This window comes from Homo sapiens, chromosome 17 (genome assembly GCF_000001405.40).
Source record: "Homo sapiens chromosome 17, GRCh38.p14 Primary Assembly".
Taxonomy (NCBI): Eukaryota; Metazoa; Chordata; class Mammalia; order Primates; family Hominidae; genus Homo; species Homo sapiens.
Genome location: NC_000017.11, coordinates 21,610,003 through 21,682,091, shown reverse-complemented (window position 1 = coordinate 21,682,091; position 72,089 = coordinate 21,610,003). Strand labels below are relative to the sequence as shown.

At 45.1% G+C, this 72,089-nt stretch overlaps 1 long non-coding RNA gene across 6 annotated transcripts, besides 1 other annotated feature; it reads right to left on the bottom strand.

Moving 5' to 3' along the window:
• Nucleotides 1-37,845: 37,845 nt before the first annotated feature.
• On the bottom strand, nt 37,846-69,200 carry LOC101930665 (uncharacterized). Of its 6 annotated transcripts, none has more exons than XR_934333.3 (5): nt 68,891-69,200; nt 68,160-68,240; nt 67,562-67,689; nt 49,264-49,439; nt 37,846-40,918 (listed from the first exon to the last, which is right to left on the bottom strand). It is a non-coding gene; the product is annotated as an uncharacterized LOC101930665 (long non-coding RNA). The 6 variants fall into 6 exon arrangements; XR_934335.3 differs by having other exon boundaries at nt 68,160-68,207; XR_934334.3 differs by having other exon boundaries at nt 68,895-69,200.
• Nucleotides 68,169-68,407: a silencer, noted in NCBI's record as "fragment chr17:21516952-21517190 (GRCh37/hg19 assembly coordinates)". NCBI's record gives its function as "represses an EF-1alpha promoter that drives an FKBP-Casp9 reporter gene in an ReSE screen in K562 erythroleukemia cells {active_cell/tissue: K562}" and the evidence as "EXISTENCE:reporter gene assay evidence [ECO:0000049][PMID:32094911]".
• Nucleotides 69,201-72,089: the final 2,889 nt, after the last annotated feature.

Here is a 72,089-nt window from a genome sequence, read left to right as displayed (position 1 = left end):
CCCAGACGGTGTTGGCGAGAGTCTTCCCAAAAGTCGTGTCGCCGTGATCTCGAGGAGAGGTCAGCCTGCGTGTCCCTGGGCTGCTCTCTCACACGAGGGTGGTTCTCGTGGAGAGCAGAACCTCTTTGCTCCTCTGGTAGGCATTTGAAAACGTGTCTTGGGTCAGGCACAGACCACCCACCCCACGGGTCCCAGGTGTTCTTTGACTTTCCTTGGCATTGGTGGAAATGTCACTCGTTCCCCCCTTCCACCGGAACATGCCTGCACACCACTGCTTTTTTCGCCGTCGCCCCGTATGCCTCGGGTGACACACATTCACACCATCTGCTCTGAGATACGCCGGTGCCACGCATGGTCACATGGTCTCCACCTCGGATTCGCCCCTGTTCCTGTTTGCACGTGTCCTGTAAAGCCCAGTCGGCCTTCCGGAGCCCCAGGGCTTTTAGAAGCGGGACAGGCCACTGCTCTTTCAAAGGAAGAGGGAAGAAGAGGACTGATGGATCGGTGAATTTTCCGCTGACACTACTGCTTGAGACCTGTGGGATCATTCCATGCTGCAGCGAGGTCCTGCCTGCCTCAACAGATATGGTGGGCCCATCCTATCTCACTTGGAGGTGGCCAAAATCGGATCTGAAAGGGAGTCCGGAGAACACAGCAGGCGTCCTGAAGCTCCCTCTCCCTGGGTGGAAGTTGGCTCAAGGAGCTCCTGAGGACAGGACTTCTGGGGGTTTGGCCCTGGGACAGGACACTCGCGGCCCCGTCTCCCATGCCGCCCCATGCTGGACCCTGGATCCAGCCGCTACCGCGGCTGCAGCAGGAGCCTCGCTGCCGCCGCGCAGCGGTGGCGTTAATTAAAGGGGACGCAGCCTGACTGCCTCGAGCGCAGCACCAGTCGGCCCAGCCAATGCGCATGCTCGAGGCGCGAGCCGCTTCTCCTGTCACAGTGCTTCCCACGGTTGTCTTAGAAACCAGTCCCTGAGGCTTGGCACAGCAGGAGCCCTCCGTGGCACTGCTTGGGTGTCGGGGCTCTGAGGCTCCGGCCTGACCTCTCCACCGGGTCGACGGCAAAGTCTCCAGATGCCGCGAGTCGCAAAGGGCCGACCAGGAGGAGGAAAGCCCAGGCGGAGTCCAGGGGAAGCAGCGCGGCATCCCAGCCTCAGGCCTGCCCAGATGGTGCTGGCGAGAGTCTTCCCAAAAGTCGTGTCGACGTGATCACGAGGAGAGGTTGGCCTGCGTGTCCCTGGGCTGCTCTCTCACCCGAGGTTGGATCTCGTGGACAGAAGAACCTCTTTGCTCCTCTGGTAGGCATTTGAAAACGTGTCTTGGGTCAGGCACAGGCCCCCAACCCCACGGGTCCCAGGTGTTCTTTGATTTTCCTTGACATTGGTTGAAAGGTCACTCGTACCACCCTTCTACCGGACCACGCCTGGACACCACCGTTTTCTTCGCCGTCGCCCCATATGCCTCGGGTGACACACAATCACACCATCTGCTGTGAGATAAGCCAGTGCCATGCGTGGTCACATGGTCTCCACCTCGGATTCGCCCCTGTTCCTGTTTGCACGTGTCCTGTAAAGCGCAGTCGGCCTTCCGGAGCCCCAGGGCTTTTAGAAGCGGGACAGGCCACTGCTCTTTCAAAGGAAAAGGGAAGAAGAGGACTGGTGGATCAGTGAATTTTCCGCTGACACTACTACTTGAGACCTGTGGGATCATTCCGTGCTGCAGCGAGGTCCTGCCTGCCTCAACAGATACGGTGGGCCCATCCTATCTCACTTGGAGGTGGCCAAAATCGGATCTGAAGGGGAGTCCGGAGAACACAGCAGGCGTCCTAAAGCTCCCTCTCCCTGGGTGGAAGTTGGCTTAAGGAGCTCCTGAGGACAGGACTTCTGGGGGTTTGGCCCTGGGACAGGACACTGGTGGCCCCGTCTCCCATGCCGCCCCAAACTGGACCCTGGATCCCGCCGCCGCGGCTGCAGCAGGAGCCTCGCTACCGCCGCGCAGTGGTGGTGTTAATTAAAGGGGACGCAGCCTGACTGCCTCGAGCGCAGTGCCAGTCGGCCTAGCCAATGCACATGCGCGAGGCGCGAGCGGCTTCTCCGGTCACAGTGCTTCCCACGGTTGTCTCAGAAACCAGTCCCTGAGGCTTGGCACAGCAGGAGCCCTCCGTGGCAGTGCTTGGGTGTCGGGGCTCTGAGGCTCCGGCCTGACCTCTCCACCGGGTCGACGGCAACGTCTCCGGATGCCGCGAGTCGCAAAGGGCCGACCAGGATGAGGAATCCCCAGACAGAGTCCATGGGAAGCAGCACGGCATCCCGGCCCCAGGCCTGCGCAGACGGTCTTAGCGAGAGTCTCCCCAAAATCGTGCCGCCGTGATCTTGAGGACAGGTCCCCCTGCGTGCCCCTGGGCTGCTCTCTCACCCCATGGTCCTTCGCGTGGAGAGCAGAACCTCTTTGCTCCTCTGGTAGACATTTGAAGACGTGCCTTTTGTCAGGCACAGGCCCCCGACCCCCCGTGTCCCAGGTGTTCTGTGATTTTCCTTGGCATTGATGGAAAGGTCACTCGTTCTCCCCTTCCACCGGCGCATGCCTGGACACCACCGTTTGTTTCCCCGTCGCCCCATATGCCTCCGGTGACACACATGCAAACCATCTGTTGTGGGATACGCCAGTGCCACGCGTGGTCATATGGTCTCCCTCTCGGTTTCGCCCCTGTTCCTGTTTGCCCGTGTCCTGTAAATTGCGGTCGCCCTTCCGGAGCCCCAGGGCTTTTAGAAGCGGGACAGGCCACTGCTCTTTCAAAGTAGGAGGGAGGCAGAGGGCTGATGCATCAGTGAATTTTCACCTGACACTTCTCCTTGAGACCTATGGGATCATTCTGTGCTGCAGCGAGGCCCTGCCTGCCTCACCAGTTGTGGTGAGCCCATCCTATCTCTCTCAGAGTGCGTTTATATCGGATCTGAAGAGGAGTCCCGAGAACCCAGCAGGCTTCCTGAAGCTCCCCCTCCCTGGGTAGAAGTCGGCTCAAGGAGGTCCTGAGGACAGGACTCCTGGTGGTTTGGCCCTGGGACAGGACACTCGCGGCCCCCTCTGCCACGCCACCCCAAACTGGACCCCGGATTCAGCCCCCGCCGCGGCTGCAGCAGGAGCCTCGTTGCCGCCGCACAGAGGTGGCGTTATTTAAAGTAGACGCAGCCTGGCTACCTGGAGTGCAGCGCCTGTGGGCCCAGCCAATGCGCATGCGCGAGGCGCGAGCGGCTTCTCCTGTCACAGTGCTTCCCACGGTTGTCTTAGAAACCAGTCCCTGAGGCTTGGCACAGCAGGAGACCTCCTTTGCAGTGCTTGGGTGTCCGGGCGCTGAGGCTCCGGCCTGACCTCTTCATGGGATCGACGGCAACGTCTCCGGATGCCAGGAGTCACAAAGGGCCGACCAGGATGAGGAAACCCCAGGCGGAGTCCAGGGGAAGCAGCACGGCATCCCAGCCTCATGCCTGCCCAGACGGTGTTGGGGTGAGTCTCCCCAAAATTCATGCCGCTGTGATGTCGAGGACAGGTCGGCCAGCATGCCCCTTGGCTGCTGTCTCACCGGAGGGTCGTTCTCGTCGAGAGCCGAACCCCGCAGCCTCAGGGGTTGCCTAGTGGTGTGTGTTTCAATGCGTCTGCTGTATGACTGTGTGTGTTTCTGTCTGTGTGTGGGTGTGTGTGTGTGTCTTCCGTTCTCTCTTCTCTCTCTGTCTCTCAGTCTCTGTGTGTTTCTTTCCCTCTCTCTGCCGGTTTGTGTGTTTGTGTCCGTGTGCATGTGTGTCTTCAGCCGAATGTGCCCTGTGTGCCACAAAGCGATTTCTCGCATGGCGGCCAGCCTTTGGTGAGCCTCTTTCTGCGTTTCTGCCTGGCTCATGAGGCTGGTTGTCAATCGTTTTCGCCACCGCGGAGCTGCTTTTTGTGTGTGAAGACCAGACCCACGTGAGGAGATGCATCGGTCCCGGAGCAATTGAAATCTCCTCCCCATCCTGAGCAGCCTCTTTTCTAGTATCAAGATGAACACACTGCAGCCGAGTACAAGAGCCCCACAGGAGTTCTTTGTCCCGCAGGGGAGGAGCGGACCCACGTCAGAGAAGATGATTTTATCTTTTCACTGCTCTTCTGTGGGAAATGAAGCCACAGCATGATACAGTCTGCAAGAGGAAGCCAGAAATGGGAGATGGCAACAATCCCTGTCACTGGAATGCTGGCCTCTCTGGACAAGCCACCCTTTTGGAACCCCTCCCCTTATGCCCGTGGCAGTGACATGGTGCTATATCCTGCCTGGGCTTCGGCCTCTGCTCTGTCCTCCCTCTTGCTCTGTCCTCCCTCTGCTCTGTCCTCCCTCTTGCTCTGTCTCCCCTGGCCTAGATGCCTCTCACTCTGGCCACATGTCTTCCCTGTCCGTCAGGGACTTCCCAGTGCTTGACTTCCCAGTCTGTCAGGGAGACTTTTCCTGGAGATCCCTGTAATGATTGCTTCTCTCTGCAAACCTGTTTCTGCTTGATTGGGCAGATCTCGTGACCATTGAGCTCTTTGCTCCCATAAGTGTCTCAGACAGGAAAGCTTGCTTGTTCTCCGTGTTTCCCCTCATGGGTGGGTGGATTGCCTAGAATGAGTGCTAGGCGACCGTGACTGGCCTTGTCTTCTAGGACAGGTGGTGTAGCATTTCCTCTGCACTTCCTGTCTCACTCTTGAGGGACATCCTCTCCTCTGCTCCTGGGTGGACTGACTCCCTGGATCTTTTAGCCGTAACGGATGTCAGGGAACCAAGGGGACTGGGCTGGGTCTGGGGCTGGGTCTGGGGCTGCGGCTGGTGCTGGGGCTGGGGCTTGGTGCAGGGTACGTTGTGTGAGGGCTACCTGGGCGATGGAGCTTTGGCGGTGGGTTGAATTTTGCGGAAACCTCTTTGCTCCTCTGGCAGGAATTTCAAAATTTGGCTCCGGTCAGTCACAAGCCCCCTCCTGGTTCACAGGTGTTCTTTAATTTTTCATTGCTGTGATGGAAATGTCACTTGTTCCCCCCTTCCACTGGGCACATGCCTAGACACCACCGTTTGTTTTGGCTTCGCCCCACATTCCTCTGGTTACACACATTCACGCCATCTGCTGTGGGATGGGCCAGTGCCACGCGTCATCGCATGGTCTCCACCTGGGGTTCGCCCCGTTCCTGTTTGCACGTGTCCTGTAAATTGCGGTCGGCCTTCCGGAGCCCCAGGGCTTTTAGAAGCCGGGCAGGCCAGTGCTCTTTCAAAGGAGGAGGGAGGCAGAGGGCTGATGGATCAGTGAATTTTCAACTGACACCACGCCGTAAGACCCATGGGATCATTCTGTGCTGCAGCTAGGCCCTGCCTGTCTCACCAGATATGGTGAGCCCATCCTATCTCACTCGGAGGGGGCCCAGATTGGATCTGAAGGGGAGTCCCAAGAACCCAGCAGGCATCCCAAAGCTCCCGCTCCCTTGGTGGGAGTTGGTTCAAGGAGGTCCTGACGACAGGACTCCTGGGGGTTTGGCCCCAGGACAGCACACCCGCGGTACCCTCTCCCACGCCACCGCAAACTGGACCTCGGATCCAGTCACTGCCGAGGCTGCAACAGGAGCCCCTCTGCTACCGCGCAGTAGCCATTGTTTCAAGGGGCAGCAGCCTGACTTCCAGCACCGGAGCTTTAGTCGGCCTAGCCAATGTGCCTCCACGAGGCTCTAGCTGATTGTCTCGTCACAGTGATTTCCACTGTTGTCTTGATATCCAGTCCCTGAATTTTGGCATAGAAGGAGTTCTCCATGGCTGTGCTTCAGTGAAGGGGCTTTGTGCCTCCGGCCTGTCTTGCAGGAGTCTTAATACCCTTCCCATCCTGTGTTGCCTCCTTGCTAGGATCAAGACGACTGCACCCCAGCCAAGGACAAAGGCCTCACAGGTGCTCATTGTCCACCCGCAGGACAGTGCCCACAGACCTTCAAGAAGATGGTTCTCACTCCTCTCACCCTTTGCCCTCATTGAGAAATCTACCCACAGCTATACACTGGGACGGAGAAGGAAGCTGGCTACAAGATGGGGCAAACATGTCTGTCACTCAAACGCTGGCCTTCCTGCCAAGTCACCCATTTGGCACTTTCTCCCAGATGTCCGTGATAGTGGCATTGTGCTGTGGCATTGGCCTCTGCTCTGTCCTCCCTCTTGCTCTGTCTGCCCAGTTCCTGTGAAGCCTAGAGGCTTCTTAGTCTGGCTCAATGTCTTCAACAAAGAACACTTCCCAGTCCATTAGGGAGAAATTTCATTGGGGTCCCTTTTATGATTGCTTCCCTCTCCAAACCTATTTCTGGATGATAGGGTATGATGATCCTGGAGTTCTGGGCTTCCATACCTGTCTTGGACAGGGGAGCTCCCTTTGTCTGCATGTCCCAATGATGGCTTTGTGGTCAGTCCAGGAAGGGCGGGAGGCAACCCCACCGTGGCTGACCTTTGCCTTCTAGAAAAGTTAGTGTTGCATCCCACCTGCCCTTCCTCTCTCATTCCTGAAGGCCATCTGGTTCCTCTGCTCCTGGGGAAAGTGCCTCCAAGCACTGAATCTTTTGGCTGCCACGGATGTCAGGGAGCCAAACGGACTGGGTTTTTCTGGGTGCAGGGGAGGTGGCATCAGGGGTACCTACCGGTGGCGGAATGTCGGTGTGGTGTCATTTGTTGAAACCTCTTGGCCCCTCTGGCAGTCATCCCTGAATGTGGCTTGGACTCAGGCACAGGCCCTGTCTCACAGGTTTTCTAGTGTGCTTGGCTTTTCCTTGGCTTTGTGTGGGAGGTCCCAGCGACCCACCTGTGCACACCTGGATGTCACTATCTGTCTCAGCATCGCCCCATACAGCCTCAAAGACACACACTGACTCCATCTGCTCTTGGGGAACATTAGTGCCACGTGTGGTCACATTGGCTCCATCTCGGACTCGCCTCTGTCTCTCCTTGCACATGTCGTGGAAAGCAGTGTCAGGATGCCAGAGCCCCGAACCTTGGAGATGAAGTCAGGCCACAGCTCCACCTAGGAAGGAGGGAGGCAGTGGGCTCATGGATCAGTGCATTTTCAGCTGACAGTATGCCTTGCAGCCCTTAGGATCTTTCTGTGCCCCAGCGAGACCCTTCCCGCCTCACTGCATTGTAACCCCATTCCTGATCACCCCGTGGGATCCATAGTCAGATCTGAAGAGGAGTCCAGAGAGCCCAGCCGCACCCTGAAGCTCCTCCTCCACTGGGAACCGAAGCAGAAGACCGATCAAGAAGGTCCTGATGACAGGACCTCTATGGGTCCAAACCTTGGGCCTCCTGCAGGACCCTCTCGTAGTCCTCTTCCCACCCGCCGCCTCGGACTGCGCTGCCGCCGCCACCGCTGCCCCAGTCCCCAGTCCCCTCAGCCGCGCGTCGCCGCCATTTTTTAAAGGACCCGCCGCCTGACTCCGGAGCAAGCGGGGATTCGGCCTCGCCAGTGCGCATGCACAAGGCCTGAACCTCCGCTTTGGTCGTAGTGATTGCCACTGTTGCCCGAGGATGGGTCCCTGAGACTTTGCGAAGTAGGAGCCCCGTGTGATTGTGCGTCAGAGTCGGGTCTGAGAGCAGTCCTGGCCAGGGCATTAAGAGGATGGTCTCCGGAGCCTGGGATTCTCGGAGGGTCGACCACCAGGAAGAAACCTCAGAAGGAAGAAACCTCAGGCGGATCGCCAGGGCGGCAGCGCGAGATCCCAGCCTCAGGCCTGGATTCGGGGAGGGTGGACGAGGGCCCTCTCCCAATCTTCACTTCACCCGCCGCCGCCCCAGTCCCCGCAGCCGCCGCTCCGCGGTCATTTTTCTTTTCTTTCTTTTTCTTTTTTTATAGTCGGAGTCTCACTCTGTCACTCAGTCGAATGCAGTGGCGGGATCTCAGCTGACTGCAAACTCTGCCGCCCGGGTTCAAGTGATTCTCTTGCCTCCGCCTCCCGAGTACCTGAGACTAGAGGGATTAGTCAGAGTCGGGACTGAGACCAGTCCTGGCCAGGGCATCAACAGGATAGTCTCTGGAGGCCGGGATTCACGGAGGGTCGTCCAGGAGGAAGAAACTGCGGGCGGAGGGCCAGGGAAGCAGCGCGGGTTCCCAGCCTCAGGCCTGCACGGACGGTGTGCCAGTGAGTCTCTTCAAAAAAGGAGAGGTTTGCTTGTGTGCCCGTGGGCTGCTCTCTCACCAGTGGGTTGTAGTCGTGGAGAGCAGAACCCTGAAAATTCAGGGGCTGCCTGGGGGTAGGTGTTACCGTGCCACTGCTGTATGTCTTTGTGCGTTTGTGTGTGTGCGTATGTCTCTCTCTTGTTTCTCTCTCCCCCCTTTCTCACTCTTTAGCTCTGTGTCCGTCTGTGTGTGCGTGTGTGTGTGTTGGGACACATGTGCCCTGTGTGCCAGAGGGCGGTATCTTCTACGTCCACCTTTCCTGTGGTCAGCCTCTCTCCGCGTCTCTGCCTGGCTTGTGTGGCCCGTTGTCAGTCATTTTTCTGGCGGTTCCAGTTTAGGTTTGTGAAGGTCCAGATGAGGTGGGGAGCTGCGTCTCTCTTGAAAGAATTTAAATCACCTCCCCACCCTGAGAGGCCTCTTTTCTAGGATTAAGGCCTCACCCCCCAGCCAAGGATAATAGCCTCACCGGAGAGATCATTGTCTACCTGCAAGAACAGTGCAGAGCGACCTGAAAGAAGATGGTTCTCATTCGTCTCTCTCTTTCAACTCCTTGAAATATCTAGCCACAGGGTAACACAGGTTTTGAGAGGATGGGAACGGAACGTGGCAAGGATCTGTGAGTGTGCAGGCTGTGTTTCACATATCATTAAACTTAGTCTAGTGAGGGTTCTGCAGATAGCTGGTGTTTAAGTTTGTTTTATTGAATCAAGGAAAAGAAAAAATGCTAAGAAAAAAATGACACAACTTGCCTGCCAGCCCATCTGACTGTTACAAATTTAATAGTAATTTTAATTTATCTTCTCATGTAAAGGTCCTTGGCAGTGATACCTAATTTCCTAAGATAGCCTTGCTTTATATTGTATGATTAAGATGTCATGCATATCAGACTATCTGGAAATTCTTCCCAACGTCCTTGACATACGTGATTAATCACATTTCCAAAATAACATACCAAAACGAATAACAGAAAATCATTTTAAGTTGTGGTTCCTTCATGCACAAAACATTTCATGTGTGTCTGGCACTCTTCCGGCCACAGATTTCATCTTAACCTAAGTATTGAAATGCTTGTGCCCTTTGATTAATGTTTCTATGTAAATACTTTGATAATAAGCTACATTGAGGCCAGGTGCAGTGGCTCACACCTCTAATCCCAGTTCTTTTGGAGGCTGAGGCCAGCAGATCACGAAGTCAGGAGATCAAGACCATCCTGGCCAACATGGTGAAACCCCGTCTCTTCAAATATACAAAGAATTAGCCAGGTGAGGCCAGGCTCTGGCTCATGCCTGTAATTCCACACTTTGGGAGGCTGAAGAGGGTAGATCACCTAAGGTCAGGAGTTCGAGACCAGTCTGCCCAACATGGTAAAACCCTGTTTCTACTAAAAATACAAAAAATTAGCCGGCTGTGGTGGCAGGCGCCTGTAATCCCAGCTACTTGGAAGTCTGAGGCAGAAGAATCACTTGAACCGAGGAGGCAGAGGTTGCATTGAGCTGAGATCATGCCACTGCACCGTCTGGCCTGGGGGACAAGAGTGAAACTCTGTCAAAAAAAAAAAAAAAACCTGGTCTATACTGAAAATACAAAAATTAGACCCTGAAGGTCACGTCCAAATGAGAAAGACATTGTTTGTCTCAAATTGTCTGACACTAAGGAATAGTGCAGACTGGACAAGTGAGGTGACTGACACCTGTAATCCCAGCACTTTGGGAGGCCGAGGCTGGTGGATCACCTGAGTTCAGGAGTTGGAGACCAGCCTGACCAACATCGTGAAACTCCATCTCTACTAAAAAAAGAGTACATGAAAATTAGCCGGCTATGGTGGTGCATGCCTGTAAATCCCAGCTACTCAGGAGGCTGAGGCAGGAGACTTACTTGGACCTGGGTGGCAGAGGTTGCGGTGAGTGGAGATCACACCACTGCACTCCAGCCTGGGCAACAAGAGTGAAACTCTGTCTCAAAAAACAGAATAGTGCATAGTAAAAGCAGATTTATGTATGTATGTATGTATGTATTTTCAGAGAAGCAGGGAATCTGGAATTTTGGGTGAAATGTCTGTTTCCAAAAGCTGAAAATGCTCTCAAATGGAAACTTCAGGTTAGCCTATATCAAACTTCTCCTTGTTCTATGTGTGAATAGCATGGGACAGAGGGAACAGCTTGAGCCAAGGCAGGATGGTGGGATGGGACAGATGGCCAGGGCTGCTGCACTGGGGGCTGTGGTGGAGGATTTGGCTGGAAATGCAGGTGGGATCAGACCATGAAGAGTCTCAAACACAGACCTGAGGACCCTGACCTTTATCCTGGGGGCGGCACGAAGCCATGTTAGGTGAAGGAACAAGGCTGTTTCTCCCTCAGCACTAGTGCAAGGAAAGGCCAGGGAGGCCCTCAGTGGAAGCTTGCTGCTGGATTTGTTGATGTGCCTTTTCTCCTGCCTGCACTAGGGTCAGAATGGCCTGGGGTACTGCACACTTCCTCCCAGGAATAGAAGGCCCCACAGCTATAGCACCTCTCTTCCCTTTAGTTCTTTGGAAGGATGAGCAAAATTATTCAGCCTCTCTGAGCCTCAGTTTTCTCATCCATAAAATAAGGACAGTACACCAACCTCGCAGGTCACAAGGATGTTATGAAATCAGGTGAGCACAGCATAGCAGGTGTATTTTTGGGTCCTATTATTACATGTGAACTAAGTTGCCTTGTAGAAAAGGCACAGGCTCAGGGGACCTGTGTTTCAATCCCACTATGCCCCTGTAATGCCCACCTCTCAGGGATGATGGAAAGATTAAATTCACGGAGATGATGCTTGTGCAGCATCTGATACCCAGCAGATGCCTAAGAACCTAACCTACCACCCACCTGAGCAAGCACAAGCAGTCCTGCTCCTCCTGCAAGCACTGGGAATGCTGCCTCCCACCCGCCTTAGAACACTGCTCCTCCTCCCTCTCTGCAGGGGGCATTTTGTAGGCCTCAGTCGCTGGGCTTGCTGTCCTCTTGCCTGCCTCTCAGCACGGGGCTCAGAGCACACATTCTTCACCTTTGCAAGAAGCTTCTCTACGCATCCCTGCCCCCAGGCTTGCTGAGTGCATTCACCTATTGTCTTATTTATAATCAGGACAGAGTTGCTCCCTACTGCGTAGATGAGGAAGTGGAGACCTAGAAAGGGAAGGAAAGACCAACACTTTGAGCACCTGCAATGTGCCTGAGGCAATGTACCCATTAGCTCTGCTTCACAGCAGCCCAAGAGGGAGGTATTATTCTTCCTCTGTGTAAATGTGGGTGTTGAGGCTCAGAGAAGGGCAGCAACTTGTCCAAGGTCACATAGCAAGCAACCGTCAGTGGCTGAGGGCAAACCCAGGTCTTTCTGACTTCAGAGTGTGGGATTTAGAACAAACATTTGCAACGTGAGGTTGACAGATCCATCCCCCAGTGCTGTTCCAAGGACCAGATGGGGTCATAAGTGTGTGAGTACCTGACATGGTGCCCAAGGACTGGGAGTAGAAGCAGAATCCCATCCACCTCCACCTAATCATACAGAGAAAAGAGGCAGAAGCCCAGGGAAGGCAGTGCTGTGCCCAGGCTGTCAGCAAGCAGTAGGCAGAGCCCAGGCCCTTGCTTTCCCATGCCCACCCCTTTCCAGTTCAGGGCAAGGCCACCTCTCCAGGACCTTTCCCTCCCCTAGAGAGGAAACTCCCCAAGTTCCTCTGACCAGGCGGGAGAGCGAATGAGAGCAGAATATTCCACTTCGGCACACACACCTGGAGCCTGAGGCTGAAAGCTGGAATCCCAGACTTTGACACTCAAGAAGGCACCTCTACACTCTTTCAGCACCTCCACCTGGGACCTTCATGAGCACCTTGCTTCCCTCCCAGGGGAGAGGGGGTGTCCCAGAGACACTGGAGCCCTTAGAAGGCACTATGAGTTGGCAGTGACTGCAGCAGCGTGGTGGGATTGCGGGTGGTGTAGGAAGCAGGGGAAGCAGATCACAGCACTCAGGATGGCCAGAGCTGAAGACATCAGAGTCTCCTGCCCTTGCTCTGCAAAAAAAACCCATGGCATATTCCCCTCCCACTCCACACCTCCCAAGGTCAGCAGTCGGCCCCAGAGGAGGAGCAGCGAGGCCTCAGGAGGACGGCAGCCACTGCTGGCAAGGCGTTGGTGTTCTCTTGTTGAACTGCACAGGTTGTCAGCATCAGACAGGGTCGCTCTGTGACCATGATGGGTCAAGACAAAGCAAGGTCACTTGGTAGCTATCATGGCTCAGCTCATGCAAAACATGGACAAAAATGACCTCACAGCCCCTCCCCTGTGTCTATGTCATGACCACTACCTCTTTGTCAATTGCAGCATTAGCTTCGGTCTTGTCTTCTTCCTTCCTTCTAGGTAAGATTGGGGAAGATGCCAGGTGATAGAATCCACCCTGCCTCTGACAGCATCCAATCTGGAGCAAAGGCTTCTTTCAACCCTCCCCCAAGCTCCCAATACAAGCCCAAATTCTGGAACAAGTCCTTTCCAACACCTCCTTCAGAGAAACTCCCTGGCTCCAGGCAGTGCTTGCTCCCCTCACTGCAGCAGGAAGCCCAGCTTGCGAACTGCAGGTGTGCTCCAGGTGGTCGCTGGATGCAGGGTATTCACAGAAGGATCCCATCGATACCCCCACTGCATAACCATGTAAGCATATCATCCCCCACTTGCACATGAGGAAACAGAGGTCCACAGGGTGGGGAAGGGAAGACATAATTTGTCCTTCAAATGCGATACCGGTGAGATGTGAGAGGCAGCACCCCTCATAACTCAGCGAGGCAGTGGGCACACCAGGACCCTCCCAGGCAGATCGGGTGTGTGGTCGCCCCCATTGCATAGCATGGGCGGGATTTGGGGGACCACACATGGGTCTCGCCACCTCTCCACTGGCCCGACCTCCCTGCAGACCCCCAGGACAGGGTTAGCATCTGCTTGCTGGCTGGCGTGGCCACCAGAGGTCTTTGCTTATGTCTAATGTCCCTGTAGTTGTTCACAGGATGGGAGCTGCTCCTGAGATTCAGCACCACACAGGCACTGCACAGCATGATGGTGGGCACTCGCAGGCATGATGCATCATTTACCCTATCCTGAGTGCAATAGGTGGTTTTATAGAAAAAACTTGGGCCAGGCGCGGTGGCTCACACCTGTAATCCCAGCACTTTAGGAGGCCAAGGCAGGCGGATCACAAGGTCAGGAGCTCAAGACCAGCCTGGCTAATATAGTGAAACCTTGTCTCTATGAAAAATACAAAAATTAGCCAGATGTGGTGGTGGGCGCCTGTAGTCCCAGCTACTTGGGAGGCTGAGGCAGGAGAATCGCTTGAACCCGGGAGGCAGAGATTGTGGTGAGACAAGATCAGGCCACTGCACTCCAGCCTAGGCAACAGAGCAAGACTCCATCTCAAAAAAAAAAAAAAAGAAAAGAAAAGAAAAGAAAAGGAAAAGTATTTGTAGATGAATGAAGGTGACTCCTTTGAATATTGGAAATGATTTTATTGTAGCCATTGGTCTGGCACTCATTCTGATGGGGTGACATGTGCCCCTGCCTTAGTCAGCAGAGCACAGGAGTGTGCTACACCTCCCCTCATCTGAAGATTCAGCCCACGAGCAGGAACGCCTGTCTTTGTGTCATACCAACAGAGAGGATGTGTCTGGTTTCACCATTCACTGCAGAGGCAGAAATTACCCAGAAAGAAGAGACAGTCTGTTCCCGGGAGTGTGTCCTTTTGACCTAGCATGGGGGTCATCTCCCTTCCTTGGCCAGGACCCCCAACCTGAACACAGAGGCAGAGAACATGTGAAGGGCTCCCATTCCCAGGCGGCCCAGGGTGCAAGCTCTGAGCCTGTGGTCCTCGTCACTGCCCTTTTATCCACAGCATGGCTGCCACCATCCTGGGCTGGGGCACAGAGGGGCTTTGCAGAGATCAGCATAACAAAAGCAACACTGAGATGCTGCAATAGGAAACCGTGATACCTTCGTGGGCTGCCAAGGCAGCCTAAGCTATTTGTTACTGCACTCAGTGTCCCCAGACACCTGTGTGGCTGTCACTGCCTCTGGTGTGTCCATTTTACTTCTCTTCTCCTGCCTGAGCTTCTGCTCTGAACTCTGTCTCTAACTTACAAGAAATCAAGCTCACTGGATTCTGAGCTCTTCGGGGTCAGGGACTGTGTCAGTAGTTCATGTCTCTTTCTAGAGATCACAGCTTAGTATCTGGCACAGAGCAGATACTCAGCCAATGCCAAATGATTCATTTGCCGGAAAGCTGAATTTCATCCATAATCCTAGTCAATGCAAATACATTCTGCCGGTGGGGTGTGTTTGTTCTCTGAAGGCATTTTCCCAGGCTTTGTAAATACATACAGGCCATTTAGAAATTTGAATGTCAAAGAGTAAAGGAGCTTAGAAAGTAAACATTGGAGAAGTGTGGGAGGGTGGTATTATTTGCAAAACATTCTTGGGTCCTTGTGAGTTCTTTACACCCTCGATGAGCACCAATTCTGGGCCAGGCCAGACACCCAGCTGGACCCAGGAGATACTGAGGTGAGTAAAGCCAAAATGCCTCCCTTCAGCAGGAGTTAGGCAGTCACACCAAAGTGATAAAGGCACAAAACCCAGAGGCAGCAGAGGAGCAAGGACTACCTTGTTCCTGGACTGTGTGACCTCAGGGAGAGCTTTCAGAGGAGGACATCTGTGCAAGGCTTGGAAGGATGAACACAAATTTGCCTAGCAGAAAGGGGAGCCAAGGAAATCCTGATGGAGAACAGCTTGGGTGAGAGTGTGAGCCACAGGATTGAGGGGCACAGGCATGGAACTGGAGGAGCAGAAAGAATGAGGGAGGATAAAGTTGGGAGGTCAGCAGAAGTCAGTCACAGAAGGTTTTGAATCCTGGTGAGGGAGCAGTGGGTGCTGCACAAGGGACATGGGCCTGGAGGAGATGCAGTTAGCTCTGAGTGAAGATGGAGCATGCCATCCACTAGGGAACCACAAGATGCAAGAAAATAAGAACCCCGAGAAGCCTGCACAAAGGATGAGGGGCCCAGGGGTAGCACCAAGAAGGTCCCTGTCAGAGGCCAGCTTTGAACGGAGACAGAAAAGACTCTTGAGGGCCTCAGCTGCTGCAAACCTCCTCAACAAATCATATTTTACCTTCAAATATTTGCTAAAGAATACTAACTATTGGAAGAGCAATGGTCCATTGATAATAATTATTCCCTCACTGTACATTTTTTACAGTTCTCAAAATGCTCTCAGTCCAGTGTCTCATTGGAACCCCCATAAAATCCCATTTTACAAATAGGGAAATGAGGCCCTGTGATGTCACACTGAGGTTTGCAGCAGTTCCAGGATAGAAAATAGGGAGCACTTTCATCTCAGCCCTGGGTATAAGTCTCAAAGTTCCTTTTCTGGGAGGGGGTCCTTGAGGCCATCCAGCAGCCCATAGTCCAAGTCTTCTTCTTCCTCCTTGGGCTTCTCCACACCTGTGCCCAAAGCCTCCTTCTCCTCCTTTGTTCTCAGGTACCACTACCGGTTGTTGGGCAGGGAGACCTCCTGCTGCTGCCCATCCTAGGGTGCATCCTCCAACATGGGTGCATTGTGGTTCAGCCAGCACCTACACCACCTGCAGCCCAGGGCTCCTGTGGTGGACCTGAGGTTCCTCCCTATCAAATGGAGATGTGCTGGGGTTGCTGCCTTTGCTGAAGCCCATGTCCAGGTCATCTTCGGGGTGGCCAAGGGTACAGGGCCCTGGGGACAGGCCAGAGGGCTACAGGGGCAAAAACCAAGAGGATGAGGGGATCTCTGAGTCAGACCACCTGGATCCACATCCCAGAGACTAGCTGCAAGGCCTGGGGAAGACTGGTTTACCTCTCTGGGCATCAGTTTCCTCCCCTGTAAAGTGGGAGGTATAACAGATTCACTCCTACAGTTGTCTCTGAGCTTTACAGCCGGTAATGTGTGCGAAGTACTTCGCACAATGCCTGGCACATGGTAGGTGATAATAAACAGGGTTACTATGATATCATCATCTGAGCTAGGTCACTCATGCACTTCTCCAATGCCTCAGGGTTCCCCTCCATCCCTCACAGGGTAGCAGCAAGTGAAAGGGATGCCCCTGGCCTTGAGGAGCTCACATCTTCTCATTTCCCAGGGGTCTCCATCCAGTGCCCACACATGCCTGGCATGCAGTAGGTGCCTCATCCACATCTGGTGAAAGAGTGGAAAGCAGGTCATTGTCATGTATTGTTTGGCACAGAATCTGCAGTAGGGGACAGAGAAGTGAGTGACTGTAGTTGTGCCCACCAGTTCCTGTCCCTGAACTTTCAGGGATCAAGAGGCCTTAGCAAGTCTAGTACCAGGGAGTGGGCACTGTGTGGTGGAGCAGGAGGCAGGTCCTAAGAAAGGCAGTGGGGTGAGGAGAGGAGCTCTGCCTTTGTGATCTAGGAGATCCTCCACCAGGACCTCACCAAAGGCCCCGGGAAGGTCATCCCTCCTCCCAGAATCTCTCTATGCTCTTCTGTATAATGGGGCTAGCCTGGAAGAGATACTTGCACAACCATGTTCAGAGCAGCATCATCCACAATAACCAAAAGGTGGAAGCAACCCAAGTGTCCATGGATGGATGGATGGATCAACAAAATGCTGTCTATGCATACAGTGGAATAGTGTTCAGCCTTGAAAAGGAAGGAGAGTCTGACACCTGCTGCATCAAGAATGAACCTTGAGGACATTAGGCTGAGCAAAATAAGCCAGACCAAAAAGACAAATGCTGTATTATTCCACTTTTCCAAGGCACCTAGAGTAGTCAAATCCATAGAGACAGACAGGAGAATGGTGGCTACCAGGTCCTGGGGAGGATGGTGATTGGGGAGTTCTTTCTAAATGAGTTACAGAATTGTAGTTTTACAAGATGAAAAGCATTCTGGAAATTGGTTGCACAACATTGCGAATGTATTTAATGCCACTGAAATGTAAACTTAAACATAGTTAGACAGTAAATTTTAGTTTATTTTGCCACAATTTTTAAAATGGGGTAGTTATGCCTGTCTCCTTGTGTTGCTGTAGGATTTCATGAGATAACATATAAGGAACCACCCAACATGTTGCCTGGCACATAGTAACTGCTCAATAAATCACAACTGGATGCTATTGAAGATAAAGTTACCTGAGTTCTCTGAGGCTTGCTCTCTTCAGCTGAAAATCCTCCCAAAATATATTAGATGAGATCCTACTGTATTATACTGGGTTCATAAATAGCACTCCCCCTTTTCCCTTCCCACAGAGTGCAGTGAATAGAAGACACTTCTCTGCACCCCAAAAGCTCCATGCTGATTGCGAGAAGGAAATGCTGGATGGAGGAGTTCCTGGAACTACTGTGAGGGGTGAGCTTTCCCCAGATGTCTAGAAATGAGGCAGGGGCCCGACATCTTCCACCCCCACTAAGGTTGCCTTGCAGTTCCCAGCTGGCTCTATACTTCCTAGAAACTGCCATTTTTCTGCCTCCATTACCTCATAGCCCAGTCAGCACTATCATCATCATCACCATGATCGCCATCACCATCCTTACAATCACAAACACTATCATCGTCGCCATCACCATTCTTACCCTCGCCATTCTCACCATCATCAACACCAGCATCTTCACCGTAACTATCACTATCGTTATCACCACCTTCACCATCACCATCCTCACCATAATACTTATTGTCACCCTCCCCACCCTCATAATCATCATCATTATCACCATTACCATCACTATCATCATCACTATCACCATTCTCACCATCATCATCCTCATCATCACCATTATCCTCACCATAAATATCACTATTATCATCACAACCTTCACCATCACCATCCTTATCATCACCATCACAATCACCACCATCACCATTCTCACCATCACCATGTTCACCTTTACCATTCTCACCATCATCATCACCTTCATCATCCTCAACATAACTATCACTTCATTATCACCACATCCACTTTCACCATCACCATCCTCACCATCATCATCACCACCATCACAATGATCCTTGCTACATGGAACCATGCATTCTGGGTAGGAGGGCTCTTGGGTCAGGGCATCTAACACATCTTGTAGGATAGAAACCCAGCCCCTCAGGGTCTCACAGTTGGTGAAGTAACTGATTCTTGTGAGGTCATGTTTCTCTGGGTGATGTGGGATGTCACAAGACCAATAAATATGGGCTGAAGCCCATGGCATCACTTCTTTTTTTGTAAAATAAGCCCCATCATCAATAGTAATTGTATGATAGCAGAGAATAAGAACTCAGCAAATGTAAATAATTTGATGCTATGAGAAGCATATGAAGTGGAGTCCATATTCCGATATGCATCTATTCCAGTGAGGGCAATTCTTTACCACTTCCATGAAGGAAGGGAAAAAATATTATTACAACATTACCAGAAATCTGTCTGGTCTAGGCAAGGTAGCTCCTCTTTCCAGGGTCTCAGCATTGCTCATTGTTGGCAGTCAGGGCACTCATCTGGGCAGTAGGCAGCACTGCTGCAGGGAAGTTCATGTTATTGGAAACATGTAGCATCTTCTCCTGCTACCATCGCCACATTCTCCATGAACCCACTGGGCAAATGATGAGGAATGTGGGAAAAGTTCTCATAACCAGAATATAATCATCCACATCAGGATATCAGCATTCACCCAACACTACGGTCCAATCAACAGATGCTATAATCTCATCCAAATTTTCTCAGGTGTGCCCTAAATACATTTTTTTTTAACTTTGTAATCCGGGATCCAATCCAGGATTTCCCATTGCATTAATTGTCATGTATCTTAAGCTCCTTCAACTTCAAACAGTTCCTCTGTTTTGCCCTATTTTTCATAACCTTAAGAGTTTTAAAGAGCATAAGCATTTAAGAAGGATGTGTTCACCTTTTTCCATCTGATGTGTTTCCACATCCAGACTTAGGTCATGTATCTTTCACAAGAAAACCACAGAAATAATGCTGTGGTCTTCCTAGGACATCACAGCAGGAGGCACATGATCAAGTTTGTGCCAGATTTCTCCACTGCAAAGTCATCATTCTTCCAATTGTAATTGATAAGTATTTCATATGAAGATATTAATTATGCATACACATGAATGTATTTTATATGTAAAATACATACAAAATATTATTTCAATGTCTAACCAATATAAAAGTTATTAATTAGATATGTTTAATTTTATTTCCTACTAAGTCTTCAAAATCTGGTGTGTGTTTTACCCTGACAGCACATCTCGGTCCAGCCTAGCCACATTTCAAATGCTCAATATTCACATGGCTGTGGCTACCATATTTGTCAGGGCAGCACTAAAGCACTAAAGAACTTCTTCCTTGGAGAAGTTCTAAGCTTTCAAAAAGTTTGGCAAATACATTTTATAAAATTCTTCAGAATCCATAAATAGGCAATGACACATTTAGTAAGCCATAGAATCCAACATGACATTAAAAATGAATCCCTCGACAAAAAAGAAGGTAGGCAAAATGTTCTTCAGACCAAATGGACAAATCAATTATGATTACCTAACATGCCCATTATTATTTATTAACATCCTTCATTAATACCCCCAAACCCCATCAACAGGTAAATGAATAAATGCATTGAGGCCTATCTGAACAATATCCCAATTCCTTACCATTCTTACTTCTTTTGCAAGCAGAAAAGACTCAGTATTAGCAAAGACTATTCAGATAGTTTGTTCTTATGCCAGTAGTTGTAATTTCCTGGAGGTCTATGTGACATCAATTATGTACTTCAATACCTCTCACAAGTACTTTTCCTGTTTGGCCATTTTCTGCAGTATATCCATGCTCCCATTTTCTCTATTCTTTTATTTCTAGCCTAGACTTTTCTTTCATCCTATAATTCTTTATCCTAAAGATATTAATTTAAGGATAACATCACAAAATAGTATATTTCTTCAGATGATACTCCAAATTGATACCTAATATACAGAAATGACTATCATGGACATAACCCACAACATGTGAAATATATGGCTCATTCTACTGACATTATAAAGGAAAGTTAATGACAACTGAATTTCCAGTCATTGTTCACCCAACCAGTTGCTTATAAAATGGCAAGGAATTGTAGGTATGTACGCAGTGGCTATTTTTTGGTGGAGTGTTCAGCACCTCTCCTCTTGAGAGCCCCCCTTTTCTTTGGGGACCATTTCAATGAGCACCAACTGGGCCTGACCCAACCTACCAGCCCCAGCCCTAGAGGTGATCATGATGCCCAGCTCTGGCAAAAGACTCTACCCTTGGATCATAGCAACTGTTTCAGTACTTTTTTTTTTGGAATCATCAGGAAGGACTCTTGCTTTTTCTACCACTGTGGTCTGTGAGGAAAAAGTAAAGTGGGTTATTTGTAGCACTATCTCTTGCTACAGAGAGAGAAGAGAGTCATCTTCAGAAGGAAAAAATGAGGCTAAAACAAAAGGAAAAGTGTCAAGAGAAAGAAGGAGAACATTTCTTGAAGATTTTATATAAGCCCCCGGGTCCAGCTATGCATGACAGCGACTTGGGTTAAAGCTCTGTCACTTATAGGATCATTGACTTAAATATAAAATAAAGTATTAAAAGCTATGAAGTTTTAGATGAAAATACAGAAAAAAAATCTTTGTAATATTCAATTAATCAAAAAGTCTTAGATGAAGCCCCAAAAACCAAATGCACAAGAACAATTAATAAATTGGACCCCATCAAAATTAAGAGCATCTGCTATTTGAAAGATAATGTTATGAGAACAAAAAAGAAAACTCAACGGGAAAATACTGGCAAATCTCATATCTAATAAGGGATTTGAATCCAGAGTATATAAAGAAACTATTAAAATTTAATAATGAGAAAATAAGCAAAGAAAAAAACAAAAAAGGGAGAAGCAAAAAAAAATGTGAACATACACTTTACCAAATATATACAGATGGCATGTAAGTATATAAAGAGATACTACATATTATTAGGCATTATGGAACCACAATAAAATACTATTGTACACACGTGAAAATGTCTAAAATTTTAAAAGAAGGCCCATACAAAGTGTTGGCAAGAGTGTGGAATTCTTATATACTGCTGATAAAAATATAAAATGGTACAACCATTTTGGCAAACATTTTGACAGTCTCTTAAAACTAAACCTAAACCTATTAGCTATTACACTCCTAATATTTACTCAAAGTTATAAGAACTTATGTACATGAATGTTCATTGCAAATGTATTTGTATAAGTCCAAAACCGGAAGCAATGCTGAAACCCATCAACAGGCAAATGGATATATAAGTTGTGACCGATCTGCACAATAGAATACTACTCAGTAATAAAATTAATGACCTATTGATGCCTGCAATATAGCTGAATCTCAAAATAATTATGCTGTGTGAAAGATGCCAGACACCTCCAAAAAAGGGTCCGTACTACACTTCATTTATATAAATGTCTAGACAAGGCAAACTATTTTATAGTGACAGATTGGTTATTGCCAGGGAGAGTGGTAAGGTAGGAAGATACAGAAAGTTTGGGATTATAAAAGGGCAAGGGGAAACTTTTATGAGTGCTGGATATGTTCATTATTTTTATTTTGGTGATGGATTTGCAAGTACATATAATAAATAACACGCAATGGAAGTAGAAACAGTTTTTTTGTTTCTTTCTTTAAAAAGCACAATTTACTTACTAATGGGATGTGTGTGCCTGTTGGGCACACAGCACAACTTTTCAAATCTTAAAATCAGACTGGATCTCAACCACTGGACCTTATTCCTATTCCACACTGACTTTAGCACAATACTTGCTTTCTTCGCGGTAATTAACAACACCCACCTTAAAGGTAAAGAAATGCACTTCTAACTAACTACTTTTGAAACTATAAACTGCCTCAGCTAGTAGTTCTTAAGGTCTCCAGCAAATGTTGCTTCGTTTCCCTCGAAAATATACAGCCTGGGCAACATGGCAAAACCCCGTCTCTACTAAAATTACAAAACTTAGCCAGGCATGGTGGTGCATGCCTGTTGTCCCAGCTACTCAGGGAGGCAGAGGCTGCAGTGAGCCTAGACCTCACACTCCACTCCAGTCTGGGGGACAGAGTGAGACCCCCATCTCGAATATACACACACACATACACAGACTCACACGCTATCCGCTGGTGCCCCTGTCAGTTAAACACAGCATCTCAGGGCACCTTAGCACACAGTGTGAGAGCCGTGGTCCTAAACACTTCAATTAGAAGTGAAACATCTCTGGCTGGATTTTTAGAATATTTACTTTTTAATGTTTTATATTATATTTATTTTTTATGTTTTAATTAATTTATCTGAATACAAGACTCCAGACATTTGGAAGTAAAACAATGGAAAACATGCCTGCAAACACTAATCAGCACAAAGCTCATGTTGCTATGTTATTATTGACAGTTTAGATTTAAGCAAAGAAATATTGCTAAGATAAAAAAGATTTTACAATGTCAGTCACTAGAAAAGTATGCCAATTTTAAATATGTATAAATATAAAATACCCCTTCAAATTATTTACTACAGAAACTGATATAACTAAAAGAAAAATGGACTAATCTACAATATAGATTTTAACATACCTTTCAATTACCGATGGGACCAACAGAAAAAAATCCATAAGAGAAAGGGAGATTTGATGAACACAATGAACAAATTTGACATAAACTGACATATACAGAACGCGACACTCAACAACTACTGAATACACATCCTTTTCCAGTGCACGTATCATATTTACCAACATAGATTATACGTTGGAATTTAAAGGGACTCATCACAGAGTATTCAGTCGTGGGATTTTGCCTAAACTTGTCTGGCCTTCAACAGAGTTCAAATACAGTTAAATTCTTATTTCATCTAAAGAGTCCTATCCTTTTTTTTCGGAAATTTTACCGCAACAATCTAAATTTGCATAACAACTGAACCCAGCCCTTGGAACTTGAAGTTTATTCTAGCCAAAGGCAGATTAAACTGTCTAAGTAGTAATGTCCTTCAAATTGTTGTCCCCTGCTCCAGTAACGGAGTATAGCTCCAAGAAGCTAACAGACTATTTGTCCTTCATAGTATACATTCTATGTTACATCAAAACGTGGTATAAAGCCTTGAAATCAGCAGCAGAGAGAAAATGAGATCAACAACCATCTAGCCATGACCTCACTACTTAGTAATTACGCTTTTAGCTGACTCCTTTACTTGATTCCTAACTGCTTATTTCTGGCAGGGTAGCACTAATCTCTGACCAAGCTGACCTTTTAAGAAATGAGCAGAACGAAAAGGCTCTACCACCAGTGATCAGTTTAACAAGCTGCAACACTAGTCACTGGCTGCATCTCTAGTCACTGGCTGCAACTCATATTGTGGGTTTTAAGAGCTCACAATTAACATGGAGATACTATTGACTCGAAAAGAAACCCAGAAATCTCTGGGAATCCAGCAAAGATAGAAAGGGTCCTCTCAATAGTCACCACTCACACTTTGCTTTGTTTTGGTAACTATTTTGTTACATACGGAGAATATCAAAAAAAGTATGCCTTTTCCTCATTGTTAATGCTAACCCTAAAATGGTAAGGCTCTTGCAGGTTGAAACCCCCAGGCTCTCACTGGCCCTTCAACAGAAGGCAGTGAAGTCACCTGCAAGAGCGATCACCCAAAAGCTTCCAGGCTGGACAAGTTTGGACTCAGTTCTTGCAGTTCCCAAATTCACAGTTCTCTTGGGACATGGTTATTTACGGAGCTCCTGAAGATGAGAAATTCCACCCAGGAAATTCTGTTTATAAAAGATTATTCACATCTAATTATCTCAGGAGACATTAACACAGCAATGTTGAAAATCTCCCATTGTTAATCCATGGAGAAAAACTGGACAAATATTTTTTAAAATATGAAAAGCTTCGTATAATACAAATTATACTTCCATATGTGATTCAATTTCTATTCATTAATGCCAGAGAAGTTAATAATTATGAATTGCCAGTGGTTAAAAAAAAACATTCATCATTGGAGAAGTGCAGAAGGTTTAAAAGAGATAAGAATTAGTTTTTGGCTTTGGGGCGTTTTATGCTTTCCAAAAGGTTTTGCTCTTTTTTTTTTTTTTTTTTTTTTTTTTTTTGCGCATAGCTTTCTCTCTCTCTCTCTCTCTCTCTCTCTCTCTCTCTCTCTCTCTCTTTCTTTCTGATTTCAGCTTCTTTTGATTTCTCCTGCTTAGAAATGGTGAGAGAACTTTGGATGTGGAATGTGGAGTAGGAGGAACACGAAGTGGGGATCTGCACTTGGGGTGGTCAGCACTGCGGATGCCCAGCAAAGGCACTGCCTGGTCCACATCCCGGAGTGGTCTCTGCGCCCGAGTCGGCATCGCAGCTGATGGTGAAACTTTTGGTGTGGCAGAAGAGTGTCCACAAACTTTGGAAGGTATCCGCTGCCTCCTCCATAGCCGTGTATCCCTGCCGAGGGCAATCATCTCGGGGAGCCGAAAGTCCGGCTCATGGGCCAGGGCTGGCTGGCTGGAGCCACTTGCGCGGCGCAGCCCTGGCGGAGGTTCAGGCGGCCCCGGTGTCGCAAGCGGCTGTGAGTGATGCCTCCTTGGTGCCGGAGGGGTCCCAGGAAGTCTGCAGACCAGGGCTGACCAGCGGGCAGCATGGTGGCCGCGATGGAAGGTGACGGGGTTCGCAGCGCCAGGGGACCCAGCAGAGCCAGAGCCCGGGCATCCCGCATCTCCAGCAGCACCGCGGGGAGGCCTGGCGCTGGTGACGTGGCGGCCAGTGCACAAGGCCCACGACCCAGTCCCAGAGGCCAGCCCATCGTCAGCTAACTTCAGGAACCCCGGGCCAGCTGAGGCCCCGGGCCCCACGGGCAAGACAAAGGGCAGAGGGTCCGCAGGCGGGGCCGAGAGCAGGCAGTGCAGGCCTGGCTCCACAACCGCGGAGCTCGCAGGGCGCAGCAGGCACCCGGCAGCAACCAGGGCTTCCAGAGGAGGCTGTGCACCCCCGCAAAGGCTCCTGCCCGGCGTACAGCCTATCCGCGGGGACTCCACGTGCACCCCCTCCTCATTGTCCTTGTCTAGGGTCGCAGCAAGGTCCTCGCTCCCATGGCCTGACTCTGGGGACGCAGGAGCCTGGGCTGAGCAGGTGGAGTAGGGTGAGCACCGCCAAGAACCCAGCGAGAGTGGCGCCCCAGGGCGGCACAGAAGGCCGCATTTAACGTATAAATCATCTCAAAGATTTTATGGCATCTTCTTTTTTTTGACATCTTATAATATCTATAATGTCTATTATATCTTGTGATATAATTATTAACACCACTTCATTGTGATTATTATGATTATTTTTATACCAACACATCTTCGATTATTAATATTCCCAGTTGCTAGAGAAAAATGAAAACGACTAGTTTTGAAAGCCTTACTTCTGCCAATGGAAGCACATTCCAGCATGTCGACAAGGCAATCCACTTTCCACCACTTTCACAAGAAACGTTACTGCACAATTTTACTATCCTACCCTTATATACTTTTTGTGTGTGTGTGTGTACTTGTATGCATGTATGTTACATATGTTATATATATATATATATATATATAAAGTATGCCAGAGATGAACAAGTATTAGAAAATTAAATGCACACGAGTCATGTCAGTGCTATGTATAATGTGGTGTACTAAGTATAGATGTTCAACAGTGTGGGATCCAGGCCAGAACAAGACTCCTAGTCTTAAGCAATTCTTTCTAGGTTCAGTCTCTGGAAATAATGCTTTGTATCAAATGTGCGAGAAAATTAATGGGTTTTAAAGACTATTCTATGTCAACTATAACATTTCATTTGGGGATTTCTGTCCCTTATAGTATCTACCTCATTTTGGATGGATTCCTTGAGGGCTGGTTTATTTTTCTTTTCCTTTCTATACATCGCTGCTCAGAGTGATGAATGGCGTTGTATTTTGAATAAAATATCTAAGCATCCTTTTGTGAGCAAGGAGCATGATGGTTGGTACTTAGACCTACCATTTCTCGTTACAGTGGTTATGGTTACAGTGGGGCTGGGGTGTTTACCTGGAGCCTGGACGTCCACTGGGACATGATACCCACTGGGATTTTTTTGTGTCAACCTGGTCTATGATGTCCACCTGGGGACTGGGTATCCACCTAAGGCCTGATGTTTACCTGGAGCCAGATGTGCACCTGAGGCCTGATGTCTATCTGTGGCCTTATGTTCACCTGGGGACCGATGCACATCTGAAGCATAGGTATTCACCTGGGGCCTCATATCCACCTGTAGTATGGGTGTCAACCTTGGGGCGGATGTTCAGCTGGCGTCCACTCTCTACCTGGGGCCTGGTGTACACATGGGGCCTGGGCATCCACCTGAGACTTGATGTTTAATATGGTCTGGAGTTTTCTTGGGGCCTGTTCTCCCCTGGAGCCTGGGTGTACACCTGGAGCCTGATGTCCCAGGTGGACACCCGGGTCCCAGGTGATCTTCAGGCCCTAGGTGAAAACTCCAGGCTCTAAGTGGACAACCAGGCCCCAGGCTGATGTTTACTGGGGCCAGATGTCTACCAGGCCCCAGGTGAAAACTCCAGGCTCCAAGTGGACAACATGGCTCCAGGTTCCAGGTAGACACTGGAATCCAAATCAACACCAGGCCCCAGATGGACACCCCGGCCTGTGGTGGACATCAGACTCCAGAAGGTCATCTGGCTGGAAGTGGACATCAAGCCCCAGGTGGATACCTAGTCCCCAGGTAGATATCAGGCCCCACTTTGACACCAGTCCCTGGGTAGATACCTTGGCCTCAGGTGGATATCCAGTCTCTAGCTAAGCCTCAGGCTCCAGGTGGACCCAGGCCCCAGCTGACTGGGGACTAGTGTTCATATGGGGCCACATGTCCATCTGGGCCCTAGGTGTCAACTTGTAGCCTGATGTCAACCTGGGAGCTGGTGTTCACCAGAGGACTAAAGTCCTCCTGGTGGCTGATGTCCAACTTGGGACTTTGTGTCCACCTGGAGACTGATGTCCACTTGGGACCAGATGTCCAACTGGAGCAAGATGTCCACCTGTAGCCTAGAACTTCACCTAAGGCCTGATGTTCCCCAGGGCCTACAGGGCCTGTGTATCTACCTAGGGACTTGTGTCCAGGTGGGGCCTGAGTTCCATCTGGGGTCTGGAATTAACCTGGGACCTGATGTCCACCTGAGGCCTTGGTGTTCCTCTGGAGTCTGATATCTATCTGGGGCCTAGGTGTCCTCCTATGGTCTGATGTCCACTTGTAGGCTGGTGTCCACCTGGGGCCTGGGTGTCCACCTAGGAACCTGATGTATACCTGAAGTCCAGTATCTACCTGGGTACTGATGTCTACCAGGAAAGTGATATAAACCTGGGGCCTGATAGCCACCTGGGCCCCGAGTGTCCACATATGTTCTGATTTCTGCTTTTGGCCTGAGTGTAGGGCCTGGGTGCCACCTGGGTCCTGATGTTCACCAGGAACCTAGGTATTCACTTGGGGCTTGCTGTCCACCTGGGGCCTAATGTCCACGCGAGACCTGGTGTTCACCTAGAGCCTGGGCATCCCCCTGTGGCCTGATGTTCAGTTGGCGACTGGGAATTCCACTAAGGCTTGATGTCCACCTGGGGCATAGGTGACCACTTGTGGCCTAGTGTTGCCCTGAAGCCTAGGTGTCAACCCAGGGCATAATGTCTTCTTGGGGCCTGCTGTCCACCTGCAGACTGGTGTCTGCATAGGGCCTGGTATCCACCTGGGGTCTGGTGTCTGCATGGGGCCTAGTGTCCACCTGAAGACTGAGTACAGACCTCACACCTGATGTATGCCTGGGGCCTATTTATCCACCTGGGGACTAGCATTCATCTGGCGCCTCATGTCCACTTAAGCCCTGGGTGTCAACCTGGTGCCTAATGGCCACCAGGGATCTATGTACTCACTTGGGGCCTGGTGCTCCCATAGGGCCTAGGTATACACCTGGGGAATGATGTGCAGGTGGAGGCGGATGTCTTCCTGGGTGCTGCTGTTCACCTGGGGACAAGGGTCTCCCTGGGGACCGGTGTTTATCGGGAGCCTCATATGCACCTTGAACCTGCTGTCTACCTAGGGCCCGATGTCCATGTTAAGGCTGGGTGTCCACCTGGGACCTGGGTGTCCACTTGGGGCCTAATGTCCACCTAAGACCTAGTGTTCACCTAGGGCCTGGGTGTCCACCTGGAGCCTGATGTTCAGCTGGAGATGCATCCACCCGAGACCTAGGTATCCACCCAGGGTCTGGTGTCGAACTGAGGCCTTATGTCCACCGGGGGACTAGATATCTACCCGAGGCTTGATGTCCACCTGGAGCCCATATCCACCTCAGAGCTGGGTGTCCACCCAGGTTCTGGTATCCACCCGGAGCCTGGTGTTCATCTGGGGCCCGGTGCCCACCTGGAACCTGGGTATCACCATGGGGCCTGGGTGTCCACTTGGAGCGTGGCGGGTTCCAGCCCAGACGCAGGGGTCAGCGAGGGGTGATGTGACAGTGAGCACAGACCCTGGGTGGTGGTGACAGTGGCTGTCATGGGGAGGAAAGGAATGGAAAAGGGACCTCATGGGAGCAGAAAGACAGGCCTTAGCTGCAGATGGGCCAGGACCCCGCCAGGAATCCAGAACCCGCATCCTAATCCCAGCTCCGCTGTAAGTCCACAGCGGAACTCTGGCAACGACTTTCCCGTTTCTGAGCCTCATTTTACTCATCAGTAAAATGGTGACGATAAATCCAACTTCACCAAGGAGATGCAAGGCTCAATGAGATGATGGATCTGAAAATGCCTTATGTTTCGTGGCACAAAGGAGAGGGATTCCTGACATGCGACAAGCACAGGGAGAGAGGAAGGATGGGGTCTGTAAATGGCCAGGTGGCAGCCCCACCCCTCCACACACACAAACACCCACCGTGTCACCCACACTGGTGATTTTCCCAGGAGCTCCCCTGGCCTGGAATTAGCACTGTCAGGTGGGCAGGGAGGACTGCAGTCCCATTACAGGGGTGAGGATACAGGCTGTGGATGGTCCCACAGGGAATAAGGAGCAGGGTCTAGCTCCCCATGGCAGGCAGGGAAGATTGAAGTTGCTCCCTGGGAAGAGGAAGGGAGACATTGACTGGCACTCCGTGATTTAGATGAGAAGCCCAGGCTCAGCCCGGTGACTTGAGCTTCCTGATGTAGAAGGTGAAGGATGCAGAGGAGACAGAGGGCAGGAGGAAGAAGATAAGGAAGAGAGCAGCAAACTGGAGTCACTACAGGACACTAGCTCCTCCAGGCTGCTCTGTCCCATTCTAAGAGAAAAGGAAAAGTGGGAATGGGGATCACAGATCATGTCCAGATTTCTCACTGGCATGGATGCTGCTATGGAAACATCCCTGATGGTCCAGGTTTGTGGTGGGAGAGATTGCAACACTCTGCTTCCTGGAAATCTGTGTTTACAGCCAACACAGTTGCTGCCCGAGACAGCCCCACCTGAAAACCCCAGAGCTGCCCCAGCTTGCCAGGCTTCCCCTCCTCCTGTTATCATCCCATGCTGCTGAGAACCTGCCTGGCAGGCTGCCCAGCCAAGGCCGGGGCCTAATCTCAAGTGAAACTGACATGTCCTCGTGAGGGCTGAGGAACATCCTCTCTCCCCACAGAGCCTCACTCAGGTTCTCATCTACTTCCTTGGGGTCTGCCCCGCCTCCCTCAGGAGTTTGGAACCACATACTGTTCTGGAGGGGACCTCTCACTGCTGCAGAACCTGTCCTCCAGGATACCCACAAGTGTTCATCTCGGTCGTGGCTAATTAACTTATCATATGGTAGTGAACTACCTTCTGGGGCCTCAATATTTAGTTTATTTTCTAAAAATAAAATTAGTACCATTGTTTATTTTCTGAATGTACAGAAATATTTGTCTGATTATTATTTACATGCCCTTTGGGAAAACTTTATAAAATAAAAAAAGAAGGAGAATCCTACCACACAGAGATAATCACTTTATTTTTCTATTTATATTTGCACATACAGGTATATATGGGATCATGCTCTGTATCTGTTGGGAGTGCATTAATCTGAAAGTTCAGTCACTTAAACAAAGACAGGTTCATTTTTCTTACATAGTTAGGGTATCTATGGTTCCTGGCTATGGTTCACTGGTTCAACAATGTTAGACCCAGCATCTTTGTGAGTTTATTGGAATTTAGCTCATGGCTGTAAGACGGCTACTGCAGCTCCAACCACTACATGAGTTTACAAGGCCAGCAAAAGCAGTCACTTCTGTATTCTTATTAGAAAAGCAGGAACTTCAGAGGTGACCCCCAGAGGATTTCTCTTTAGGTCTGGAAATCTGTGTTTAGATTGGCCAGAACCTGATCTCATGACCATCTCTAGCAGTAGAGAATAGCATTGTCATGATTGACTTTGGATCAATCATAATTTATTGACTGAGAGTGCATATGTGGTCACCCAAAGAAGATCAAGAAAGGAGGGAATTAGCAGTGTGTACTACAGTATGCATGCTGTTTTATGATCTGCTCCTTCTCTTAATTGCGTATTTCAAACATCTTTCCATACTAAGAAATACAGATTCAGTCATTCATTTAACAACAAATTATTGAGAGTGTACTGTGTTCCAGGAACTTAACTTGGCATGGAGGACACAACAATGAACATAGTATACTCCTTGCCTCCATGGAGCTTAGCATCTAATGAGGGATACAGAAAGTCATCAAAGAGGTTCACAAAGAAATGTAAAATTACAATTGTAATTTGCTGAAAAGAAGGGAGGTGTGTGGTGTGTGAGAGCAGTGACAGGAGATTTGACTCAATCAGGAGGGTCTGTGTTCTGAATGGCCATAAGCCAGCCCCTTGCCTAGCTGTAGCACAATTATTTAGCCAATCTCTTATTGCTGGACATTCACAGTTTTCCCACATCTTACTTACTATCATCAATGAAACAATAAATACCCTTCTTTAAGTACTGCTTGGCACACTTGTCTGATTACTTCCTCAGGATAAATTCCTAGGGTAAAGCCAGGCACCATGGTTCATGTCTGTAATCACAGCTACTCAGGAGGCCAAAGTGGGAGGATCACTCGTGGCCAGTAGTTCGTGGCCAGCCTGGGCAACATAGGGAAGTCTTGACTCAAAAAAAAAAATCCTGGAAGAAATGAACAATTCTTAGATGTCGAATTGCCAAATCAAGGGGTGCACCATCACCATCCCCATACTCACCATCACCATCCTCATTATCATCATCAGTCTCACCCTCACCATTCTCACCAGCATCAGCAGCAGCATCCTCACCATAATTATCAGTATCATCACCACCTTCACCATCACCATCCTCACCATCACCATCATCTTCATTATCACCACCACCATTTTCACCATCACCATCCTGACCATCACCATCATTATCACCTCATCACCATCCTTATCATCACCATCACCATGCTCACCTTCACCATTCTCACCATCATCCTCCTCCTCAGCATAACTATCACTATCATTATCACCACCTTCACCATCACCTTCCTCACCATCACCAACATTATCACCATCACTATCCTCACCATCATCCTCAACATCATCATCCTCCTCAGCATAACTATCACTATCATTATCACCACCTTCATCATCACCATCTTCACCATCATCATCATCATCACAACCACAATTATGAAAATCTTGGAGGAAAAGGAGAGGAGATAGCATATTAAAATACAGGTACTTTGATGCGGAGGAACAGGCAGAGTTGAAGCTGGGGAGGGGATATCAAACAATGGAGACCCCCAGAACATAAAACTAAGAAGCTCAGGCTTTGCTGAGAATCAGAGGCATCCTTGAAGATTTATCAGCAGGAGAGTATGCAGATTCCTCTTTAGCCAGAACATTGAGCAGTCCTCAGAAGGAAGAAGCAGAGGGAGGGAGGCCCACAGAGGAGACAGAACCTTCAACACCAGCCAGGGTCCTGGTCCTGGGTCCAGCAGATCTGGCAGGAATGAGGAATGGGAGGCTCATGGGTAAAGGCTGCAGCCAGGCAGGGAAAGGACTCACTCTCCCTGCCACTCCTTTCCCTGCTCCCCACTTTCCTGTCCCATCTTTGCTAATAGGCTCAGCATCTCCAACTGCACCCACCCACTAGATTTGCCTGAATTCCTCCTCCTCTCTCATGCCTGAGGCCCAGGTGGCTTCCAGAGCTGACCAGGTCTACTTTAGAATTTTAATGAGATAATCTGGGTAGAAGTGCTGGTGCCCTGCCAGCCACAGCAGGTACTCCTCATATGGTAAACTGGAACTGTCTTCTCAGTTCCTACAGCCTTGGGTTCAAATTCTGCCTAATCCAGATGACCACTGTCTCTCACCTGAGCAGAGAAGCCTCCCATTGGTCTCGCTGCCCCAGACCTTCCTCTTTCCAGATATCAGCCTGACAATTTTCTCAAACTGCAAACCTGGTCATGTCCCTCCCTTGTCCTTTTGATTAAAGGGTAAGATCCAAATTCCTTAGCATGACACCCCAGGCACTGAGGAGCTGAGGCCCCTCCATTTCCACCTTGACTTGTTCCCCTCCCCGTCTAGTAGCATTGCTGACCCACTTGCCTTGTTCTTTCACCACATGGCTTTGATCCTGTTGCTCTTCTGCCTGGAGCATCTTCCTACATCTTCTCTGCCTGGTGAATTTCTACTTAACCTACAAAGCCAAGCTCACCTTCTCTGTGAATCCTACTTCCTCCCCATCATGCCGCAAATTGTCTCTCTCACTAGACCTCCAGCCCCTAAAAATCAGGGACAGGTTAATCCATGTTGGAAATGGCTACTCCTCACTTAATTACCCTAATTAGCTAGTTATATTCCCTTATATTTATGTTTCCCCATTTACTGAAGCTTTCCACAGGCCAGGCACTGAGATCCAGGGGAGGACCCTGAGGGTAGGACAAGCATGAGCACTGAAGGCTACAATGGCACAGGCACCAACAGACCATGTGGGGTGCAGGAAGCCTCATCTCTAGAGTGTCTTCCTGGTTTACCATACGCTTTCTTCCCTTCCCTTATTGGAGTCACCTTGTGCTGACTTTGATAGCCTGTGTCCCTGAAACATGCACTCCCACACACACAAACCGACCCACACCTATCCACATGTACCTGCCCATACATACACAGACCTCTCTGTGTATCCCCCAGAGCTACAAATGCCAATCTTGAGAATGAAGATTTTGCAAGTGCTCTGTGCCAGGCATGATGCCAGGTCCCTGACAACACAAGACTCCTCTGGTTTCTCCCACTCAGCTGTGCAAGGTTCGGGGTTGAGGAGCTCCCCCTGCCAAGGTCACAGACGTGGAACATGAGGTAACAGCTATTTGAATGTAAGCCTGTAGGTCACCAAAACATAAGCCATCTGCCCCCCACCACACTGCCTCCAAAGCACATGAAGCCATGAGTCTATCAACTGTGACTCATTAGTACCCAGTAATATTTCCTCCTCCACTTCGCTTCCCACTGCCACTCCAGTATCTCTGCCCACAGTCCCAGAGCCACCTCTGCTTAACGGGGAGGTCAGGAGAGATGCTCCATTCCACCCAATGCCATCTCCCAGGGTGCAGCCTCCTCACGGGAAAGAGGACTACCATGGCTAGTGGTGACATGGGTGGCTCTGGCCCCCAGGACTTCTCCCCGGGACTTCTGCTCAGGACATGGCACGGACAGAGGTGAGGTTACCATAAAACTGCCTTGGAAATGACTACAAACCAGCTCAGACCATTCCAGCACCTAACACACTGACAGCCCACGGTGGGCCCACAGAAGGGGAAGGGCTAGGGAGTCCAGGGCCGCAAGAGTTCACCCTCCCTGAGCCCTTGAGCACAGCCACCCAGGTGTAAAGGACAATATGGGGGTTCTGGGGATTCCCAAGCCTGGGCCCTAGAGGTGAGTTCTAGCAGGGCCCCCAGATATCATCCCCGTCCATCCCCTCATCCTGTCTCACATATTGTAAAAACAAGGAAACTGAGGCCTAGAGAGGGAAGGGGCTTGAGCAGTCTCCCAGGCAGTTAGAGACAGAGCCCAAGTGAGAATCTGTGTTTCTCTCATTTTTTTCCCCTAGGTCTGTCTCTGACTAGCTATGTGACCTTGGAAGAGGCACTCCACCTCTCTGGGCATTGACGGTTTACAACTTCTGACATGTTCATTCCAGAGGGTTGTCAGGACCTGACAGCCCTTCACCTAAACAAAACACTCTACAGTCTACTAATATTCGTATATCTCTTCTCTTCTCTGACCTCTGTAATAGCCCTATGAGGCTGTGAAAATTGGTTCTTGTGTCAGAAAGACAAAGATCACGCAGAAAATTTGGGACAGGACTGGAACTAGAACCCAGGTCTCCCAAAGCAGGGTCCTTGCCATCACTAAGGCTAGGAATACATTAAGACTCCAAAATATGGAGAGTTGCTCAATGCATGCCACCAAGGTTAGAGCTGACCAACCCCAGAATGCTCAGTGGCTCTGAGACCCTGGAGTGGAGGACTCAAGGCAGAGGGTGATGCCGAAATCACACACATCTGAGCTCCAATCCAAACTCCACTACGCAGCTGTGTGACCCCACTTTATGAGGCTCAGCATTCTCTAGTACAAAATGAAACTACAGAAGGTACCAAAAAGCTCAGGATGAGGGGAGAACTGCACCCTGAATGCAGGACTGCCAGGCAGGTGGTAAGCACTCATTAGCTTGTTTCAAGCACACAAATCATATGTTGTTTTTCATCATGTCTCCCCATGGTGTCTGGTCTATGGCTCCAGAACCAGGAGGCTTCTGATCAATCCTTATGCTAAATGATAGACAGATAGATGGGTGGGTGGTTAGACAAATAAATGGATGGATGCATGGATTGATAGATTGATGCTGGGATGAATGGATGGATGAATAGATGGATGAATGGATAAATGAATGGATAGGTGCTCAGAAGACAGAATAAAACAGGGAGTCAAAATGAAAATAACAAGATGATTGAAGGATGGGGCTGATACATGGAAGAGAGGTACAAGATCCAGCCCTTCTGGCTCCATTCAGCCCCACAACCACATACCTTGGGGTAGCACTGGCACATGCTCCAGATGATACCCCTGGACACCATGCTGCTGCCACAGAAGGCTTCATTGAACTGGGGCCCATCACGGCTCAGGAGGAATGTACTGAGAGCCAGGAGAAGACCAATACATTGAAGCTGAAGCAGAAGGTCTTCTCATCTGCCAAAGTCTCCTCACCTGCTATGGCTGCCAGCCAGGCCCTGACCTGTGCACCCTGCCAGAAGTGGCCTGTGCCATCCAGCATAAACATCCAGACAAGCTCACAGGAAGAGATGAAGCTCTTGGATCACTGCAAATCAAGGCTTAAAGTTAAAGGGAGGGCAAGACCCCTTCAGATCCAGGCCCATTCCCTGGACCCACCAGTGCAGCAGGGCTGAAGGCAGCATGCTTCGGTGGACCAGTGAACCCACTCCCCACCCTCTCTCCTTCCCTTGGGGCCCAGAAGGCCTGGAGTGCATGTGTGAACATGGGTGAGGGAGCATGCAAGGGAGGGACAAGGGGAAGTTACAGGGGCTGGGCCCCAGGCAAGCCTGTGACAAAACCTTCTTTGCCTACTTTGGGGCTGAACTGAGTAAGCAGCTGATCCCACACCTTCTAGCCCTGGGAAACAGGGTACAATTCTGCAGCCAAAATATGTTAGAATGCTGCCAGAGGATTTCAGGATCCCACTGCCAGGCATTTCAGGATCCTAGATTTTAGACCCTTCAAGGATATGTGTCCATCTGGGATTCAGGCATGATGGCCCATATGTAGTGGATGGTGATGATGGGCATGGCATCATTATAAGCATGTTACAGCTGTAACTCAAGGGACTCCATGAGGCAGGTATTGCTACACCCACTATGCAGAGGACACTGAGCACAGACAACTAACTTGCCCAAGGTCGCACAGCTGGAAATGGTAGAGAAGCTGGAATTTGAACCCAGAAGCTGTGCCCCTGGCCACAGGGCAATCCTGCTTAAAGGCAGCACGAGGTTATGGGTGAGAGCGCTGATGGCAAGGCAGGCTGCCTGGGTTTAGATCCTGGCTCCTGTACTGTGGGGCAGCGTGGTCTTGATCACATTACCTGCCTGTGTCTGTTTCCTCCTCTGTAAAATGGGGATAATAACGGTACCTCCCAGCATTGGCGCTGTCTCCAGGCCTAGGTGTCCTGGATCCTTCTGCCCCCTTTACACTCTGTGCAGCACCCAGACCTGCTTGTAGTGAGCTCCTCTACTCCCCCACCAAAGCTCTGGTGAATTAATGTCCCTGTGGGGTATAAGTGACTGACAGTAACTTCCTCAATCTCCTTGCAGCCTAATCTAAGAAGATGCCTTCTAAAGAATAGCATTCTAATGTGAAATTTTAGTCCTGTGAAAGGCTAATGGGAGAAATCAGATTCCTTTACAAGATTACAGAAAAAACAGGACAATGAGTATCTCTAAAAGAGAATGTTCACTTGGAGTGTTGATGGGGTTAGGTGGCCAATACAGGATGAAAGGCTTTCATTTGGCTCCCTGACCTGCTGGATTTGGGGATTTCCCTGGTCCTGGTCATTACCTCTTTCCTCCTGCCCTGCATGTGCTCACACCAGCCCCCCTGCCTCATAGTCCTTCCCACAGGCCTTTTTTCTTACATTATTTTAGAGAAGGTAAGCTCAGAGGGGCTTTTAATATGCCAATCAATGTTAATAAAACACAAGCCAAAGACAAGTGCAAACATGCTTTCAACCAACATTAATGAGGAAACAAGACACAAATTCTTTTTCTTTTTATATTTTATTTTATTTTATTTTTGAGATGGAATCTCGCTCTGTCGCCCAAGCTGGAGTGCAGTGGCGTGATCTCCACTCACCACAAGCTCCTCCTTCTGGGTTCACGCCATTCTCCTGCCTCAGACTCCTGAGTAGCTGGGACTACAGGCACCTGCAACCACGCCAGCTAATTTTTTGTATTATGGTAAAGATGGGGTTTCACCGTGTTAGCCAGGATGGTCTCGATCTCCTGACCTTGTGATATGCCTGCCTCAGCCTCCCAAAGTGCTGGGATTACAGGTTGAGCCACTGAGCCTGGCCCTGTTTGTTCTTTTACATTAAATTTACAATGTATTTGCCATGTTTTAAAAATAAATTTAATTGGAATTTTATTGAAATTGTATGAGACATGATTTAGTCCAAGATGAACACACAACATTATTATTACTGTTTCCATCCAGCTATGGCACATTTCTTTGTTTCCTCTAGTTGTCTTTTATATCGCTCAATAAAATTTGTGGCTCTGGTACATTTCCTAATAATCATACATTATATTTCATTATTTCTAATTATTATAATGGATTGCATGTACATTAACTATGTACCACATATTATGCAATATATTCATTATCTCAATTCATAAAACAATCATGTGATTTAGTTGGTGTTATTACTAGATTATTACCATTGTACAAGTAAAGAAAATAAAGACAAAAGAAAAAAGAAAAGAGACTCGGCAAAATCAAACCAATAAAGACTTAATTAGAATTGTTGGGTATATAATAAAAATTTAATACAACTCAATGAAAGCAAAAAAACATTTTAAAAAATGACCAGGCAGATTTGAGAAGGAGCCAAACAGAAATTCCAGAAATAAAAACATAATTGTTGAAATTGAAGACAGATTTGACAGCAGATTACATATAATTGAAAAGGAAAATGCAAACTGGAAGACAGGCTGAAGAAATTGCTCAGAAGGAAGCCCAAAGAAGTAAAAAATAAGAAACAAACAAGAGACATGGAAGACAAGAGTGATATTACAACTAACAGGATTTCATAAGTAGAACAATAAACTGTTAGAAAGGTTTTGTAAAAAAGATAATGGCTTGGAATTTCCCCAAAGTGATGAAAAACTCCACCCTTCATATTCAGGAAGCTCAAGTTGGACAGATTTAAAAGGGAAAAAAAAAACCACCTAAATGTATCATCATAAAAATAACGGAACCCTGAAGAAAAGAATATATTGAAAATAAGCAGAGAGAAAATTCACTTTATCCATGAAAGAATATGGACTTAGACCAAGAGCTAATGTCTTAAAAATGGAAGCAAGAAGACAATGTACTAAGAAAAAATAATCACATATGAAATTAATATATCTTTTAATAAACAGCCCAAATATAAGACAATATTTAAGTCATAAAAACCAAACAAATACTGACTTTGCTAACTAAGAGACCTTCACTAAAGGAAATTCTAAGAGATGTTCTTCAGTAGAAGAGTGTTCCCCTAGATGAAAGACTTAAGTTGTGAGAAGAAATGGTGAGCACTTAAGAAGACAAATATCTGAGTAAATATAAATGAACACTGACTATACAATATGTAGTTTCCAGTGGATTAAGAATAAGATGAGAAGCAAAACTATAAAACTTCTACAAATAATACAGTAAAACTACCTTAATAACCCCAGTGGGTTTTCATATAAAACCTAAACAAATTCTGTTCACCAGAAAAACACTATCAGGATCAAAGACCCAAATATAAGGGGTAAAACTATAAAATTTGTAGAAGAAAACATAGGTATAAATCTGTGACCGTGAATTAGGCAATGGGTCTTAGATACAACACCAAATGCAAGAGTGACAAAAGGAAAAAACAAACTGGACTTCAACAAAATTCAAAACTTTGTACATCAAAGGATACTATCAGGAAAGTGAAAAGAACCCACAGAATGAGAGAAAATACCTATTAAGTCATACATCTGATGAAGAACTAATGTCCAGAATATATAAAGAATTCTTAGAGTAACAAAAAGACAACCCAATTAAATGAGCAAACAATCTAAATGAACATTTCTCTAAAAAGATATACAAATGGCCAATCAGCACATGAAAAGATGCTCAACATCATTAGTCATTAAGGATATGCAAATGAAAACTACAACTAGATACCACTTCACATCTACAAGAATAGCTATTTTTTTTAAAAAAAAGGAAAATAACAGATGTTGGCAAGGAGGTAGGAAAAAATGGAACCTCCATACACTGCTGGTAAGAATATAAAATGGTACAGAGACTTTGGAAAACAGTTTTGAAGTTTTTCAAAAAATTTAAACATAGATTTACCATATGCCCACTCCTAGACATATAAAGAAAATTGTAAAAATACGTCCTCACAAAAACGAGTACATGAATCTCATCACAGTACATTATTAATCATAGTCAAAAAATGAACACAACTCCAATATCCATGAACTAATGAATGGATAAACAAAACATAGTATACTCACGCAATGGGATTCAGGCATATAAAGTAATGAGGTGCTGAGACAAGATACGACATGGATGAATCAGGACAACATGCTAAACAAATGAAGCCAAACACCAAAGGTCACATATGATTCTGTTTTTTCTGATATTTGGCACATGCTAGTCCATAGAGACAGAGAATAGTCTAGTGGTTGCCAGGGGCTGGGGAAAGGGGGAAATGGGGAGTAACTGCTAGTAAGTATGGAGTTTCTTTTTGAAACGATAAAAATCTTCTAGAGTTAGAGAGTGGTGATAGCTGTACAACTTTATGAATACATTAAAAGCACTTATAGCACCTATAGTCCCAGATACTCAGGAGGCTGTTGCAGGAGAATCGCTTGAACCTGGGAGGCAGAGGTTGCAGTGAGCCAAGATCGCACCACTGCACTCCAGCCTGGGTGACAGAGTGAGACTCGAAATGTGGAAAAAAAAATGCACTTAGTGTACACTTAGAGTGGATACTGGGCTAAAAGTGAAGTGACAGGCCACAAACTAGGCAAATCTTCTATACACATACCTGACAAGGGACTTCAGGGAATCCTAAAAATTTCAATGACAAAATAGGAGACTATAGACAAAAGACATGAACAATGCACATAAGGAACCCAAATAACCCATAAACAAATGAAAATAAGCTCAGCCTCCTTCCAAACCACAGAGAAGACTATTTCATATCCAAATGAAAAAATGATATCAAGTAAAGGCAAGAATGTGCACAAACCAGTACCCACGTAAGTTGCCAGTGGGAATGTAAAATGGTGTTACTTCTTAGCAAATTTGGTGTCATCTATTAAATAGTTCACTGTGCATAATCTTGGGCCAAGCACTGCCATTCCTGGGCACATGCCCTAGAAAATCTCTACATGTGAACCAAAAACCAGCACCAGTGTATGGAATAGAAAAAAAAATCAAAAATAGAATGGACAAATTTCACTCTCTACAATCATATGATCAGACAGTGCAGCAAGGAAAATGAATGAATGAAAGAAAACCACAATAGCAGCAAAAAACAGCAAGCCAGAATATATAAGGCATGATTCCTTTTATGTACAGTTTCATAATATGGAAAACTCAAAAATATCTTCTGTAGGGAGAAAAACACACATTCTTAGAATATTATAAGCAAAGACTTTTACTTGTTTCTTCTTCAGTTTAAGGATCTGCTGTTCTACTTTTGCAATTTCTCGATTTATACGATCCATACTCTGTATTAACTCTTCCTTTGAAAGTTTTGAAGGTGAAGCATTTTGATCATCTCCACACGGTTGCCTCGAAATTGGAGAGGATGGAGCTTCATGTTTGCCTCCAAATGTTGGATCCTTTAGAGAATAAAACCAGGAAAAACAATTTATTTCTCACTAATAGAGTCCAGATTGCCTTAAATGAAAAAGCCAGTTTTAAACCACAGCAGAACCATGTGTACTATGTGTCTAATGTTTAGTAGTAACTTTCATATTTATATATATGCAAATTCTCACCTCACTTTTGTAGTTTAGATATACCATGTACTATTTTGAAGAGCCTAAAAGCTATACAAAGTCAGGTGAGTTAGTGTTGATCAGCCTCTAGTGTAACAATACTGAAATTATAGAGAATTTATAGGTAAATAATGCAATCATGACAAAGGAAGATACCAACTTCTCAGCCATTTCCTTGCAATGGCTCTTCAAATGGTCTGAACAACTGGCTGGGAAATAGTATTATTCCAGGTAAAACCTGTGTGTCCACCCAACTTAACAACTATAACATGGCCAAGTGTTCCTATCAAAAGTTTTCAGGCTTTCCAAACCAAAACTGAGGTACACGAGTCAGAGAAGTGACCTAGGAACTTCAGTTGCTACTATCTCTGGGCCTACTTTCATAAAGCCCACACTACAGCATACGTAACATTTCCTTAGCCAAAAACATCCCATTGCGCCTCCAAATCAGCAGAGCTGTAGCAGAATGAAAGCCCTTTCACCCAAAATCCACTACCCTCCAACACACATCCACACACACCCTATTAATTTCCAGTCTGCTGTAAAGACATAAGCAATATTATAAAACAGATAAATTTTAGAGTACTAATTTTACTTAGACTATGAGAAACCTACAATGAGGGTAGTTCACGGGATTACAGAACCCTAAAATATATTAAATAATGATTAAGGAACTGTGAAAAGTCAATAGTTCTGAGCCAAGAATGCATACAGGAGATAACTGGACAGTTGCTTCAAAACACCTTAGTACAGATATTTCAGCTAATATACATTGGTGAAAAGCCTCATATTCTGTAATAGTATGCACTGAATCTAAGAGGCCTTCTGGGAAAATAAGATAATGGCTATACCCTAAAACCTGTACAATTCTGTAAGGAAAGCACCAATAAAAGCAATAACAATTCTAATAGACTTAATAAAGTTAAAGCTCCAGTATCCTTTGCATCTGGCATACAGTCAATCTTTGGCAGCTTTAAGCCCTACAGTTTATGATTCCTCTCTTAAGATATAAATCCGTGAGGTCACTGGCTTCCAAAATAAACCACTATGTTTCATCTAAATAAAATATCAGTGGCTGGGCATGGTGGCTCATGCCTGTAATCCCAGCACTTTGGGATGCCAAGATGGGCAGATCACAAGTTCAGGAGTTCGAGACCAGCCTGACCAACATGGTGAAACCCTGTCTCTACTAAAAAATACAAAAATTAGCTGGGCGTGGTGGCGGGCACCTGTAGTCCCAGTTACTCGGGAGGCTGAGGCAGGAGAACGGCTTGAACCCAAGAGGGAGAGGTTGCAGTGAGCTGAGATTGCACTATTGCACTCCAGCACGGGTGACAGAGCGAGAGTCCATCTCAAAAAAAAGAAAAAAAAAGTCAGATTTGGCATATAACCATCTGTATCAACCTCTTTTTCTCCCCCTCCCTCCTTTATCATCGTTAAAAAACACACAAGAAAATTTGTCTTCACGTTGTCTTTTCAATGCTCGAATCTTCAGTAACACCGTGAAAAGCACAACAGTTCTTAAATTCACTAAACCAGTTACTACTTGCACTAAATGAAAACTAAATGCAGAATGTTCAAATATTTTTAAGTCTTCATGTGTTCTGAAGCCTTTTTCTTCATTATGAGACGCGTACTCCTGAGAACTTAGAAATGTTAACGCATAAAGAAAGATCTTTGATGAACCACCAGGACTTTCATGATACATTAATATCATTCTCCCACTATATGCATATGAGTAAGTTTGTGTTACAGAAACATATATAATAGCAAAAGAGATTACATTTTGATTCAGCAGACTTCAAAAGTGCTCCTCTGGTGATTCTGATGCATGCCCAAAGAATTAATATTACAAATAAATATTTTCCACTGACTTCCTTTCTAAATATTAAATATTTAATAAGAAACCAAATCCTCAAGTGCCTACTTGTATAACAGGAATAGGGTGGTGGATCAAAACAGACAAGATATCTGCCTTCATGAAGCTTACAATCTTGGGTTGAAACAGCCAGATACCAATCCTGAAGAAAAAGAATTAGATTCTTACCTCATATCTTACATTAAAAAAAGCCAAGTAATAGCAAACACTTACAAGAGGCTTATTAGCAAATCACAAAAAGCCTCAAGTTAAAAAAAAAAGATTCACATTATCTTGGGTTCAGGAAAGCCAAAAGCAAAAGATATAAAAGACATTAGTTTTTAAAAAAGAAAAATTGATGGATAAAATAAAAAACAATCTTCTGCTGGGCACGATGGCTCACACCTGTAATCCCACCATTTTGGGAGGCCGAGGCAGGCAGATCACTTGAGGTGAGGAGTTCAAGACCAGTCTGGCCAACATGGTAAAACCCATCTCTACTAAAAATACAAAAATCAGCCAGGTGTGATGGTGCGAGCCTGTAATCCCAGCTACTCGGGAGGCTGAGGCAGGAGAATGGCTTGAACCCGGGAGGCGGAGGTTGCGGTGAGCAGAGATGGCACCACTGCACTCCAACCTGGGTGACAGAGGAAGACTCCGTCTCAAAAAAAAAAAAAAAAAAAAAAACAAAAACAAAAAAAAACTACACATGCAAAAACACAATCTTCTGCTTATCAAAACAGTAATAACAAATTAAAAAGGCAAATGATTAAATAGGGAAACCATTTGCAAAACATGCACTCTAATAACTCAATATAAAATAAACCAACAGAAAAATGGGCAACATATATGAAAAAACAATTTACAAAACAGGAAAAATAACCAATAAACAAATAAAAAAGTTACATTTTACTAACAAATAATAAGTATAAGTTAAAAACAATCATTCATCAAATTAACAATCTTTTTGTTAAACAATAAACGTGGTGTCAGCAAGGATACAGGAGGAGTGGGTACCTTTATTTTTATTTATTTTTTTTTTTTGAGACAAAGTCTCACTCTTGTCACCCAGGCTGGAGTGCAATGGCGCAATCTCAGCTCACTGCAACCTCTGCCTCCCAGGTTCAAATGATTCTCTTGCCTCAGCCTCCTGAGTAGCTGGGATTACAGGTGCCTGCCACCACACCCAGCTAATTTTTGTATTTTTAGTAGAGACGGGGTTTCACCATGCTGGCTAGGCTGGTCTCGAACTCCTGACCTCTGGTGATCTGCCTGCCCCAGCCTCCCAAAGTGCTGGAATTATAGGTGTGAACCACTGGGCCCGGTCAAGAAGTGGGTACCTTTATACATTGTTGCCAGGAGTTAAGAACTGGCCCTAGTCTTTTGCAGGACAATCTGGAAATACCCACTGAACCTTAAAAATCAACCTGGTCTGTAATTAATTATACTAAAAGAAATCTACCTTAAGGAAATAAGTAAGAATGCATACAAAAAAAAACCTAAATAATGTATGGGCCAGCTGCAGTGGCTTATGCCTATAATCCCAGCACTTTGGGGGACCAAGGTGTGCAGATCACCTGAGGTCAGAAGTTCGAGACCAGCCTGGCCAACATGGTGAAACCTCATCTCCACTAAAAATACAAAAATTATCTGAACTTGGTGGCATGCGCCTGTAGTCCCAGCTAATCGGGAGCCTGAGGCAGGAGAATCGCTGGGAGATATAGGTTGCAGTGAGCCAAGATCGTGCCACTGCACTCCAGCCTGGGCAACAAAAGTGAGACTCTGTCTCAAAAAAAAAAAAAAAAAATGCACGTCACAACACCGTACTTCTGAACAAACAGGCAAGCTAAATGTATGACAACTGATTAAATAAATAACTTTATTTAATCAGTGAACTTTATTTATTCATATGTGGAATACTAAGTAGCCACTAACAATACAGTTGTAAACTTATTGGCACGAAAAGAAGCTAAGCACATATTTAAACAAAAGTAAAGTTAAACAGAATGTACAAAGTGAGCACATTAAAATACTCGTAAGGGCTGACTCTGGACACACTGCCTATGGGTTAGCCCTGTTCCACAAGGAGCAGCAGCAAAAAGAAAAAAAAAAGAAAAAAGAACCTATAAAATTAAATTAAATTAAATTAAATTAAATTAAAATTAAAATAATACACACACAAATAGGGAAGACTCAACATGAAAATGTTAATAACTTTTAACTGGTAAAACTGTAGGTAATTTTTTCTTTCAAGCTTACTTAATTCTTCTATAAATGATATACCTAGGCTTAACATTTAAAAAAAAATCTAACAAATGTTAGTTCTTTTTAAATCCTTACTTCTGGAGGTGGGCAGTTGGGAGAGAATGGGGAGAGGGAGATGGAAAGAGAAGTATTAGTTAGTAGTAGTAGTCATGGTTTACACTTTAGAGGAGAAAAAGCAGGACTAGAGTCAGGGGTCCTAGGTTAATTCCAACTCAGGAGGTACTACCTAGGTCACTTAATTCTTCTGAACATCCAGTTTCTCAACTATGACATGGAAATGGGTCACACTACAACACAACACACTCATTTTAATGAATGAGTTTTTAAGACACTTTTCTGCTAAAAAACGAAATTCTATAAACTACATTTGTGGTAATGTATTCAGCCATGGAAGATGACCTTTATTCACTATAGTTTTAAATTTCATTTTTTTAATGCAGCAGAACATTTCTTATAAACCCCACAGATTACTGTATGATAAAGATATTTTACATGATAAGGTGGGTCACAAAACACCTAGAAGCTTAGCTAATTTCTAGCTTACAGCAAAGAATTTTTCCCCATCGAACTTACTATTTTGAAAAATTTCAAATTCACTTAAAAGTTGAAGGAACAGTGTAATGGACACTCATTTATCCTTCATCTGGATTCACCAGTAGTTAACATTTTAACATATTTGCTTTCTGTGTTTGTCTGTGTATGTGTATAAAACTTCATTTTGGCTGAACTATTTGAAAATAAATTGTAGATACATTTATTATCTTTTAAATTACTCTTCATTGCATGAAAACTCAAAGAAAATGTGTGGGTACTTATTTATCTGATATCAGGGAAGAAAGGGCAATTAGGCATAAAGGTTAATAAACACTATAGGAAAAAGATTTGATGGCAGTAAAAACATTTTAAACTTCAGTATGCTTTAAAAAAAAGAAAAATTGAAACAAAAAGACACTGGGAAAAATATTAGAATATGTTAGGCAGGCAGATCGCTTGAGGCCAGGAGTTCGAGACCAGTCTGGCCAACATAGTGAAAACTTGGCCCTACTAAAAATACAAAAAATTAGCTGGGGCCGGGCACAGTGGCTCACGCCTGTAATCCCAGCACTTTGGGAGGCTGAGGCAGATGGATCACCTGAGGTCAGGAATTTGAGACCAGCCTGACCAACATGGAGAAACCCCGTCTCTACTAAAAATACAAAATTAGCTGAGCATGGTGGCGCATGCCTGTAATCCCAGCTACTCGGGAGGCTGAGGCAGTAGAATCGCTTGAACCCGGGAGATGGAGGTTGCAGTGAGCCGAGATCGCACCACTGCACTCCAGCCTGGATGACAAAGCAAGACTCCATCTCAAAGAAAAGTACCAATCCTACACAAACCCCTTAAGAAAACAGGAGTAAAGAGCACTCCCCAAGCTAACATCATTCTTAATGCAGAAAGACTGAAACTCAATGCTTACTACACCACATATAAAACTTTAATTCAAAATAGGTAATTTACCTAAATGAAAGACCTATAATTATAAAACTTAGAGAAGAAAACATAAGTGAAAATTGGTCAGGCGTGATGGCTCACACCTGATATCCCAGCACTTTGGGAGGCCAAGGTGGGTGGATCACGAGGTCAGGAGATTGAGACCATCCTGGCTAACAGGGTGAAACCTCATCTCTACTAAAGATACAAAAAAAATTAGCTGGGCGTGGTGGTGGGTGCCTGTAGTCCCAGCTACTCAGGAGGCTGAGGCAGGAGAATGGTGTGAACCCGGGAGGCAGAGCTTGCAGTGAGCCGAGATTGCACCACTACACTCCAGCCTGGGCAACAGAGTAAGACTTCATCTCAAAAAAAAAAAAAAAAACCCAAAAGCAAAACAAAACAAAAATAGAAAAAAAGAAAACGTAAGTGAAAATCTTAGTGACCTTGAATTTCGCAAAAACGTCTTAGGTTTGACACAAAAAGCACAAAAAATGAACAGTAAAAATAATACATCAGGGCTGGGTACAGTGGCTAACACCTGTAATCCCAGCATTTTGGAAGGCCAAGGAGGGCAGATCACCTGAGGTCAGGAGTTCGAGGCCAGCCTGGCCAACATGATGAAACTCCATCTCTACTAAAAATACAAAAATTACCTGGGCGTGGTGGCACATGCCTGTAATTCCAGCTACTCAGGAGGCTGAGGCAGGAGAATTGCTTGAACCTGGGAGGCAGAGGTTGCAGTGAGCTGAGTTGGCACCATAGCACTCCAGCCTAGGCAACAGAGCAAGACTCTGTCTCAAAAAAAAAAGTACATCGGGCTTGATAAAAATAAAAAATGTACGCTCCCCAAAGGATACTGTTAAGAAAATGAGGCAATACTTCTTTTAATAATCTAGATACAACAGATATATAGATATATGTTTTCTAAGTAATTTTACCTATAATAATCAAAAACTGGAATAGGTGACTGGATAAACAAATTGTGTTATACCCATCTCAACAATAAAAAGGAATGAACTGAGACATGCCAGACATGGATAGATCACAGAAGTATTATGGGAAGCCAAAGGTCACAGACAAAAGAGTTCCCATGAAGCTCAGAAAGTATACAATGTTTGATGATAGATAGCAGATCAGTGGTTTCCTAGGAGCTGAGGTTAGTAGGAAGTGGGGGAGGAGGACTGACACGGGTGGGTGCCAAGGAGGATGGGGTGCCAAGGAACGTGCTGGAGTGTTAGAAATGTTGTTCATCTTCATTTTGGTGATGGTTCTGTGAGTTTATGACTTTGTCAAAATTTGTTACAATGTACACATATACTGAGTGCATTCTAATATAGATATATGTGTATATATATAAACTAAACTGCAAAGTTAATTTTGTTTTTTTTAAGACGGGGTTTCACTCTTGTTGCCCAGGCTGGAGTCCACCTGCACGATTTTGGCTCACTGCAACCTCTGCCTCCTGGGTTCAAACGATTCTCCAACCTCAGCCTCCCAAGTAGCTGGGATTACAGGTGCCTGGCTACTTTTTTCATATTTTTAGTAGAGATGGGGTTTCACCATGTTGGCCAGGCTGGTCTCAAACTCCTGACCTCAAGTGATCCACCCGCCTCAGCCTCCCAAAGTGCTGGGATTACAGGCGTCAGCCACTGCGCCCGGCCTGATTTTATGAAAAAAACAGCAGCAACAATAATCCGGAAAATTGGTAATCAGACGAATAACACTGGTGTAGGAGGGGGACAACACAAGCAAAATTCAACATCCAGTCGTGACAGAAATTCTCAAACTAGGAACAGAAAGCAACCTCTTCAACCAAAAAAAGAATCAACAAAAACGTGCAACTAACATTACACGTAATGGTAAAAGACTAAATGCCTCCCTACACAGGAACAACGTAAGAATGTCCATTCTAACTCTGTAATCATGACTACACTTCAAAGGAGTCCTCAGGAGGACCCCGTAGTACATTCTGATGACAAATCTGCTTTCTGAGTCTCTGAGAGGACCGTTTTATCCCATCCTTTCCTATTTTTCTTTAAACCTCTTACACCCATATCCTTGGTCTACTCTGAGATGATTATTTCACCTCATACTTTATTTTTCACAAGGTAAATCAATCTCTTACAAACTCTTCCTATGATAAAGTCTTCCTTCCTATCTACCATCCCTTCCTTCCTTCCTACCTACTATACAAATCTTCGTACCATCAATCTCTCAAGAAGACAGAGGTCTTTATCCTGGCCATCACTCAAGACATGCCAAGTTATCTGGCCAGCTTAAAACTCAACCACAACTTGGGAGTATAAATATAGGTCTTACCCTAGAAATTCTAGAGAATTGATAAGTTTTCTATTTATCATCAACTCCTGTCATCAAAAGCAAAGACAAGTTCAACTCCTGAAATTGGCATAAAGCCACAGTAAGAAGACAGAAATAATTAATTCCCAACCTTTGGTTCCTCGTCTTTGTAAATAGCTCTTGCCACTTAAAAAAAAAGGTAAATTTGGTGGTTTCTACCAACATGTGTATTAAATAGGAAAAGTAAAGAAAAACACAAAAAACACGTGCAATTTGCATAGTATTTGTTCCTTACCTGCTGGTGGCGGGTGCTGGGAAACGTATACTTTACAGAGTGAGGAGGATAACGACTTTGTTCTGTGCTGAATGCTCCTTGGTTGGGAGGGTAACCTGAACTTGACATTATCAGTAAAGAAGTCCTCACCAGACTGAGATCAACGCCAATAAACAATCATGTTTCTAGGAAACCACCTGAACAGGATGGGAAAAAAATAGAATTAATAAGAACTAAAACACCAAGTGTACTTCTAATAAATTATAACTATAGCTACATAAATAAAACCACAATTACCAGTAAAAGCTTCCTCTCAAGTATTTACTTAATAAAAGTTACCAAGGTTTGAAAACATTAATGCGTCATTTCTTTTTATATTTAAAATAGGTTAATATGTGACAAATAATATAATTAGCTATATAAAGTAAAAACAGTATATAAAAACAGCATAATATCTGGCACATAGTAACTGCTCAGTAAATAACTTTCTATAAATGTCTGAGGAATATAAAGACAAAAATACATGGTTTTAAATTTGGGAGTTGATAAGTCAATCGTGAAAATAATTCAAGAGTAGTTTTAAGGTAAGCATTTGTGCAGAGGAAGTATTGTCTTTATTAAATAATTCTGAAGCAAGGATGATAAAATACTAAGTTTTGTAATCACAGATGGTAGGTAGATGGACATTTGTTATGTTACTCTTCGCATGCTTCTATGGAACTGAAATAGCAAATAAAGAAAAAGAAGGTCATAAGTAGTGGCTCCTCCTGTAATCCCAGCACTCTGGGAGGCTGAGGCGGGCAGATCACTTGAGGTCAGGAGTTCGAGACCAGCCTGGCCAACATGGTGAAACTTCTTTTCTACTAAAAATACAAAAATTAGCCGGGCATGGTGACATGCGCCTGTAATCCCAGCTACTTGGGAGGCTGAGGCAAGAGAATCGCTTGAGCCTGGGAGGCAGAGGTTCAGTGAGCCGAGATCACGCCATTGCACACCAGCCAGGGCAACAGAGTAAGACTCCATCTCAAAAAAAAAAAAAGAAAGAAAAACAAAGCCATCTTCATTATAAAGTATATTCCTACTTGTCCACAATTCTAGACTAATTTGGTTTGTCTGTCTTTTCTTGTGCCAATGCCACACTTTTCAAATTACTCTAGTATTATGAGGTTTCATATCCAGCAGGGCAAGTTTCACCTCACTGTGCTTTGTTGTTGCTGCTACTTTCACCACCTTCCCAGCTATTCTAGCACATTTCCTCTTACACACAAGCATCACAGTCAGCTTGTCAGGTCCCAGAGAAATTCTGGATGAGAACACATAAATATTGAATTCACAGACTGACTAATGGGAGAACAGGTACCCTTATACTCCTGAGTATTCCCATCCTAAAACATGATTATCTATGTTTATGTTTCAGGATAACACAAATATTTATGTTATACATAATTAATATGGGAGTATTTTACATACATATGGTAGAGAATATTACATATGTATAAAAATGTGTGCCATAATATATAATTTTTATCTTAATTATATATAAAACTCCCATGACAAAAATTTTATATACACATATGTACATGTGCATGTGTGTACATACACTCTTACTTTAAGACCGGAGTTCTATTATTACCTAATTCGGTGGTTTTAAAAAAATAGAATTTAAATATAAGATGAAAATTACATAATTGTATACATAAAAATATAACAGATATAATTTTATGTATATAAAATCTCCACCCATTTAATACTTTATTATGAAAGTTTTAATTTTCTTTCCATCATTTCAATGTATTTGGGAAGAGGGCAAATTCAAAAAATAATTCAGTATGACAAATTGATCAATTTCCCAGTTTTTATTAATATATTTTTTATCTAGTTAGGTTTAGAAAATAAAATTTTCTAGGGAATTATCATTCAATCTAACTTTAAAACAAAACTTATAGGCTGGCCACAGTGGCTCACATCTGTAATCCCAGCACTTTGGGAAGTCAAGATCGGAGGATCTCCTAAGGCCAGGTGTTCAAGACCAGCCTGGGCAATGAAGCCAGACCTATCTCTACAAGAAAATTAAAATAATAATAATAATAATTAGTTAGGCGGCCAGGTGTGGTGGCTCATGCCTATAATCCCAGCACTTTGGGAGGCCGAGGCGGGCGGATCACGAGGTCAGGAGATCAAGACCATCCTGGCTAACACGGTGAAACCCCCTCTCTATTAAAAATACAAAAAAGTAGCTGGGCGTGGTGGTGGGTGCCTGTAGTCCCAGCTATTCGGGAAACTGAGGCAGGAGAATGGCATGAACCCAGGAGTTGGAGCTTGCAGTGAGCCGAGGACGGGCCACTGCACTCCAGCCTGGGCGACAGAGCAAGCCTCTGTCTCAAAAAAAAAAAAAAAGAAAAAAATAATTAGGCATGGCGGTACACACCCATGGTCCCAGCTACCTGGAAGGCTGAGGCAGGAGGATCACTTGAGCCCAGGAGGTCAAGACTGCAGTGAGCCATGATTGTGCCACTGCACTCCAGCCTGGGTGACACAATGAAACTCTGACTCAAAAAATAAAAGAAAAAATGTATAGAAAGAACTTTAAGGCCAGGTGTGGTGGCTCACGCACTTTAGGAGGCCAACGCGGGCAGATCACAAGGTCAGGAGTTCCAAGGCCAGCCTGGCCAACATGGTGAAACCCAGTCTCTACTAAAGATACAAAAAATTAGCCAGGCATGGTGGCACATGCCTGTAAACCCAGCTACTCGGGAGACTGAGGCAGGAGAATCACTTGAAGCTGGGAGGCGGAGGTTGCAGTGAGCTGAGATGGTGCCACTGCACTCCAGCCTGGGTGAGGGGTCCAGACTCCATCTCAAAAAAAAAAAAAAAGAACTTTAAAAACTGCATGTGGTACCATGTAATATATAAATATTTTAAATAAATATATCATCCTTTCTCCTGATGTCACGTTTCCTGCTGTTGTGAAAGCTGACCAGGAGAAGAGTCAGAAGACTGACCAGCTGTCCCTCAGTCTATTTTCTCCCTGCTCCCTTCCAAGGCCCGAGGCATGGAGGTCAGCAAATCTTAAGGATTGGAAGGTTGAGATTACCCAACTAACACTGACTTGACAGGTGAGAAACGTGAAGATCAGAGAAAGTCAATAATTCCTCCAGTATCACAAAATTGTCTGTGGCAAAATGGGAAAAACTAATGTTTTCTGCAATGTTTTGCGGCTTTCTCAGCAAGTAGTGAACTAGGAGGAGCTGAGATGTTCCGTGAGACCAGACATTAAAACCACCTGAGGAGCTTTCGCCTCATCTATACATCTGCAACTGCTCCAGGTGGAAAGGGAAAAGCCAACATGTGGCATTGTGGGGAGGGTTGATCTTTTTAGAAATAAACATTATATGCAGGACTTAAGAGTTTTTAAAAGTACCACAGAATACAAAGTGAAAAATCTCCTCGCCCTTCTCCTCCAGCTGTTACCCAGTTACCCTCCCAGAAGGCAACCAAAGTTACTAGTTTCTAGAGTGTCCTTTAGAAATATCCTACACATACATACACTCACACTTTTTCCCCTATGTAAATGGTGGCATACTAGAAACACACTGTTCTGTATCTTGCTTTTATTACTTAATACATCTTGGTTGGCCTGGCGCGGTGGCTCACACCTGTAATCCCAGCACTTTGGGAGGCTGAGGCGGGTGGATCATGAGGTCAGGAGATCAAGATCATCCTGGCTAACACAGTGAAACCCCGTCTCTATTAAAAATACAAAAAAGTTAGCCAAGCATGGTTGCGGGTGCCTGTAGTCCCAGCTACTCAGGAGGCTGAGGTGGGGAGAATGGCGTGAACCCAGGAGGCAGAGCTTGCAGTGAGCCGAGATCACATCACCAACCTCCAGCCTGGGCGACAGAGCAAGACTCCGTCCCCCCCACAAAAAAAAATACATCTTGGCAATTATTCTCATGCATCTATGGTTCTTTCTATTGCTAAAGAGTATTTCACTATATGGGCCAGGCGCGGTGGCTCACGCCTGTAATCCCAGCACTTTGGTCGGCTAAGGCGGGTGGATCACCTGAGGTCGAGAGTTCGAGACCAGCCTGACCAACAAGCTGAAACCCCGTCTCTACTGAAAATACAAAAATTAGTCAGGCATGGTGGCACATGCCTGTAATCCCAGCTACTCGAGAGGCTGAGGAAGGAGAATCATTTGAACCTGGGAGGCAGAGGTTGCGGTGAGCCGAAATCATGCCATTGCACTCCAGCCTGGGCAACAAGAATGAAACTCTGTCCAAAAACAAGAGTATTTCACTATATGAACGTTCATGCATTTTGTAGAAGTTTTCCAACTAATTCTGATCTGCTGTCCTAAAACATGCTTTAAGTGATCTATCTCTGCGCTCTCCTCCCAACTCAGACATCCCAAATAAATAAAGCTATAAATGGAATGCAGAGGCAAAAAAAAAAAAAAAGATTTTAACCCATTTTTTTCTAACAGTGGCCTAAATGATTAGAAACCCATGAGGTACAATTTTTTAATGCACATTGTTTAACTTTCAGCTATGGTGAGTCCTGAGTTCAACAATTACACTCAATGTCACTCAAAGTCACAAGTTAAGTGACTTCTCCATTTTTTCCCTCATCTCAGTAATCCTTCCTGTTGCCCTAGTTTTGTGGTATGACTTTAATGAAGTTTAACTTTATTATCTCAAAAAAAAAACAAAAAAGTCAGTTTTATTTAAAAGTACTATTCGCCCAATACAGAAGGGGGAAAAAAAAAAAACACTAGCAAGTTCAGGAATTAGCCCCTACTGGCATACAAATTTACAGGTCAAAGCAAGCCCTTCCTTTCCTCACATGAACTGCAGCCTGGAGACCACTACAACCACCTTCCTCAAAACTTATCCATGAGATACAGGGCAACAGTGCTCAGATCTTGTTTATTAACCAGAAGGTTTTCCTCGAAAGTCTTAAATGAAAGCTAAATGTACAAAAGGTACAATGGAGAAACATTCTGATCTAGTGAGAATGGGAGACCTAGGATTCATCTTTTCAGTCTCCCCCTGCCCTTCCCCATCCCTCCCTCCACCCTTCACTTCAGTCCTGGCTCACTAAGATACCTCGGCAGAATACTTTACATTTGAAACCCACTGAAATGAAAGAATCTAAAGTTCAGACTGAAGGGGAAGGGAGCACCTTAAGTGGCAGTATCAAATTATAATTTCAGTTCTTAGCACCAAAGCTCGTTAACTCAGGGTAGTTACATGGTTGACTCATGAACTAAAAAAATTCTATGAATTGTTTAAGAAATCTGATCAAGATTTTATAAGCAACTTCCTCATCTCTTAAATATCAACACATAATGTTTTAGGATGAGAATAATATAGTAATAATTATATGTCACTGTCATAAAAGACAATAGCACTTCTAACTGAATTATACAGATAAACCCAGAACTAGCCTCTTACATATTGCAAACAGGTAATACAATATTGCAAAATGAAATTGATCTATTTAAGTTCCTTTTTAAATCTTCTCATATTAAATAAACACACACATATTTACTCAACAGGAAAATCTTGCAACAACAGAATTTCAAATACTATCCTGCCAAAAAACAAGCAATTTTTCCTCCCAGCAGGAACTCCTGGCTTTTGGCCCACAACCTTTGCATAACCAAAATGTGTTATGCAAAGGTGTTCAAGGTGGCCTAAGCCATCTTGGGAAAAAACCTAAAAATGGCCGGGCACAGTGGCTCACGCCTGTTATCCCAGCACTTTGGGAGGCCAAGGCCGGCAGATCACAAGGTCAGGAAATCAAGACCATCCTGGCCAACATGGTGAAACTCCATCTCTACTAAAATACAAAAAAAAATTAGCCGGACATGGTGGTGCACACCTGTAGTCCCAGCTACTCGGGAGGCTGAGGCAGGGGAATCGCTTGAATCCGGGAAGCGGAGGTTGTAGTGAGCTGGCATCGTGCCACCGCACTCCAGCTTGACAACAGAGAGAGACTCCATCTCAAAAAAAAAAAAAAAAAAAAAAAAGCTAAAAATATACTTCACTGTGGCAGGACCGCAGATGCCACTTCAGATGAGCAAGAATGAATCCACCAAGCGTCACAATAGAGGTGAAGCCTACATTTCACCAAAGCAGAAAAAGGATCCTACAAAACATGCAATTTTTAACTGACAAAATAATAAAACCTCCTGATACAAAAGTATGTGATAGGGCAATGCCTCTATGACATTCAAATGCTAAAATATTAGTTATTAAACTGAAGCAAATTAGGTCACACCAGTTCCCACAAAGCTGTCCAGCTCTAGACCAATTTTAAAAGTATGTTAGGCAAGACAAGGCTAAGAAGGACCACCACCCTGGGCATCCCGACACCTAAAATCCTCCAACCTGGGGATAATTTAAAGAAAGCTGACCTCCTAAACTTATTACAGAGTCCAGCATCCAGGAGAGGAAAGACTAGAAATTATCTAAGTGAATTCTGTAATTTGTACAAGACCAGAGTGGTGCTATACTGGAATAAATTTTCTCCTGTAAAATAAACTAAAGCATTCTTCCCTTTGAGGGGAAAAAAAGCTACTGCTTCTCAGACTTTTGGTTAAGATCTAATCTGGGGGAATGCCATTGACAAGGTATTTTATTTGCAGCCTCTTCTGACATCATGACATCTTACTTAAAGACAGAGAAACAAATGGAAGCTAAAGAAAAAGCTTTTTAGTTAACCTATCCTACCTCTTATAAAGTATGATATTGAAAGAAAAATTTTAATAAGGATACAATTATTTGATAAATCTATGGGTACACATATTCAATAAGTAATTCTGGCCAGGCACAGTGGCTTATGCCTGTAATCCCAACACTTTGGGAGGCCGAGGCAAGTGGATCACTAGAAGCCAGGAGTTTGAGACCAGCCTGGCCAAAAAGGCGAAACCCCTTCTACGCTAAAAATACAAAAACTAACCGGGCGTGGTGGCACATGTCTGTAATCCCAGCTACTCAGGAGACTGAGCATGAGAATCACTTGAACTCAGGAGGTAGAGGTTGCAGTGAGACAAGATCGTGCCACTGCACTCCAGCCTGAGCAACAGAACAAGACTCTATCTCAAAAAATAATAAATACATAATTCTTAAATGAAAGAAAAATGATGCTACTTTACCTCTACATAAAGTGCTGTCCCAAGACAGGAGTACAATGTAACAATATCCAACTGAGAACTCTGTGGTATGTCGGCACTACACTGAACTAATTCTCTGAACTGAACAACACTCACTCACTCAACTTATAAGAACAAATATATTTCAAAACCAGCCAAGCACAGTGGCTCACGTCTCTAATCCCAGCACTTTGGGAAGCAGAAGAAGGTGGATCACTTGAGGTCAGGAGTTCAAGACCAGTCTGGCCAACCTGGTGAAACCTTGTCTCTACTAAAAATACAAAAAATATGGCTGGGCATGGTGGCTCACACCTGTCATCCCAGCACTTTGGGAGGCTGAGGCGGGAGGATCATGAGGTCAAGAGTTCAAGACCAGCCTGACCAACATGTGAAACCCCATCTCTACTAAAAATACAAAAATTAGCCGGGCATAGTGGCGTGCACCTGTAATCCCAGCTACTTGGGAGGCTGGGGCAAGAGATTCACTTGGACCTGGGAGGCAGAGGTTGCAGTGAGCAGAGATCACACCACTGCATTCCAGCCTGGGTGACAGGGTGAGACTCCATCTCAAAAAAAAAAAAAATACAAAAAATTAGCCAGGCGTGGTGGTGCACACCTGTAATCCCACCTACTCAGGAAGCTGAGGCATGAGAATCACTTGAACCTGGGAGGCAGAGGTTGCAGTGATCCAAAATCACACCCCTGCACTCCAGGCTGACCGACAGAGCAAGACTTCATCTCAAAACAAACAAAAAAAGAACAAATAAATTTCACAAGCAAAATGGATGACTACATGCCAATTCCCTCCTTGATTAACACAAAAGAAGAACAAAGAAATTAAGATAAAAATTTTAATGTAGATATTTGGCCTGAGTTAATAGATATAACAATATCTGAGTGGATATTACTAAAAGAGTTACCGTTTATTGAGCTCTAAATATATATTAGGCAGTGTGCTAAGACTTGGTGTGTGCATGAGCTCACCTAAAAGTCTGGTTCCACTATTAGCTCTAAGGCTGTAGGGAAGCTGCATAACTTCCTCAAGCTATGTTTTTCTAACTCAGAGACAGATACCTTAAAGATCATCTGCTGCTGCCTCCCCTTTGACCCACTAACAGAGACTACAGGTTATTAAGCAATATAAATCAAGGGTTATTCACAGACTCTGCTTTTTGCTGCACCCCCCTCAACACCCCCGAGCTCCACAAATCTTAAAGTCAAATGCTCTTAGCCTACTTTATTTTGGTACACACCTTAGAAACAAACAGAACTATCAAACACCTGTGAAGGCAAATATCAGCTCTGTTCTGCTCTACACGGCCTCTGCAGCAGCTAGCAGTACTTAGCTCTCAGTAGCACCCACTCCAACAGCAAGTTGTTTGGCTGTTCCTTACACACGAACACACACACACACACACACACACACACACGCACAGACTCTGAAGCTTCCCAGGCCTCTCCATCTAACTACCACCCTCCTTACCTCTTGCTGGAAAAACTCCTAACTGGGCTTCCCACTTCAATACTTTCTCAACTCAAAAAGCCAAGTGTTCTTTTTAAACCTTAAATCAGAACATGTCACTCTCCTGCTTCAGATTCCCCAAGGATTTCCTACGCACTGCAAATAAAGTCTCAACTACTTACGATGACCCAAGGCCCTACTTGATTTGGCCTCCTTACTTTCTAGATTGCTCACTAGGCCCCAGCAACATGAGTTTCCTTTCAGTTTCTTTAGGAGCCCTTCTCTGCCAGGTCTTTCCTAGCTGGGCCTTCGTCCTTCTTTACTCTCTACCAGGAACGCTGTTCCTGGCTCATTCAGGTGGCTAGCTCCTCCTCAAACTTAAGGTCCCAGTTCAAATGTCATCTCAGAAGAGTCTTTCCAACCATCCTACATATAAGGTAAGTTCCCACTAGTTACTCTCAATCACATCACCCTTTTGGTTCCTTTACAGGTTTATCATAATCTGAAATGGATTACGTACTTCATTTTATTTGAGTATATTCTGTCTTCTCTCACTAGAATAAAAACTACCTGTTTGATTCTCTATAATATTTGTTGAATAAAATAAACAAACTCCCATTCATGGGTCTGATGTTTTTTAAAATAAATAAACAAGAAATATACAAGACTTATTTGTACAGGACTTATTTGAAGCAAAGTTTGAAAATCTACAGAGAGACATAAAAATCTATTAGAACACAGGACAGTAAGTACATAAAGATGTCAATTTCCCCAAACTTCACCTACAATTTCAGTACTCCCAATCAATATTCAGTATTCAATAAAAATCTCTATGATTTCTTTTTGAATGTCACAGAATGATTCTAAAGTTCATCTAGAAGAACACATAGACCAGAAATGTCAAAGTCTGAAAAAAAAGAGTAATGAACAGGTAACTAACCCCATCTGTATTAAAATTATAAAATGATAGTAATTTAAAGTGTATGGTAATACACAAGAGACCAAAATAACAAGACCAATCAGAAATAGTCCCAAACACATTTAGTAAATGACAAAAGCTGCAATTCTAATAGTGGGGCAAAAAACAGATTATTCACTAAATGGTGCTGACACAACTAGCTAGTTGGGGTAGAATTCACACACAATTTTATCCCCCAAAATATGTCTCACTTCTTATACCAGAAGTAAATTCCAGATGGATCAAAGAATTAGAAGTTTTAAAAAGAGAAGGAAAAGGAAAAAAAGAAACCATTGAAGTATTAAATACAATCTGGGGACTTCTTTGTTTTAAAAATACAAAAACGCATGCAGTTAAAAAGTCTTCCTCTCACTCATTCTTCTTACTATGACAACCAATGTTTCCAAGTATCATATATCCTGTGATATACAAGCAAAAATGTATACGTTTTCATCTTTAAAGCAAAGACACATAGAGGCATATAATGTTCCTCACTTTGTTTTTCTAGTTTAGTAGATAGATGAATATTTTACATTTTGGAGCAAGGAAAGTCTACTTTGAGCACAAAACACAAAAGTCACATCAATAAATTAATGAGTCACAGCTAACATTTATTATTTACTTACTTTGTGCCATCCACTATGCCTAATGCTATTTATATTATCTCCATTTTACAAACAAGGAAATGAAGGTGTACAGAGGTTAAATAATGTGCCCAAGTTCCCACAGCAGCACAGTGCTGGGTTTGGATTTATCTGACTACATAACATTACAAAAGAATAGCTAGGGGGATATGTGCACACGTATGAAAAAAGTGAATAAAGCCAGGGCACGTTGGCTCACGCCTGTAATCCCAACACTTTGGGAGGCCCAGGCGGGCGGATCACCTGAAGTCGGGAGTTTCAGACCAGCCTGACCAACATGGAGAAACCCCACGTCTAGTAAAAATACAAAATTAGCCAGGCATGGTGGCGCAGGCCTGTAACCCCAGCTACTCAGGAGGCTGAGGCAGGAGAATCATTTGAACCCGGGAGGCGGAGGTTGAGGTGAGCTGAAATCATGCCATTGCACTCTAGCCTGGGCAACAAGAGCAAAACTCTGTCTCAAAAAAAAAAAAAAAAGAAAAGAAAAAGAAAGAAAAAAAGTGAATATGTAGAGAACTTTTAACCTGTTAAAAACCAGTAGCCCCATCAGAAAATAAACAAACAGCAAAAATAGACAATTTATAAAAGACATATGGCCAAGCGCAGTTGACGCACACCTGTAATCCCAGCACTTCGGGAGGCTGAGGTGGGTGGATCACCTGAGGTCAGGAGTACAAGACCAGCCTGACTAACATGGTGAAATCCCATCTCTACTAAATACATAAATTAGCTGGGAGTGGTGGCAGATGCCTGTAATCCCAGCTACTTGGGAGGCTGAGGCAGGAGAATCGCTTGAACATGGGAGGCGGAGTTTGCAGTCAGCCGAGATCCTGCCACTGCACTCCAGCCTGGGTAACAAGAGCGAGTCTCTGTCTAAAAAAAAAAAAAAAAAAAAAAAAGCCAGGCGCGGTGGCTTATGTCTGTAATCCCAGCACTTTGGGAGGCCAAGGTGGGTAGATCACCTGAGGTTGAGAGTTTGAGACCAGCCTGGCCAACATGGAGAAACCCCATCTCTACTAAAAATATAAAATTAGCCAGGAGTGGTGGTGCATGCCTATAATCCCAGCTACTATGGAGGATGAGGCAGGAGAATTGCTTGAACCCAGGATTCAGAGGTTGCAGTGAGCTGAGATCAAGCCATTGCACTCTAGCCTGGACAACAAGAGCAACACTCCGTTTCAAAAAAAAAAAAAAAGAAAGAAAGAAATACAACTCTCTCCATATTAAAAACAGTTCATCATCAACAGTGATTGATAAAACACCAATCAGAATCACATTTTTTCAGTTCCTAAATTGTCAAAATGTTTTGAACTGTAATATCTAGTATTGGCCAGGGTATGGGGCATACCTGAATACTACTGGTAGCTTTACAAATTGGTACAACAATCTTTTGGAAGGAAAATGTATAAATATCTATCCATATCTACATTATTCACATCTTTTGATTTGAATTCAAATCAAAAGTGGAGTTGGTTTCAGCAACTCCACTTCTAGGAATCTATCCTACAAAGCTGTTTGTACAAGTACACAAAATACATATACATATGTACATGTGCATAAATATTCATACACACACACACAATTGTTTACAGCTTTGTTTTTCTGGCAAAAAAAAAAAAATCCAGTGACCATAAGTTGATTAAGCAAATTATGGTATTTTCTCTTTTTTTGTTTGAAACAGAGTCTCACTCTGTCACCCAGGCTGGAGTTCAGAGGCATGGCTCACTGCAATCTCCTCCTCCCAGTTTCAAGTGATTCTCCTGCCTCAGCCTCCCAAGTAGCTGCGATTACAGGCACATGCCACCATGCCTTGCTAATTTTTGTATTTTTAGTAGAAATGGGGTTTCACCATGTTGGCCAGGCTGGTCTTGAACTCCTGACCTCCGGTGATCCAGCCACCTCAGCCTCCCAAAGTACTGGGACAACAGGAGTGAGTCACCGTGCCGCTGGCAAATTATGGTATTTTCATGTACTAGAAATGGGGTATTAAGTTGCTGTTAATGATTGATAGAGGTAACTCTGAAATAAATAGACAAACTTGGAACAGTAGTATACAAAAGAATAGTACATTATGATTCCATAATACAGAAAATTATACAAACAGAAAAAAAAACTGGAAGAATATGCAACAAACTCAGTAGATTACATCCAGGAAGCGGTTCTTTCAATTTCAGTATATATAAAAAATAATGTATTACTTATACTTAGTGAAAGATAAGATTTTAAAATAGCATATCCTCCTTCATGCATTAAAATGATTTTATGTGAATATAAAGTAACTTCTTTCTACCCCCTCAACAGGATGTATATACTCCTACATCAGGTATATTAACGTTCTGCATATTTTAGGTTATAACTCCTAGATAGCATAAGTTTTGATTTCATTCCAAATACCTCCAAATACATAAAAGTTATTCTAATTAAAAATGAATTTAAAAATCTTAAAAGTAATGCAAAGTTAAACATCTTTGAACAGAAACTCAAAGTCATGATGATGACTACTTAAACATTTTCAAAATTACATAAATCTCTGTTATTGCCAAGGGAAATGAATTGCCTAAAACAAATTACTCTGAATGTGAACAGTGTATGACAGTGATAATGGCAAGAAGAATGTCTGTCAGTTCAACCAAGTATGGGGTAAAGGGGCAATCTATAAGCATAAAGGTGACTCTCATCATAAATCTGAGTCGAATTTTCCTAGAAAAATGTAACCTTCGCCGGGCGTGGTGGCTCACTCCTGTAATCCCAGCACTTTGGGAGGCCAAGGCAGGCAGATCACAAGGTCAGGAGATCAAGACCATCCTGGCTAACATGGTGAAACCCTGTCTCTACTACAAGTAGGAAAAATTAGCCGGGCATGGTGGCGGGCACCTGTAGTCCCAGCTACTCTGGAGGCTGAGGCAGGAGAATGGCGTGAACCTGGGAGGTGGAGCTTGCAGTGAGCCGAGACCATGCCACTGCACTCCAGCCTGGGTGAGAGCGAGACTCCGTCTCAAAAAAAAATAAGAAAGGAAAGAAAAATATAACCTCAATATGTTTGGTTTTGATATCAGTTTATTTCTGTATAACAAAGAATAAAAACAGCCAAACAGCCCAAATTTTGTTCCTCGAGTACGCTGTAATGGGGGAAAGAAATCCAAATAAGTTGGGAATCTTGACTTTTCCTTTACTCCTGACTAATCTACTTAAGAATTTAATTTTTTATATAAACTAGTCGATATTATTCTTTCAAAGGGAATCCTAAATTCTATTATAATCAACCAACTATTCCATATTTCTTTCTTTTTTTTTTTTTTTTTTGAGATGGGAGTCTCGCTCTGTCGCCAGGCTGGAGTGCAGTGGCACAATCTCGGTTCACTGCAACCTCTGCCTCCCAGGTTTAAGCAATTCTCCTGCCTCAGCCTCCCGAGTAGCTGGGACTATAGGCGCGTGCCACCATGCACAGCTAGTTTTGTTTTGTTTTTTTTTTTTTATATTTTTACTAGAGACGGGGTTTCACCATGTTGGCCAGAATGGTCTCGATCTCTTGACCTCGTGATCCGCCTGCCTCGGCCTCCCAAAGTGCTGGGATTACAGGCATGAGCCACCGTGCCGGCCAATCTTCCCATATTTCTAACTCCCAGTTTTTTCCTAGGATTGAAACTACTCCAAAATTTCCTGCATATATAAATTAAAACATTATTGCATTCTAATATTATCTAGAACCATGAGTGCTGTCTAGGATGAACCAATCCCATATTTACTTTCTCTTCCTCCCCCAAATCCCAATAAACAGAATTTTTTTTCTTTTTTAAAGAAATGCTTTTAACTGGGCTCAGTGGCCCACACCTATAATCCCAGCACTTCAGGAGGCCAAGGTGGGAGGATCACTTGAGCCCAGCAATTTGAGGTCAGCCTGGGCAACATAATGAGACTCTGTTTCTACAAAATAAAAGAAATTGACCAGGTGTGGTGGCACACACCTGTAGTCCCAGCTACTCAGGAGGACAGTGTGAACCCAGGACTCGGAGGCTGCACTGAACTATGATCACACCACTACTCTCCAGCCTGGGCAACAGAGAGAGACTTTCTCTGTAAAAAAGAAAAAAAAAGAAATATTTTGATAATTTACTAATTACAGCTATGTTAGTCACTGACATTGGTGAAATTTCTACCTGTTTTTTAATTTCCAAAAACTATTCAGCATCAAACTGCCATATGTGTATCAGACATCTTCTACAGCATCCACACTAACTCTAGCTGCAAAGCTCTTTTATGCATTCAACAAGTATCTGCTACTCCCGGGCACAAGGTGTTATTCTGGGAGTGGGAAAAGAGGAAATGAAATTTAAAAACTCAGATACAGACATGCCTACAAAGGGCTTATGGTCTAGAGGCAAAGGATCAAGAGTTTCTAGAAAAAAAATATACATTTTGGAGAAGAGGGAACAGGAGAGACACTTCCTGGATGATGTAATATGTGATCAAACCCTTGAAAAATAGGATAAATTTAGATGTAGCAGAGTTTGGAAGATAAGGGAGGAAAGGAGTATTCCAGAAACAAGCATAGTAAAAAGAAAAAACAAAAAATTCTTCTTAATGCAACATAAAATAGCCCAAGTAAAATAAAGAAATATGCCATGCTTCAGTATTTATGTAAAGATTATCAGCTTAATAAAAATGTGCCTTTTCCTTTACAATACATTTTATAGGCCGGGCATGGTGGCTCATGCCTGTAATCCCAGCACTTTGGGAGGCCACGGTGGGAGAATTACTTGAGCCCAGAATTCAAGACCAGGCTGGGCAAAACAATCAGACCCTATCTCTATTTTTAAAAAGTTAAAATAAAACAAAATAAATTTTATAGCATGAATACATACAGAAAATATTACAAATGAGCTTTTTGATGTAAAAAAAATTCATAAAGAATACAGTCAGCCAAGTGCGATGGCTCACGCCTGTAATCCCAACACTTTGGGAGACCAAGGCGGGCAGATCACTTGAGGCCAGTTCGAGATCAGCCTGGACAACATGACGAAACTCTGTCTCTAAAAATACAAAAATTAGCCAGGCATGGTGTCATATGCCTGTAATCCCAGCTGCTTGGGAGGCTGAGCACGAGAATAGCTTGAACCTGGGAAGTGGAGGTTGCAGTGAGCTGAGATTGTGCCACTGCACTCCAGCTTGGGCAACAGAGCAAGACTCTGTCAAAAAAAAAAATTCATGTTTGTGCTATTTATCTAAGCTTTTATATTAATATAACAATTGAAATTCCTCATACTTAAAAAAAAATCCGGAAGTCTGAAAGTAGGCAAAACAAACAACAGCTAATTTATAAAATAATTTAACCTATTTGTAGGCCGGGTGCAGTGGCTCATGCCTGTAATCCCACCACTCTGGGAGGCCGAGGCGGGAGGATCACCTGAGGTCAGGAGTTCGAGACCAGCCTGACCAATACAGAGAAACGCTGTTTCTACTAAAAAATGATTTTAACACTGTCTTCATTTCCCAAAGATTACTGAAGTCATGTGAAATAAAAGGCATTAGAGATTCTATTTTTCTGACAAAATATTTAAGAGCCTTCCTTTTCTTCTAAGCCAAGTAATTAGGGCTCCTTTATATATACATCATATACACAACACTTCTAGACAGGAAAAGATCTAGCAGTGGTAAGTTTTTCTTTCTCATTTTATGAACCCTAACACAAATTCCACAGACCATCTATGACATGAACTTTCTGACTTTTCCTGTATTTCCCTCTTTCATAATTAGTCATTCTACTTTAGGACAAAAATTTGCCATACAAGATCCTCTCTCATATAACATTTCTTTCCATCATAACTTTTCTTACCATAAATACATCTTCATATCCACAACTTTCTTTAGATCTCTCTCCCCGACTGATTTCTGATGCCCACCCAAACCTAAAAGGTCAGATAACACAAAACAAAACAGAGGAGAGCCTCAGATTTTGAGAGAGACCTGTCTGCCTGAAGTTCTTGGGGTTCCATGAGGACAATAGAGGTTTCTCCTAAAATGGGTTTTGTAGCACCTTCTGTTTTTCTTTAAGGAGTCCCAGGCTGTCAGAAATTACCTTAGATCCTCTCATGTGGGCACTGAGTGGCAACAAGACAGACTAGGGAACAGTGGCAACAAGGCAGACTAGGGAACAGTGGCAACAAGACAGACAACTGAGCAGAAAAAGAAAAACTTACTACAGTCCCCACTGTAAAGATGGATAAACTGAGGCACCATGCAGTTTAAAAATTCATGTTACATAGAGTTGGGCTCCACAACTCACTCTCTTAACCATCCTGTAATTTTGCTGAATCTATGCCCAGTCACTGATGCACCTGTATGGTACCTCATGGCCCCCTTAGAGCTTAGAACCTGGGTTTCATTCCTGCTCTACAGCTATATAATTTAACAATTTTCCTCCGAATTTGTTGGATTCTAACCCTATATTTCTAAAATTTTATTAACATTACTGAATCTTAAAGGGAGCTGTGATGTCTTTAGTCTTTAGAAATATTAAATCTATAAACAACTATACGCAGTTAAACTGTATTCAAATTTCTACATGCTTTAAAACATTGAGGCAAAGCATTAAGAAACACACCTAAGAAACTGCAACCAATCTACTCTGGACAAAAATTTAGATACTATCTCTTCAAAATAAGCTACCTAGTGATATTTATACATATTCTTCCATATACCAACAGTATCTTACATGTTCATAGCCTTAAAAATAACTAAAGTGTCAGAATTATAGGCATTACACATTTCTGTTGGCTTGAAAAATGGTACAAAACGCATAAACTTCTAGAGTGATCCGTTTAATAAAAGAGTTCATACCAAAGGTAATAATACTAGGAATCAAAGAGGGCTAAACACTGCAGGTTCTTAAAGGCGAAACTTAATGAAACCTTGTTTTTGGTTGTGAATGTTTGCCTTACAACATTATACACGATTCTCCCCTCTTCTTTTTCCTCTTGCAAAGATGTGGTGATGAACCCTTTGCCATGCAGATGACAATACTCTTGAAAATGGTGGCAGAAAAAAAAAATGAAGGGAATATGGTTCACTTAATCATCTCATAAATTAGAACTTATTACCCCTGTGACTCTTGGATAGCTCCAGAAAAAAATATGTGACAGAGATGAAATGGCTGTTTTGCTACCAATATTTTATGTGATGTTTCATTTTTTGATTCCTTGAATGACACAACACATTAGCCCATTTATGCCAGAGGTTGCAATTTTTGAATTTTTGCGTAAGTGAAAAATCAGACCTTGTCGATGACATTTAACAGTAAGATATAAATAATTTCCACATGCTTAGCGTGGAACACTAGGCATAAGTGGGCTAACACAATTATGAAAGCATAGCTATTCAAGTAACTAATTATACAACTGATTTCTTTTTCCTCATCTCTAAAACATAGTAAGGGATCAGTTATTTAAAAAACACAACAGTGACAAGTATTTTATTTTTAACTCAGTTTTGGTTTGTTAAGGCTATTGCTTGGCATAAAAATACAAAAACAGGAGGAGAAACAAGAATACAAACATGAAATAGTAGTAGCAAAAGAAAATGAAGAGGAACAAGAAAATGAGAAGAAAATACACAATGGAAGAAAGGAAAAAGAACAGGTGTGGGAATTAGAAGGCCTATCATATGACACTTTTTATCCCCTCCTCGATTCATAAAATTTGAGTAACTCCAAGAGTATCACAACAAAAAACAAGCAAAAGGATACACAAATAGTCACCCTCTAAATTTTGTTAAGAATGAGATAATGCTGCCACTCACGCCTAGCTCAGGCACCAGCAGGAGGAGGGCACACTCCAGAGATTGCAGGAGAAGGGGGAGGACTCCTCTTTGTCCTAGGTGTACCACCACCACTGCCACCGAGGCCTTCGTTACAGCACCCACAGGTTCCTCCCCACCCCAGAACGGGGTGGGCCCTGCAGTGCTCCTACTCCCCCTTCCCGGCCCCCAGACTTCCTACTGCTACCACCACTAGCGCCGATGCCAATACAAGCAGTTATCCTCAACGTACCAGCCCACCCTACCAGGATCCTACCACCAGGCCCCCGTGGGTGCCCTCCTACCGCTCCAGTCGAGCTGTGGTCTCCATCTCCAACACCAACTGCATGAGGCAAGCTGCAGAGCCACGTCATCTGCTCGACCGTACCACAGGCGGCAACTCCTTCTCCTCCTTCAGCCTGGCTTGGAGCAGCTGGGCAGGCAAAGCAAGAAAAGCCGAAAACAGGACTCAGGGATTGGAACCATTAGAGCCTCACCTCGTTATGCTGGTGACTGGGTGTCAGGGATCAGTTTCATTGAAGGCACTCACACCCACCTTCCAAAGTCCAACCTCTCCTTCTGGCAAAAGCTGGCCAGGAACTGGGGCCTGGGGTGGGATCGAGTGCCTTCACTGAAACCGGCCCCTGGCCAAGTCCAGCTGGCCAGGAATTGCTGGGCCCACCAAGGCTGCCCTCCTCCAGGAGCCTGAGTAGGAGAAACTCAGACCCAGCCAGCCCTCCCCACCCAAGGGCTGATTCCCATTCCTGACACCTCCACCCACAGTGCCCTGTCTCCCACTTCCCCCATGGTGCATACTACTCCCTGCCCGGTAGTCCCAGGTGGTCTTCGCAACACAAAGCATGAGGGCAGACCAAGAAACCACAGTGGGTGTGGAGGCCCTACCGTGCAATCCAGCTCGAGCAGAGAAAATCGCCTTCTAGAGTCTGGAGTCTGAGAAGAGGAAAACGATCCCTTACTTGGAAGCTACGAGAAGAAGGAGGCCACTGCTGTCGCTGCCGCTGCCACCTCCTCAGCTCGCCAATGCCGCTGGCAGTGTAGCCCCCATGGCACCCCTAATCTGCCCCCTGCCACTAGCAGTGTAGCCCCCGGATAGCACATCCAACACTCCCTACAGTTTCAGGCAATGTAACCCCAATCCCCCCCACAAAAGCCCCCCCACACACACTTCAGGGAGCATACCACCCAATAGTGCCCACAATCTGACCCAGCCACAGGCAGTTCAGCTCCTAATGGTGCACCCCCCAGTCACAGACAGTGCAGCACCCAACAACGCCCCTAAACCACCCCCCACTGCCAGCATTGTAGCCCCGGATAACTCCACCCAACCCACTCCCTGCCGCAGGCAGTGCAGCATTAGATAGCACCCCTAATCCTATCCCAGCCACCAGCAATACAAGCTAGTGTACACAATCTGCCTCCCCCGACCACCCCTGCCACCACGGGCAGTATAACCCCAGATAGCCAGGCAACCTGCCCCACCACCAGCAATGCAAACCCAGAGAGTGCCCCAAACCAGACCACTGCCACAGGCAGGGTAGCCTCTAGCGGTGAACCCCAATAGGACACCCAACCCTTGCCCCCAGAGACATACAGGGCAGGCCCAGAAAACTCACCTACCCCATCACATGTCTACCACCGTGGCTGAGCTGCAGTCTCCGACGTTACCACCAACCACAGCGAGGCGAGCCATGGTGGCACAGGTTCCAGCCTCCAGCATGTGGCAGTACCTCTTCCTTCTAGTCCTCCTGCTGCTGACCGCTCTCCTACTGCTCTATCGCCACCACCAACCACAGCAAGGTAGTGACCTAGGCTCCAGGCTCCATCCATCCTCCACCCTCCAGCAGGCGGAAGGTTGCGGCCTCTTCCAGTCCCCTAAGCTTGACACAGAGCTACTCCTCCGCTCGACACAGAAGAGCCTGAAATGACCTGACGCCACCTCAGCATGCTTTATATGTGAGGTTATGCAAATGCAGTTCCTGGACTACATGTTCTGATTGGATGAGAGAAAAACCTCTAGGCCTACTCTGATTGGACTTTATTTTCATGCTGTGATTGGTTGTGTTAAGACTTGCTCTCATCCAATCAGAACATGATCATAAAGTCCAATCAGAGTAAGCCTGGAGGCTTTTTTCTCATCCAATCAAGACATGCAGTCCAGGAACCTCCGTGGGCATTACCGCAGTATATAAATGATGCTGAAGCAGGACCACGTTTTTTCAAGTTCCTGTATCTTCATGTTGAGTTCTTGCTGCCCAACGTAGAGGACTAGGAATCAGGAGTCGGTGGCCGTATACTGGTGGCTGGAGCCGCGGGAGCGCGGCTCGCCTCACTGCGGTTGTTGGCAGTGACGGAGAGAGCAGCGCGGCTGGAGCGGGCAGGAGAAGGAAAACACTTTTGGGATAGATAGAGGGGAGTAAAGAGGGTAGTTAGGGCCAAAGGGAAAAAAGGATAGCTTAGCCAGAGAAGACGTTGCAAAAAGATGGCAGCGAAAAGATGGTGGGGAAAAAAGTTTTTGGGTAGATGGAGGTGTAAAAACAGGGTGGGGAGCGGGAGGGAAGGAAAGTTTTGCAGAAAGAGGGTGGGTAAAAAGTTTAAGGGTAGATGGAGGGGGAAAAGAGGGTGGCAAGTGGGCGGAGGAAAGAGGGAGGTGATGGGGGAAAATGGGGCGAGCAGCAGGGAGAGAAGGTTTTGTGAAAAGATAGTGGGGAGAAAATACAGTGAGGGGGGAAAGTTTTTGGGTTGAGCAAAAGAGGGTAGCAAGTGGGAGAAGGAAAAAGAGGGTAGCCAACAGGAGGAAGACAAGGTTTTGTGAAAAGACGGTGGGTGAAAAGTGTTTTGATAGATGGAGGGGGGAAAGAGGGTGATGCATAGGAGGAAAGAGGGTGGCGAGAGGTAGCAGGGATGGGGGTTGGGAAAACAACGGAAAAATAGTTTGGGGTAGAGGGAGGGGAAAAAAGAGCACTAGTGGTAAAGGGGGGAGACTTTGAAAAGATGGTGGGGAAAGTTTTGGGGTGTAGATGGAGGGGGAAAGAGGGAGGTGAATAGGCGTGGGGAGGCGGCTTTGTGAAAAGACGGAGGGAAATGTTTTTGGGTAGATGGAGAAGGGAAAGAGAATGGCGAGGAACGGGGAAAGACGAAGAAAACAGTTTTTGGTTGGATGAAGCAGGGAAAGAGGGTAGTGAGCAGCAGGAGTGGAGAGTGTTTTGGGAAAAGACTGGGGAAAATGTTTTTGCTTAGATAAAGGAGCAAAAGAGGGTGATGAGAGCGGGACGGGGAAAAAGGGTGGCCAGGGATAAGGGGAAAAGAGGGTGGGAAGAAACTGGGGAAAGGGTTTGGGTAGATGGATGGGGAAAAGGGTGTTGAGCAGGAGAGTAGAGGCGGCTTTGTGAAATGAGGGTGGGCAAAAAATGATGAAGTTTGGGGGCAGATGGTGAAAGAAAAAGGGTGGTGAGAGGGAGGGGGCCAAAGGCCGTTTGGAAAAGAAAGTAGGGAAATAATGGTGGGGGACAAAGGTTTGGGGTAGATTTTTTTAATAAGATCATTTGTATGTTTGCTTTTCAGTAGTTTGAGTTCTTTATGTATTTTGTGTATGAACCCCTTGTGTGATGCATGGTTTGCAAATACTTGCTTCCATTATCTGGGTGGTTTCGTTTTTATTAAATTTTAATTCAATTTAATTTTTTTTAGACGCAGTCTCGGTCTGTCGCCGAGGTTGGAGTGCAGTGGCACGATCTCTGCTCACTGCAAGCTTTGCCTCCTGGGTTCACGCCATTTTCCTGCCTTGGCCTCCCGAGTAGCTGGGACTACAGGCGCCTGCCACCACGCCAGGACACTTTTTTTGTATTTTTAGTAGAGACGGGGTTTCACTATGTTAACCCAGGATGGTCTTGATCTCCTGGCCTCATGATCGGCACGCCTCAGCCTCCCAAAGTGCTGGGTGTACAGGCGTGAGCCACCGCGCCCGGCCTGTTTTTTCATTCTACTGATTGCTTCCTCTGCTTTGCAGAAGCTTTTTTTTTTTTTTTTTTTTTTTTGAGACGGAGTCTCGCTTTGTTGCCCAGGCTGGAATGCAGTGGCATGGTCTCAGCTCACTGCAAGCTCCGACTCCCGGGTTCACGCCATTCTCCTGCCTCAGCCTCCCGAGTATGGGACTGCAGGCGCAGGCTACCAAGCCCCGCTAATTTTTTGTATTTTTAGTGGAGATGGGGTTTCACCGTGTTAGCCAGGATGGTCTCAATCTCGTGAACTCGTGATCCGCCTGCCTCGGCCTCAAAAAGTGCTGGGATTACAGGCGTGAGCCACTGAGCCCGGCCTGGAAACCTAACTTTATTTTTTAGTGTTGTATTTGTATATATACTTTTAACAGCCCTGAGTTTTAATAAAGTTCTTTTAAAAAATGTATCTTATATTTCAGAAATATACCCTAAGGAATGTGATTAGTTGGGTGGCATGTTGTTTAGTTTTTACAATTGAAGGATTGTCATTCCTTTGTACAAAAAAAAAAAAAGTGAATTTTTATCATATACTAGAGGAAAGAAGGCAGATACTAAATAATAAATATTGTATGCTTCCACGTAAATAAAATTTGAAATTATATAAAGACAAAATGCATTGAACTTTTCTGGGGTTGAAGGGAATTCATTGGCAAAGGTCGTGCAATAAATGTGTAGGTGAAGGGAATATTCTATATTTGATTGTGTAGGTGGTTAGCTTTATAAATTTGTAAAACTGAACTGGACTAAAATGTGTGCCTTATACGCAGATTATTCTATAAAATTGCTTAAAACTAGTTAGGAGAGAATCAGTCAAGGG